This window comes from Dioscorea cayenensis, chromosome 1 (assembly GCF_009730915.1).
Source record: "Dioscorea cayenensis subsp. rotundata cultivar TDr96_F1 chromosome 1, TDr96_F1_v2_PseudoChromosome.rev07_lg8_w22 25.fasta, whole genome shotgun sequence".
Taxonomy (NCBI): Eukaryota; Viridiplantae; Streptophyta; class Magnoliopsida; order Dioscoreales; family Dioscoreaceae; genus Dioscorea; species Dioscorea cayenensis.
This window is the reverse complement of record NC_052471.1, coordinates 2,518,874-2,590,962: the sequence shown is the minus strand read 5'-3', so window position 1 is coordinate 2,590,962 and position 72,089 is coordinate 2,518,874. Positions and strand designations below refer to the sequence as shown.

Sequence of the window (72,089 nt, the reverse complement as noted above, 5' to 3'; positions counted from 1 at the left end):
CATCGGCTGGCTGGCCTCTGATGGTCCACTGGTGGTCCGGCCGGCTAGCCTCTGATGGTCCACTGGTGGTCCGGCCGGCCTTCGACGACCGGCCATCTGTCCACCGGCGGTCTAGTTGCCAACCGGCCAATCTCCATAATTGTTTTTATTTTGTTAGCCAAACACTAATTTTGTAGGAATAAAGTATGTCAAATTTCTGTAATAATCACTTGCACTTTCTACAAAATAAAATTATGCCATATTATTTTATTTTGCAAGCAAAGAGGCCCTTAGTGCTATAAATTCATGATATTGTTTAATATATGCCTGTATTGGTTTTTCATCTAAGCACTTCTAATTAAGGTCTGTCCTCCCATGCAATTAATTAAGCATATTGCTATACCAGCAAAAGATCCGGGCGTAAAGGATTAGTTTACTCTCTCTGTCTCTCTATATCTATATATATTGCTGTGTTTTTACAACATAATTGAAGTCGTTTAGAGTTAGTTTACTATTTTACGATGAATTAGCTTCTATTATGTTCAACATAAGGTATAAATTTATTACATAACTAAATAAATTTTAATAAAGAAATATATAATTAGGTATTTAAAAATAAAAAAACTAGCATAAATAGAGCTAGTTGAAAGCTCACAAGCTTGAAGCGATAAGAGAACCAATAAAATACAGAAAAAATATCAAAACTTAACAAAAGTTATTAGCAATCACTAGGTAATACAGTCCTAAAGACCAAACACCAAAAACAACATACGAAGAACAATTAGGTATTTAAAAAAGGTTCAAATATCAAAATGGTCCCTCTATTTTCCGTCTTCCGTCCTTTTAGTCCCTCTAATATAAAATCCGCCCTTTTGGTCCTTGTATTTGCACATTTTCGTCCTTTAGTTGCAAAATTTGCCTTTTTGGTCCTCGTATTTACACATTTTATCCTTTTTGGTCCCTCTAATTTATCAACTGGAAGGACCAAAAGGACAGATCCATCAATTAGAGGGACCAAAAAGTCAAAAATGTGAAATACGAGGACTAAACAGACGGATTTTATATTAGAGGGACTAAAAGGGCAGAAAACGCAAAATAGAGGGACCATTTTGATATTTTGACCTTTAAAAAATAACATTCTAATTAATTAAACTATGTCAGTATCTGGAAATACCTATTACGTAGTGGAGAAACTAGAAACAAAATTTAGAGGTGCTAAATTTAAATTTAAAAAAAATTATAAATATTAAATAATTTTATTAATTCATATTTGAGATGATAATAATCAATATTTTTAAAAATATAAAATATACATCCATCCACAAATTTTGGTTTAGGTGTAAAAAACTTATTATATCTACATAATTAGCAAAAAACTCAACTAATAGTCAAACAATATGGGGTTGTTTGGTTGTCTGTAAATGAAATTACATATAAGTAACATTACAGTGTAAATGAAAATGTTGTATATCAACTTACATCACTGTTGTTTGGTTTATTGTAACTAAAAGTACAATATTTATTTTTTATTTGTTTGGTTTGATTTGAATTTAAAGCTATAGTCACCCTCTAAGTGGGATGATAAGATTACTCCAATTATCTATTATTATTATTATTATTATTATTATTATTATTATTATTATTACTATTATTATTATTAATTATTTAATATTCTTCATAAAAATTAATTTACATAAAAATAATTAAATAATTACTTTAATAAATTACTTATTACATTAAAAATATTTAATATTTTTTTAATTTTATTATTTGAAGAAATTTATAATTAAATTTATGGGAAGCCTCCTGCGCGACTTGTGGGGAGGTCCCAGCGAAGACGACGGTGGAGCCAGCAAACCTAAATCCTCTCAGCATTCAGGTGCTTCAACGGCGGGCGCTTCGCTTCAACGTAATATGGTGCTTTCATATGTGCAGGCGACTAGCTCTTCGTCTTCGGGTGAGGCTCCACCGGTGAAGACACTGGCCAGGTATAGCTCTAGCAGTGATCAGGGGGAGAAGCTCTCGGGAGCTAAGCGACCTCGCTCAACCAAGGAGAATTCGTGTGGCCCCTGCTTCAGAACTACACATAAAACGTCCCAGTGTAGACACCAAATCGTCTACTTGCGGTGCGCCTGTGTCGGCCAAATGGCTGCCCGGTGTCCGGTGGAACCTAGGAGAAGCCCTCGCCGACGGTAATGCATGTCCGATCCAAACATGTTCTTACGAGTGCAAGATCACCGGTGTTGCCCGATTCTAGGGTGATGAGCGATGTTCAGGTGGAGGAGAAAGGTGTCAAGGATCGCAAGCTTTCCTTATCAATCTCTCTGTCGCCGGAGTCACAACAACTCCAGGATGAGCTTGCAAAGGTTGCTGTACCTACGTTGGAGAAAGGATTTGTTAATGAATCCAATCTTCTCGCTGTTATCCCGTCCATTATTAACAAAGACCTTGCGGGGCCAATCACTCCCCTGAATGACAGTATCTTCCTATTGCCGACGAGGAGTAGAGACGAAGTTAAAGAACTCTACAAGCTGGGAACCTTTACTGATTACACCAAGGATGGCCAGTGTGGCTTGAAGATTGCTCCTTGATCGGCGGAGGTGGGTGCAATGGGATTTGCTGTTACATGCTTGGAGCTGGAACACAATCGTGGAGGTTCTCCATCCGGTGGGAGAAATGGTTGCATTGTCGCATGCGAAGGTCCCTCATAAGTACTTCGTCTCGATGTTGGTCCGGCTGCGAGTGGGAATCGTTCTTCCGTTGGAGCTGGAGCTCAATATGGGGATGCGTAAGTACACCATTTTATTCACAGGTGATCGGGATGAGTTCCCGGTGTATCTTCGTGACCTCGGCCGCTTTGCTCACAAGGAGATGGGGGAGGGCACCGGTTCCGGTCCGGAGATGGTGAGGTATCCCGGGCATTAGCTGGTGGAGGATCTGAAGGTGGCCATTGGTGATAAGGGTAAGGCTGTGGTAGAGCCCTGCTCCCATGCCGAGTCTTTGGAGGAGGGTGGCACTGTTGTGCATTGTTCGGAGAGGCGACCGGTAACGGTGGTTGAGTTCAGCTCCCACATTGGCGCTCAGGGAGATGGCGGCCGTAACACGGAATCGGATTCTCGGACCATAGTTGGTCAGGACCGGGTATCGGACACTCGGACTAACGGTCCCTCCCGGGATTGGGTTCGGCCAGGTAGACGGGAGGTGGCTCGGTCTCCCGAATGACGTAGGTCAGAGCATGCAGAGATGTTGAAGAGTCAGTGTACGAAGTCCCGACATGTCGAGATATGGCGCGTGCGCTCTTCGCACCCTCTGGATCACGATAAGGACGGGACACGTGGAGCACGGAGATCGTCCGAGGTTCGGGCGGTGCAGGTTAAGGAACCGCAGGTGCAGGTTAAGGTTCTTGCTCGATCCAATGAAGGTTCTTCTCGAGATTCGTTGGCAGGAGTGTCTGGTGTTCCGCTGGAGCACGTTAAGGAGACGAGGCTGCTCTCAAAGGGGCCCGGGCCTGTGATATTGAAGCGGGGTGAGTTAGGCTAGGACCGGGACTTGGGAGACCCATTGGAGAGAGAGGCTGGGCTAAATAGGGATGTGGGCTGTCGCTCATCTGTTGGCATTGATTTGGGCTTTGAGGACCCATTATTGATTTGTTAAGAGGCTTTCCATGTGGGGCGAGATCCGTTGAAGAATCCTGGGTTGGGCTTGGGTTCAGTTGCTGGGCCGGTTTTGGAGGATGCTTTGGTTATGGAGGCTCAGGTTGTGCAGGAGACAGGTTCTAAGCTCTCCATGGGGGCTACGGAGGGATTTAATTTTCGTGACCAGGCTGTTGCGCCAGCCGTGTAACCCAGACGGATTTTTTTGGCAATTCTTAGGTAGGAACTAGGTTCTGGCTCCGACAATTTCTGCTCTCGATTCTGACATCATTCTTCAGCCGACCAAGGGAGTGTTGGGAGAGGGCTTGGATGCTGGAGATACAGAGGTCACATCCCCTGAGGCAGACATGGAGTCGGATGATTCTATGACAGAGTTTGAGAGGAAGATCCAGGAGCTACTGCCTGACCTTCAGCGAGACAGTTGTTCTGCCCCAATTGGGCAGATCCCGGGTACCAGGATAAGTGAAAGACAGAAAAAGCCCCTAGTGCGGTTCAATGATGATGCAAGACACTTGGCGAGCCACCCAAGTCTTGTAGAAATCTATACCGCTGTTGATTTCTGATTGGTCCAATGAGCAAATTACTAGTTATTGTGATGCATATGGAATATCTTTTATTGATTCTGTGCATGAGTGTATCAATCATATTTGATCCTTAGAATTGACACATTCTTTGAACCTGTCTGATCAGGCGGGGACCTCCTCTGAGGCCCGCGGTATTTAATTGTGTTTAATGAATATTATAAATTGGAACGTTCGGGGACTCGGTAGACCGGCTAAGAGATTTTTAGTTAGAGACTTCCTTAATCTTAACTACGCGGATGTGTGTTGTATCCAAGAAATGAAACTCGAAGATATTTCTCTATCAATCTGGCGGGACATTGGGGGACCGCGTTTGGATCAGTTTGCATTTGTAGTGGCGAAGGGTTCAGCTGGTGGAATAGCGATTGGATGGAATAGCTATTTGTTTACAGGAACGACTGCTTTTGTAGGCCTATTCTGTCTTTCGGTAGACTTTATTTCTAAGCGTGATAACTTTAGTTGGCGTTGCACGGTGGTGTACGAACCCAATGATAGGGGTCACAAGCATGCTTTCTGGGCGGAGCTGATCAGTAACAAGGGGGTTCTAGGGGGACCTTGGGTCGTCTGTGGTGATTTTAATGCGATCTTAGACCTTAATGACAAATAATCTGGAAACCCTAAGTTGGAGGACATCCATTGTGCAAATGCTATTAAGAGAGATCTATGTCTTCATGAACCACCGTCGATTGGTAGGAAATTCTCTTGGACTAATGGGCAGGTTGACCCTATCTAGGTTAAGCTTGATCATTTTCTGGTTAACAAGGGGTGGTTAGATCGTTTTCCTAGCGTGGTTCAGGTTAGCCTGCCTAGACTCGGATCAGATCATGTTCCAATTCGGCTCGAAGTCGGTAGTCATTTTTCCAAGCCTAGACCGTTTCGTTATGAGTTGGTCTGGTCCACAGGTGAGGGGTTCCATAAGTTAGTGCAACACTGGTGGACGGCGATTTCACCCATTGGATGTGGGGCTTTTATCTTTTCAAAAAAATTGGCAAGGGTTAGGGCTCACCTGCGGCATTGGGCTAAGTTTAGATTTGGGTCGATCAAGCTTAAAAAGCTAGCCTTACTACATGAGATTGAAGTGTTGGATATTGCCAAGGATTCGAGGATGCTCACTGACATTGAAACCAGGGAGGAGGAGGTGCTTATTGGCAAACTGCTAGATGTTCAGAAACAAGAAGAAATCTATTGGAAACAGAGATCAAGATTGCAATGGTTGAAGGAGGAGGATGAAAATATGAAATTTTTCCATGCGGTGGCCAATGGTCGCAAGAATCGCAATTTCATCCCCTGTGTTATTCATGGAGGATCCACGCTTGTGGATGAGCATGATATTGGAAGGTTGTTCACCAATCACTTTACGCAACAGTTCGGATTTCGGCGGCCCAGCAAATTCAAGATCAATTTTCAGAAGCTCTTTCACCTCAAGACCCCTGTTGATTTGTCAACTCTGGATAGGCCTTTTACTTTGGAGGAAGTCCGCAAGGCTGTTTTTGAACTGGGGAGAGATAAAGCGCCGGGTCCTGATGGTTTCCCCTTGATTTTCTTTAGACAATTCTGAGACACGATTAAATCTGATCTCTTCCAACTCTGTGAGGACTTCTATTGGAATAGGGCCGACTTAGAGAGAATTAATTGGGCCAACATCGTCCTTATTCCCAAAGTGGACACGCCTGAGCACCCGGGGGATTACAAACCTATTAGCTTGATTAATTCATCCCTGAAAATTATTTCCAAGATGTTAGCGTCGTGGCTGAGTAGAGTGATTGGTTCCCTGGTGGATGTTAAACAATCGGCATTTCTGAAGGGGCGTTGCATTATGTACAATATTGCTACTGCGGAGGAACTTATTTTTAGTATGCACAAACGGAGACTACCAGGGCACATTTTAAAAGTTGACTTCTCCAAAGCATTCGATCGCGTTGACTGGGATTTCCTCCTCGATTTACTGAAAGCCAGAGGATTTGGGGATCAAATGCATTCTGTGCTCCTCGAAGGCGTCTATCTTGGTGAATGGTTCACCCAATGGGTATGTCCACTATCGTAGCGGACTTCGCCAAGGAGACCCGTTGTCCCCCTGCTTTCCATACTTGTTGTAGATGTGTTAAGTACGATGTTCTCGCATGCTCACTCTAGGGTTTTGGCTGGGGTACCTTTGGGTGAGATGGGGAGCAAATGTAACCTACACTATGCCGATGATATTTTGGTGATGACCACGGGAGGCCTAGAGGATATGAGGATAGTTAAGCTTTTGCTGTACATTTTTGATGGGTTGTCTGGTTTAGCAGCTAATTTTGCTAAAACCTGCTTATATTCGGTAGACCTTGGTGTGCTTCTGGATTTAGAGGCAACGGAGACTCTGAGCTGTGCAAAAGGTGTCCTCCCAGTGACGTATCTGGGATTGCCTATTTCCGATAGAAGACCTAGGAAACAGGATTGGGAGGGACTCGTAATAAAAATTCGGAGGAGGCTCTCCACTTGGAAGGTGAGACATTTATCCCTAGGGGGCGTCTGACAATGGTTAACTCGGTTCTATCAGCGATCCCTACATATTGGATGTCACTCTTTAGATTACCTTGCTGGGTCATCAAGGAAATTGACGGGATCAGAAAGGATTTCCTTTGGTATGGCCCTGACATCGAGCATCCAAGTTGGCGCCTGGTGGGTTGGCACAACCTGTGTCGATCGAGGGATCAAGGTGGGTGGGGCATTCTGGATATTGCGACCTTCAATCAGGCGCTCTTAGGCAAGTGGTGGTGGAAATATATGACGGACTCTACTTGGTGTGGCACCGACATCATTCAATTTAATTGTGGTAGTACCCGTTGGAATCTGTTTCCTAGACAATTGGGTAGGATCTCCTTTTTTTTGGAAAAGGGGTGTTAAGCTGCTTGCCGGCTCTTAGAGGGTGCGTTAGACATGAGGTTTATTCTGGAACTCGGACTTTATTCTGGAAGGATCCTTGGCTTGCTGGGCGAGCTCCGATGAACATTTGGCTGGAGGAATTCAGGAGGACGACTGATCCAAATGGTACTGTATGTGATTTGAAATTTCTTTTGGAGCAGGCTCCTTTCATGGCGGATAGGGATTTCTTAAGCGTGAGTGACAGGCTCAGGGTTAGAGATGATTCCATGATTGATAGTAAGAGATGGAAGCTCACGGGGAACGACATTTACACTGTTAAATCTTTCTACAGCTTCCTGAACGATGGTGGGCTGAGATGTCCTGTGGTGAGATTCTTCTGACAGAAGCCATGTCTGACTAAAGTCACTATTTTTAACTGGCTGGCGTGGAAAAAGAGGATCCTTACTCTGAAGGTTCTGGCCAACAAATGTTGTAATCGGCTCCCTACCGCTACTTGTGTCATGTGCTACAATGATATAGAGTCGGCGGACCATCTTTTCTTGTAGTGTTCATTTGCTAGGCAGGTGTGGGCGTACTTTGTGCGCCTTCTGCGTCTTTCAGAGCCCCCTAGGTCCTTACAGGAGGTTTGGGTGTTTGGAGATCGGCTGTGAGTATGATCTGTAGATTTGTGGGGGACTTAGTCGTAAAAGCAATTGTGTGGAATATCTGGCTAGCTAGAAATAATTGCATATTTAATGCCAAATGTACTTCTACTCATGAGCTCATCTTGACAATTGTTCGTTTGTTAATATCCTGGTTTCCCTCAATTTCGGAGAGTGCACGTGAGAAGATGGATGAGACTTTGGTCGAGTTTCGACAGAGCTTGGAGGCCCTTAGTGCCTATGATGGGGGTGCTGGAGGCGATACATCTTCAGGAGCGGTTTCTGAGCAGGGCATGGGCTAGTCGCTTGTTGGTTGTGGATGGAGGACGGTGTCTTGTCCTCTTTTTTTGTGGTTGGGTGTTTTGTGCTTTGGGGGGTTGAGTTTTGTCCCACTACTCGTGGTATCTTGTTGCCCCTGTTGGCTTGTTGTTAGGGCCGCTGCCCTTTTTTGTATTTTGTTTCTCTATTAATCTTTGTGGTTTATCCACCTTTTCAAAAAAAAAATTATAATTAAATTTTAAAAACACTTACTCTATTAATTATTTTTATAATATTTTCAATTATAAAAATATTTTATGGTAAAATTATTTAATTATATAAATATTAAATTATAAAAATATAATATTTATTGAATTCTATCACTTAAAGATTTTTTATAATTAATTTTTAAAAACAATATAATATTTTTAATTAAAAAATAATTTTTTGTCATAAAATATTTAATTATATAATATTACTTTATAAAAATATTTAATATTTTTTAATTTTATTACATAAAAATATTGTTATGATTAAATTTAAATATAATTTACTTTATTAAAAAATTTTATAATTAAATATGAGATGAATATGATAGTGAGTGGATATCACTTACATTACTGAATTTCAACTTACAACAAATTTTAATTTACTGTAAGTTGAAATGCTGAAAAAGTACCATAAATTATAAAACATTTTACATGTAAAAATCATTTTATCGAAAATCAAACAACATTTTATATGGAAAACCAGTTACATTACAACTACTTACAGCTACTTGTAGGTAACAAAACAACTTGTATATTAACAAATTCACAATCTAAATTAATTTATGCAACAATTGATCACAATAATTTTTCATAACAATTGATCACAACAAATATTTAACAGTTTTCACAATAATTTTCATAACAAATAATCAAACAAATGTTTAACAAATATCCAACAATTATTTCATAAATATCAAATATTTTAGACAACAAATAAGCACGCAAAAATTAATCAAATTAAATTAGATATAAAACAAATAGAAAAAAAAACATAATAAGTCTCTGAAAGAATTGAGCAAAAAAGAAAAAACTCACAAACTGCAATGAATTTTTTTTTCGAGATTTTCATATAGCAATTATATATTTTTTAGGGTTATATTATTATTTATATTTATTATTACTATTTTTACATTAATATGGTAAAAAATTGATAATCATGTATTGATAAGTTCAATAAAAATTATATGTAAATATAAAATTTTAAAACAAAAATATTTGAAGATCCATGTTTGTTAGCCAGATTATTTATTATCGACACCTAACATCGATTTTATTTAATATAATATTTATTTTTATTATTATTTAATTTATTTTAAATATATATTGTGAGTAGAATTTAAAAAAAATAAATAAAGAGTATTTGCAATCCATTTGAATTATAATTATTAATATTTTAATAGTATACATACATATATATATATATAGCAAACTTACTCTAGGGACATTCCAGATTGTGAAAAGGTTGAGAGAGGAATGAGAGGAGAGAGATAGAAAGACCTAGGTGCATAAACAGTGCCGAGCATGGTACATTCTCCTGTTAGGTTGTTCTGGTGTCTGTTGGGTTTAGTTTAAGTTTTTTTTTTATTTACACTGTAGGTCTAGCAGGAGTGAAATTGGACGGCTGAGATTAATTCAGTCACTATTGCAAGTATGCTCTGTGATTCAGATTAAAATATTATATATCCTATTTTTCAATATACTACAATTTATAAGTATAATAAAACTATGCATCTAAATGATTTAGACTGCCTGTTTCTGATTTAAGGATTAAGAATTAACTTGCTTAGAGTTAATATTTGGTAAGGGGGTGCTTGAGCACACCCTTGCCCCCTTTAGATCCGCCAATGCAGTATCATGCATGTTTTATGTATGTGGAAACTCATCAGGATTTCATTAATTCACATTGTCTTCCTCCTACCACTTGTTTGTAGTTTAATTTAAAAGGGTTGATGATTTGCTAGCAATAGGATTAGAGCTATATGATAGATACGACTTATGTATGTTGTTTTTATCCAGTCTATACTGCATGCCACTGCTAGTTTTACTATAGCCTTGTGATGTGATTTTCTCATTATACATATATATATATATATATATATATATATATACACATATTCTTTATAGGCTTGATCTTGGAAAAAGTGGGTAAGTAGCTGCGTGATTGATACGTAGTCAACTAGCTAGTCATGACGCTCCCATGTGACACAGAGTGATTAGATAAGTAACAATAGATGCAACCGATTTAAATTTGATATCATATCACGTGAGCACTGCTGAGCATGGGACAACCTTGCCGGCTCCTCGGCCTTTTCTTCTATTTTATATAAAAACTTTGAAGTGCGTGATGAGTAAGCTGTACAGCTGATCTCCGGAGGAGAGGGACGTTCATTTGAGAAGAAATAGTCTGATTTTTTTCCATATTTAATATTTAATTATTTTAAAATAGAAAATAGTTATTTTTTCATTTTATCTAATTTAAAATTTAAATTAAATCTATTTTAAATTTTTTTTTACTGAAGTAGAATGAATTGAATCAATTCATAAATAAACTCATTTTTTTTACACATTTTTTTTAATTCATACAATTTCACTTAATATGTAAATTTTTTTATTCTATTTTTACTTTTTAATAAATGACTCACTTCCCATTTTGATAAAAGTGATATTTACCTCAGATCTCCCGAAATGAACCACGTGGGTGTTGCTTAATTGGTAGAGTAGTCGAGTACACTCACGTGCTTAATTAAATGAGAAATTATCGCGGACAGCAAATGAATTGACTTCGATAGTAGTACTAGAAGTCATAATTTATGGAGAATTATTGCCAATTCTAGTTATTTTCATAAAAAAAATATTTTATACCAAATGTGGCCACCTTTCATTGGCCCTATCCATCTGTTTTTGCCCTTCTCTATAATATTTTAAACCAGATGTGGCCACTGTTGAATGACCTTATCCATCCCTTGCCATTTTTAAATAGAATGATTAATTTTCGCATGTGATGAACAGCAGACAAATAATGCACCCTCTATCATGATAATATAAACATCTATATATATCTATTCCACCAGTATACCATACTGACGTGATTTGACTCCCTGAAGTTCTGCGGCAATTCCAAGGTCTAGAAATTATTTGTTTATCTGGCAGGGTGATAGAAACACAAAAATATGTGTCGATGTTATAATAAATTATACTGACGAACAAAGCATCGATCCTCACAGAAAATAAACGACAAAAAATCGAGTATATCAGTACTATTTGTGAAATTAAAATTTAAAAAAAACAGAAATTAAAATCACTAAAACGAATGTGACTAAACAAGCAAGAGAAATGAGGTGGTTAGGATAAACTCTCCCTAGGGTTTTGCAAATTCAGAAAAAAAAAAGTTGTAAACAAACAATCGTACTTGAACGGAAAGAAATCTCTAACTCCATAATTCACTCCAAAAAAATCCCAAAAAACGCTTTTTTCCATAGCTTAGCCTTAAAAAGATACGGTTTAATTACCGTACAGATTCCTATAATTTTGTAATTTCTGCCTTTTTAGTCCTTCAAATATATTTAGATACAATTAAGTCCTTGCAATTTACACTTGTTGATCTCCACCACGGACTAGAATGACCCAACTTGACTAAATATGATAATTTAATTGTATCTAAAAATATAAAAATATTGTAAGGACTAAAAGAGCATAAAGTGCACAATTAAAAGGATCTGTACAATAATTAAACCAAAAGATACATTCAAAACCCTAAGCTAGCCATAGAGGAGAGCATGGGGCGGGTAATCAGGCCTGCCTGGCCAAACAACCAAGAACCACGGGACGGGCAAGCACCCGCCGACTTCTTATTTTGAAATAATATATTACAAATTTTGATTTAAAATTTAAAAGAAAATCTATAAAAAATTAACAAAAAAAGTAGGTTGCCTTTGAATTATTTTATAAAGGGTAAATGACCTAAATGGTCACTAAACTATACGCAAATTCCTATTTTGGTCACTGAAGTAAAAAAATTCTATTTGAGTCACTAAACTTATTAAATCCTTCCAATCAAGTCATCCTAGCAGACGGTGTTAACGGCAGTCTGACCTGGCTTGCCACCTCACAACTACCTTGATTGCCACGTAGCTGGCACTCATCTTTTGGTCATCTCCACCCAAGTCTCAACCCTAACCCTAATTATCTCAACAACCACCACCATGTCCACCACCGCCACCACCATCACCACCACCACCACCACAACCACCATCACCACCAAGGAAGTGAAGAAGGACCATATCTTAATATTCTCATTCATAGTGCAAGGCCACGCCATCCCATTCCTCCACCTTGCCACCTTCCTCTCAACCCACCACCACCTCCACATCATCGTCATCACCATCTCCGGCAATGCCATTTTTCTCAGACACCACCTCCCTTCCTCCATCCGCCTCTCCATTCTCCCCTTCCTTTCCTCCTTGCCGGTGTAGAGTCCACCGATCTCATTCCCTCCATGAACCTTCACCTAATCTTTGCAGCCACCACCACCCATCTGCGGCCACACTTCCACTAGCTCCTCTACTCTCTCTACCTCTCCAACTTCCTCCCACTCTGTCTCATCTCTGACTTCTTTCTTAACTGGACTCTCAACGCCTGCCATTTCTTCTTCATCCCACGTCTCATCTTTCATGGCATGTCCACCTTCTCCATGTTCATCTGCAAGTCTCTCTTTGTTAACCAACCCACTCTTTTATCTTCTCTGACGATGAGCTCTTCTAAATCCCAAGCGCTCCTCCTTCTCTCAGAGACAATAGCTAGAGAACAACTCTGGGGAACTTCCCAATAAACTGATTGTTACTTAGATCAAGCTCAAACAAAAGCTTGAACTTTTCAAACTTGTGAGGGATAATGCCGCAAAACCGATTGTAATTAATGTGAAACAAGGGAAGATTCATGAGGAAGACTAAGCTCTTCAAGAAAATAACTCGCAATGACGCCATGGTTGAGGTTGACGCTAGTGATGACAAAAAATGAATAGTTTAAAGGGAGAGAAGAAGAGTGCCACCAACGTGGCAATGAGAGCACTTGTGAGGTGGCAAGCCACATCAGACTGTCGTTAACATCGTCTGCCGGGGTAACTTGATTGGAAGGATTTAATAAGTTTAATGACTCGAATAGAATTTTTTTTACTTTAGTGACCAAAATAGGAATTGGTGCATAGTTTAGTGACTATTTAGGTCATTTACCCTTTTATAAATGGTTACCATGTTCTCTTTAATGTAGGAACTAAATTTGAATAACATGGCTTCTTTATCATTTATATTATTCAGTAAATAATAAATATGTTTCTAACCTTTATTGGTTTCCCCCCAAAAACTCAAATATAATTTTTAAAAATAAAAAAATATTTAAGATAATTTCAAATAAATCACAATAACTAAGACTGTGTTTGATTGCCCTTTTTTCCCTGGAAAATTTTTTTACGGGTCATTTGCAAATTTTCCGTAGAAAATTTTTCCACAAACTTTATCATGTGACCCTATTTTCCCTCAAATCAGTGAAAAATTTTTCTTGCCTCCACCATGGGAAAAGTTTTTCAAAAAAAAAAATAAGGGGCTATGTGAAAAAATAACATGTGATTGAAATATTTAAAATAACTTTTCTTTTAAAATTTAAAAGAAAAGTTTTTCCTTTTTTTAAATTTTTTTTTTAAAAAAAGATAAATTATATAACTTGATGATATTTTAAATAAATTTATCCAGATTAGTGAACAGATCCCGCGACGTTTTGATGGTATGATTCAATTCCACATAGCGCTGTTTATAATTTTAATAATTTTTTAAAAAAATTCCGTGGAAAATGTGACTTTTTTCCAGAGAAAATTGATGCAATCAAACAACAAATGAGGTTTTTTCCATGGAAAATGTTTCATTTTCCTTGGAAAATAAGAGCAATCAAACAACAAAATCTAAATTTTTCATAGAAAATTTTTAATTGTCTAGCTAGATATAATGCCAACCAAACGAATATTTTTTCATTTTCCATGGAAAAATATTCCATAGAAAAATTTTCTTTTCCAGCCATTTTCCATGTTGCCAATCAAACACAGCTTAAAATCCACAGCTTAAAATCTTTTAAAGTTATAATTTTTTTAAATACTCATTATCTAATTGTTTTTACAATGTTTTCAAAGCTATATATTAGTTAATATAGGATTAAATTGATTTAAAAAAAATCATTAATTTGATTCAAATGGGTTAATTGCAAAAGAATTTTGAACAAATCTCAGTAGATGAGATGTCAAATTAATTAACTAGATGCTCGTGTGCTCAAGTATTCAAAATATATAAGAGTATGATGATTAGAAGTAATTATAAAAGTGAAAAAAATACTGGCTAAATTTCACAAGAAAAATCTCATATCCTGATGGTTCCGGTGGGGGTGTGTTGTGCTAAGTTGACTAAAAACTCACTCAAAGATTAAACACACACACACAATCAAACATCAAGAGAAGGAGACAAGCAAATTGGTAACCCAGTTTGGCACAACCTTGCCTACATCTGGGGGGTCAGGCTCGGAGAAACAATCCACTAAAAGAGTTATAATAACAAGGAGTACAACACTCTCTCACTCTCTCAATACAGAGAATATCCTCTCAAGATTGCCCGATGGCCACACACTCAACTCTCACCGAAGAGTCTCTCACTAGTTGGCTCATCCTAAATCTTCGAGCTGGATCTCTTATATAGACGCACCGATGTCTAATACAGTTACCTCTTTTAGAATTCTCTGTGGCTTCCTAACTTGGACACCTTCCAAAGTTAGATGTCGCAACACCCAGTTGTAACATGGCCCACCTTAGTGAACATGACTGAGTTCTAGCTAGATGCACCCTAATCTGCGACCTTCAACCTTCCCGGTTCCTTCAGTCCGCCTCGTAGTAGTTGACTCGACCCGAGCTCCTCTTGTCTGCAGTTGCTTCCTTCCTCTCGTCACTTCAGTAGGTCTCCCTCTCCCGAGGGACGTGCCCACCAAGGCACACGCGACCATCTCACCAACGATAGCCACCAAAGATCTCCCGATTTTCTTTCCAAACTTGGCCCAAGTTTGGTCTTCCCAAATGATCTTCGTTTGACTCATGGAAATATTGTTACTAAACTTGATCTCATCTTCATCCAAGTTTAGTGTTTAATATCTTCAAGCATGATCTTCAATCATCCATGCTTGGATCTCTAAATCTTCAATCATATCTCATGCAATCTTCAAACAATCTCCACACATGATTAGTCTCCATAAATAGTTCCACCCATAGATAGCTCTTGGATCTTCCTTGAAATTGAGTTGCTAAATATGGTCTTGATAATCTCCTTGGCATGTCTTTATCTTATTTAGTTTGTGTCTTCAAATAGTTTCACACCAAACTAAACCTTGTGTCTTCAAACAATCTTCATGATCTTAAATTCTTGCCAATGATAGAATATTCCTCTCTCTTCAAATAGATCTTTCTAAAAAGGAGTTCTATTCAAAGATATGAATTGTCATCCCGGATCTTACCAAGGATAGAAAATCATACCTAAAATAAAACTTACTTTTCTTGAAGAGATTCTATAGTCTTAATGTATTTTCCTAAAATAGTTTATCATCACATGACTGTATTGAGAGGAATATCTACTAAATAAAATCTCCACCTTAATCTTCATCATATGTCATGACATCATCCTTTGCCACATCATCATCATAGTCACCTTTTCCTTCGATGAGTCATTTCTAGCCACGTCATCATCCTCATGCCATGTCACCACTTGGCTTGTCATATAATGACAATCTACGTCATCAGACTTAACAATCTTCCCTTTGGCATTATTTGACGCAAACCTTCTTGATTCTGCTCCTGTTAGCTTGATGCCTGTTACAACACCATGTTACAACATGTACTGATAACTGGACATGACTTTAGGACTATTATAGTACTAACTGTTTGACATATTACAAATAACTAGTTGATGAATACATTTAGAACATAACAGAAAAACAATCGACTAGATATTAACACAACAAGAATCAATCCAGTCCAACACACAGAATAAAAGACAAATAAATTGTTCGCACAAGACAAAAAAATGAATTTCAACATCAGTCCTATATCCTATCTCCCCCTTTGTGTCAGAATCATGGCAAAGAAATCTTGAAACCTCCCCCTAAGTTGTTGCATTGCTGCTGGAGGCTTCCCCTTGCTTCTGCCTGATCGCTTGAAGTTATCCTCTGATGTGTTGTCTCTGTTGAGTAATTATCACCAGTTCTGCAGACACAGCTTTATGCCTTCTTTCCAGGTCTTCAAGTTGTTGTTCCAGTATTTTTTCACAATCATCTGACATTGGAGTGTTTGCACCTTCACTTCCTCCAGCCACTGAAGAATGTCTCCCAACAGGTAGATCAATCACCTTTCAACACCAAGCAGTTTGGGAGAAATCTTCAGTTTCTTGATACCAGACACAAACTCAGAGTTCTCTATCGGAACACCACTTTGTATCATAAACTGAGTAATCAAGACAGGATATGCTAGATGATTGATTGTAGAGGTGACATTTACCATGTCTACTATTCAGTCAAATATAAGCTACCCCAGGTTGAATTATTTCCCTGTAACAATGGCGTAGAGTAGCATGACCATTTCCTTCAGTATGCTGGATGTGTGGGCAGTAGGAAACCAGTTGAATGCACCCAATTTGAATAAGACATTGTACTTTATTGACAATTTTGAGGTATAAAGTCTTGATTATGGTCCACATGTGCTGCATTTACCACCAGTTAGGGCTTCCACTACCTCATGAGAATACTCAAAGCCTTCATCATATACATATACACCATTTCCATCTCCAGAAGGGTACTCCAAATAGTCATTGATTCTCTCAGGTGAAAACTTAACTTTATTTCCAAGGACAAATTGCAGTAGAATTCTTGAACAAGTGCAGGACTGTAGTGCTTCCCGAAAGTGACTGATTTGATAAGTCCTTTTTCAGTCAAGAAATCTATCAATCCATACTGATCAAATGCAGCTTCATCAATGACCCTTTCTGCAATTATACCTCTCTTGCTAATAATCTTTCATTTCTCTTGACATTCATCATTCACGAACCTTTTTGAGTCTGGCACTGTTGATTTCTTCTTGCTTGCTGAAACAATAGGAGTTTTCTTGCTTGTTCTTCAGGGGGACATCCTCTGAATTATGTGATCTCTCGGATGTTGCAACAGGGGTTGGAACATAGTCTTCATCTTCAACACTTGGTTTTTTCCCAAGATTTTTCAATTCTATCAGTATCTTCTGGACTGTCTCCTCGGGGTCTTCATCAAACTCTGATCTGTGACTGCCTGAAGAATCACTTGATTCCTCTTCTGATTCTTCAACAAGTGTTTCTTTTCCTTTGTCATTACCAGACACGTCTTCAACAATAGGTTCTTGGCCTTCTTTAACCTCCTGAACTTCTTTTGCTACAGGTTCTGTTGTAACATCATCAGTAGTCTCCTCTGTATTGTACTGTTCTGCAAACTTCACTGCCTTCTCAATTTTAGAGTAATCTCCAAACAAACCCCTTTTCCAATCATAGTCTTTCTTGCTCATAGAACTTGATCTAGAACCTTCTTTATGAGATCCAAAGTTGCTTTTTCCCTTGAATATGCCTGGAAAAGCATCATTCATCCAACCATAAGGATCGTTTATAGATGTCTTACCTGTTGCGAAAGAATCTCTATACCCTTTCTCCTTTCTGAATAACTCTGGAAACCTTCGAGTAAGCCATGCCAGGGGATGTCTTCTCTCTATTTCTGATGTCTCTGGATAGGCAATGCTTAATGGAGCAGGTTGAACATATGGAATCAAAGCCTTGAACATGTCTTCCTGGACTTCTCCCGAAGGGTTGCTAGTATCCTCAGATGTCTTCATACCTTGAGAGGAATCACCGCACCTTTTCTTCTTACCAGGAAATCTGCGAGCCACCCTTTTGTACTTCATCTTGATTTCGTCCTTCCCATTCTTCTCTGAAACCCTAGAGGCCGTTGGAATTTGAGGTTAGGGTTTTGGAAATGCTCATTTTGAATGTTGAGAGTTGAGACTATATAACTTCTTTTAATAACTCCCAAACTAGTCATCATTTTGTTTTTTTTAAATACTTCTTAAAAAATTGGGGGTTTCGTTCATTCATTTTTTTTTATATATCTATATATAAAACCCTTTTTTTGACAAAAAAAATCATGGTGGATCAATACATCTCATCCCACATACTGTCCTTCCCTCATTTGATTTCTGGCAGACATAGTTAACAGTATGGTTAGACTGATTCATTGAGCATCCCTTCTCCTTATAGTCTTTTTTGATCCATTTCTTCTTGATAACAATCATCTTCCCTCTGAATTTCTTCTTAATTGTTTCATGCTCATATGCAATGATTCTTCCTTCTTTCAAGTCATCTTTTAACTTGATACACTTGGGTCGGATATGCCCACTTTCTCCACAATGAAAACATGTGAGAGCTTCTCTTTCATCCTTCTCCATGTGTTGATGAGACTTCACAAACACCTTTTCTAGTTTGTTTTTCTCTATTCCTGAGGATTCACCAATGTAACCAAGACCTCTCTTGGACTCCAGAGGTCTTTTAGTAGATAGAATTTCATCAAGTTTCATCTTTCCTTTGTTCATGGAGTTGATAGCTTCTTCAGCATGAGACAATTTCTTCTCACATTCAGTCAGCTTGCTCTGCAATTTTCTTTCTCTTCCTTGAGATGTTTGTTTAGCAAGATCATCTTATCGAATTTCTTCAACATGAGCTCATATGCTTTCAGCAGATCACTTTCACTTATGCACTTGTTACTGTCATCACTATCTTCTGATGTTGCTTCAGGACAAGCAGCACTGTTGCTTTTTAAAGAGAGTATAGCTGGGAAGCCAATACAATGACTTGTCAGGCCTTCTGACTCCTCTTCATTATCTTCTTCACTTCCTTCGGACTCATCACTCCATGTAGCTTTCAGTGCCTTCTTCTTTTTCTTCAGGGTATTGGCACATTCACTCCTAATATGTCCAATGCCTCCACATTCTCGGCATTTGATATTCCTGCTTCTCTTATTACTCTCCTCTTCATCCTTCTTCTCCTCTTCATTGTAGTTTTCTCTCTGAACTCTTATGTTCCCAGTCTGGTATTGTCTAAACATCTTATGAAGTTTCTTTGATAGCAATGCGATTTCATCATCGCAGTCTTCCTGATGTTGCAACTCCCCATGTTGTAACATCTTCTACATCTCAGCTTCGACTTTCAATGCCAGCCCTTCATCTTTTCTATCTATCTTTCGATTTATGTCATATGCTTGAAGTGATCCCATCAGCTCATCTAAGCGCATAGTAGAGATGTCTCGAGCCTCTTCTATTGCTGCTACTTTTGCTTCAAATCTCTTGGGTAGTGACCTTAGAGTCTTCTGAATTAACTCCTCGTCAGAATATCTCTTACCAAGCTGAAAAGCCTGATTTGCTATGTCCATCAGCTTAGCATTAAAGGCAGCAATAGTTTCATCCTCCTCCATCTTCAGACTTTCAAACCTGCTTGTTAACATCTGGAGTTTAGAGACTCTCACAAGGTTTGTACCTTCATGTATCCTTTGGAAGATGTCCCAGGCTTCTTTTGTCGATTCACAGGTAGCCACATACTTGAATTGATTTTCGTCTACTCCTCTGAAAATAGCACTAAGAGCCTTCCCGTTTGCATTAGCCTTGCTCATATCTCCCAAGCTCCACTTGCTTTTCTTCTTCTTGATCTCACACTTCTCATCATCAAGCTCGATTAGAGGAGACCATCCTTCTTCAACAGCTGTCCATGCACTTTCATCAAGGGATTTGATGAACGCCCTCATCCTTGCTTTCCAATATGAGTAGTCAGAACCGTTGAGTAAAGGTGGTCGAGTCACCGATCCTCCTTCTCTTGCTGAAATCTTCGGAACTTCTAGCTTGGATCTCGCCGGCCTTGACACTAAAGCACACACTGACGACCAAAGCTCTGATACCACTTGATGGTTCCGCTGGTGGTGTGATGTGCTAAGTTGATTAAAAATTCACTCAAAGATTAAATACACACACACACACACACACAATCAAACATCAAGAGAAGGAGACAAGCAAATTGGTAACCTAGTTCGGCACAACCTTGCCTACACCTGGGGGTCAGGCCTGGAGAAACAATCCACTAAAAGAGGTATAAGAACAAGGAGTACAACACTCTCTCACTCTCTCAATACAGAGAATATCCTCTCTAGATTTCCCGATGGCCATATACTCAACTCTCACCGAAGAGTCTCTCACTAGTTGGCTCATCCTAAATCTTCGAGCTGGATCTCTTATATAGATGCACCGACGTCTAATGCAATTACCTCTTTTAGAATTTTTTGCGGCTTCCTAACTTGGACACCTTCCAAAGTTAGATGTCACAACACCCAGTTACAACATGGCCCACCTTATTGAACATGACTGAGTTCTAGCAAGATGCACCCTAATCTGCGACCTTCAACCTTCCCGGTTCCTTCAGTCCGCCTCGTAGTAGTTGACTCGACCCGAGCTCCTCTTGCCTGCAGTTGCTTCCTCCCTCTCGTCACTTCAGTAGGTCTCCCTCTCCCGAGGGATGTGCCCACCAAGGCACACGCGACCATCTCACCAAAGATAGCCACCAAAGATCTCCCGATTTTCTTTCCAAACTTGGCCCAATTTTGGTCTTCCCAAATGATCTTCGTTTGACTCATGAAAATATTGTTACTAAACTTGATCTCATCTTCATCCAAGTTTAGTCTTTAATATCTTCAAGCATGATCTTCAATCATCCATGCTTGGATCTCCAAATCTTCAATCATATCTCATGCAATCTTCAAATAATCTCCACACATGATTAGTCTCCATGAATAGTTACACCCATAGATAGCTCTTGGATCTTCCTTGAAATTGAGTTGCTAAATATGGTCTTTATAGTCTCCTTGGCATGTCTTTACCTTATTTAGTTTGTGTCTTCAAATAGCTTCACACCAAACTAAACCTTGTGTCTTCTAATAGCTTCAAACAATCTTCATGATCTTGAATTCTTACCAATGATAGAATATTCCTCTCTCTTCAAATAGATATTTCTAAAAAGGAGTTCTATTCAAAGATATGAATTGTCATCCCGGATCTTACCAAAGATAGAAAATCATACCTAAAATAAAACTTACTTTTCTTGAAGAGATCCTATAGTCTTAATACACTTTCTAAAAATAGTTTATCATCACATGATTGTATTGAGAGGAATATCTACTAAATAAAATCTCCACCTTGATCTTCATAATAAAATCTCCTCCTTGATCTTCATCACATGTCATAACATCATCCTTTGCCACATCATCATCCTAGTCACCTTTTCCTTTGATGAGTCATTTCTAGCCATGTCATCATCCTCATGCCATGTCACCACTTGGCTTGTCATATAATGCCAATCCACGTCATCAGACTTAACATATCCAACAACAAAATCTCAAATCTTTTAACTATATCTTTGTTCAAATTCCCCAACTATTTTAAAAAATATTATAAACAAATCTTTAACACCCTAATCATTTTCAAATGGCTATGAGAAAATAACTAGCGAAAGATTGGAGAAAAAATTATGAAAAAAATAATGAGATCTCATCTCTTAGAAGATCGGCTGGCAAACGACAATGAGAGATCTATAAACTATTGATTTCTTTAGAAAAAGTGATGGTGGTTAAAGATTTTTATGTTAAAAGTACATAACTAAAGAGTCATTTGGAATTTTTGAAAAAAAATAATAATGAGATATCATCTCTTAGAAGATCGACGGCTAGCAAACGGCAATGCGAGATCTAAACCATTAATTTCTTTGGAAAAAGTGATAGTGGTTAAAGTCTTTTACGTTAAGGGCCCGTTTGGTAGACATGATAAGGGCCATAGGATATGATAGACTATCATATCTTATTATTTTCCTTTGTTTAGTGTGCCAATAGAATATGATAATATTATCCTATTGACCCAATTTATCCTACCGGGGACATGATATTAAACCTTGTGGGGGGAGTCAGGATATAAACAGGTAGGATCTGATAAAATTTTAAATTTACTTTTTTACCCTATTTTTGATTTATTAAACTCATCTAGGGTTTGATTATATGCCTTTTTTCCATCTTTTAAGTTTACTTTTTTACTCTATTTTTGGTTTATATGCCAAGAAAATAGGTATGAAGTATAATTTTTGCAAGTTGGTGATATTATGATCTATATATTTGTGGGCATTATTTATAGGTTTTTTTAATAACTTAATAGAAACTCATAAAGATACCGATAAGTAAATCATTAAGGGAAAAAAAATTAAAAAAAAGTCTATTTTGAAAAATAATATATTATTATATTATAAAGGGTAATTTTGTCTTTTTACATATCATTCATATCATATCCGGTCATTATCTGATACATTTCAAATGTAAAATAAGATAACAAATGCTATCAAATGACTTATCTGGTGCACACTAAACATAAGATATTATATGAGCTTATCATGGCCATATCCTTTCCTACTCCTATCCAAAAAAAAAAATTGGGAAACAACACTTCCATGTTTAACTTTATTCAAAACGTTTTTAAAAACCTTCCTACCATGAAACCCCTCCTTTCCTCAATCTCTCTCTTTAGTTTTTATTTTTAAAAAATATTTTTTTTTTCAAATTAAAACCAATAGTCTAAAAAATAATATTGTAAGAAAATTTTATAAAAATTTATTATTTGACATGTATATATTGTATAAATTGGTTTATACAATATAAAAAAAATTATATTTTTAGAAAATATTTGTGAAAATTATTGTTTGACCCTCCAATTTTTATAAACTAGGATATATATATATATATATATATTGTTGGAGCTATTGACTCGTTTACTTTATCTCAAAAAAAATTTATGATTACATCTCTATAACCCTGTTCTTGCCCTTTATTTAAAAAAAAAATTAAATAAGCCAAATCTAAATATATTTAATAATACAATCAAATAAACTAATATGAAAAATAAACTTTTAATAAAAATATTTAAAAAATATGAATTTTAAAAAATATTAAATAAACACCATAATTGTTTTTGTTTTCAACCATTTTAAACATACAACAGTTGTCATATCTAAATATGTTTTAGTTTTTAAAAACTTAACAACAAAATTAAAACGAGAAACATGAAAAACATAAACAGTGTGTTTTCCTTTTTTTTTTTTACATGTTATTTAAAAATTAAAAAAAAATTAAAAAGCTTGTTAAACATATTTTTCTTGTTTTGTTTGTCAATGAAAATAATGATTTGGTAACAATACCGTATGTATGTCCCTAAAACACTAAACACAACTAAGAGTTTCAAAGACAATGCATCAATGAATGCAATTATGACACAAAGCATAGTTTAGTGGTGTAATAGGGAGTATTTAGCTAGCATGCTCTCAATGGTGTCTTCTATTCTTAGGTCTTGTTTGGATCAGCTTTTGGAAAACCCAGAAGTGCTTTTTTATAAGTTAAGCACTTCTGGACTCAAAAAAAGTTGTTTGTATTGGCTTTTCTGTAAAAGCAGAAGCTGTAAAAAAAGCTGAAAAACAGCTTTTTTCGTAAGCTAGTCATGAGCAGCTTTTGAAAAAAAGCTGTTTTTTACAGCTTTTGCTTTTACAAAAAAGCTAATACAAACACAAAATATAAAAAAATGCTTAACTTACTCTACAAAAGCACTTTTTCCATAAGCACTTCTACTAAACTTAAAAAAAGTACTTTTTTGATAAGCCAACCCAAACAAGGCCTTAATGAATCTTGTGTACTTTTTTTCCATAATGTTTACTTTTACTCTTTATCATACTTTGATGTAAGTTGCCATTTTCCACAGTTCTACTTAATCTCCACTACTTAATCAAACCTTTTTATACAACCTTTTTAATTAAAATATAAGTGATTTTTACATTTATTAATTATTATTATTAAAAAAATTAAATAAATTACGAATTCATTAAGAAAAAGAAAGAAGAAATAGAAACTTTATTTTTCAAAAAAAAAAACACTTCAACAACTATTTATGAGTTTTTCTCTAAAATGATAACCTTAGTGAATTCATCAATGCTTGTCGAGAGTGATCATATCCTTTTTTAAAAGGGAACTTTTAAAACTAAGGCCATGTTTGGATGGGCTTATTTTAAACCCAGAAGTGTTTTTTTTATAAGTTAAGCACTTGTGGGTTTTATAATACATGTCTGTTTGGGCTTTTGGGTAGAAGCAAAAGCTGTGAAAAAAGCTGAAATTCAGCTTTTTTTTCAGAAGCTGGCCACCAGGTGCTTCTCAGAAAAGCACTTTTGACAAGCTATTTTTGGGGGTAAAATTACGTAATTAACCTTGAGAAATGAATTAATTCCCTCATTATTTCTCTCTCTCTCTCAACATCAAAACCCCCCTGCGTTTCCTCCAAACCCTCGCCATCTCCGCACTGCTTTCCATCTCTCCCTTTTCCCTCCTTGAATTCCTTCAATCCGGCCGGTGGCGCGAGTGAAGAACCCAAGGACGCATCCCATGCCCGCGATTCTCTCGGCAAACATCACCACCGAACAGTTTCATGTGGTTTTCTAGAGGCTTTCCCTTTTCTGATTTTGCTTTAGTGCTTTCACTTCATTACACCTCCTATTATAATTTATTGATATGAGATTGTTGTCTAGAAAAATCAATATCTTGATCATTTGCTCCAACCATGATCATTAACCCAAAATAGCCCTTCATTCCTCCGAATTTTGCCAAATGGCTACAAATATTTAGCCCTCTTTAATCCTGCCTATGAGGAATAAGGAGTTTCAAACCAAAATAAACTATTCTCACCCCAAACTAATCATTGTTTTAGGCAATAGTAACAGGAGGGAAGAAAAAAATTCTAGAGTTTGTTCTAGGAAAGCATAATAAAAAAAAATGTATTGTTTTCGGCCTTATCAATAGCTTGGTTTCTATTTTCTTTTTATCAGACTTAAAAACCAATCTCAAGTTATTTTATCTGTTCAACTTTGATTTTGTCATTGATCCAATGTAATGTGAATTGATGATTATCTTCCTATAAGATGCTGTCTTTTTTTTTTTTTTCCTTTTTTGCAATTAATAAACCGCAGGCATTAGAAATGACTTGATGATGATACTTGGGTGATTGAACTTGCCATACTATGCTTTATTGAATTAGTGATTGCATTTTAAGAGAAACAGATGATGATGAATTTGCCAAATAAATAAATAATGGCATTGGACTATTTCATCCACAATTTCAACTGTTTTATTGCTAATTAAGGTGCCTTAATGTGTCCTTAATCCATTCCTTATGCAATCTGTAACAATGAGATGCTCTTGGCAATAAGATATTAGGAACATAACTTATGTACTCTCAGATAAAATTTATCTTGATCATTTGCTCCAACCATGATCATCAACCCAAAATAGCCCTTCAAGTGGCATCCAACATGTGAGAACTGTGGGATTTTTTTAACTGATTTATTTATTTGAAATTAGGGCATGCTGATCAAATATTGGGTAATTCTGTTCATATTGCTTTTGGTTGTTTCTTTATATATTTGTTATGATATGGTGTGGTTTTTCTTTCTTGTTGAATTTGATATTTGTTTGAAGTACTAGTGTAACTAATAGTCTCATTTTAGTTGAGTTAATGGAGATGGATTTCAAATATTGAATGGTGAAGTAGAATAGAGTGAAATATATCAATGGACCATTATTCTCTTATGACTTGAAATTCTTTTATGTCTTTGCTTTAAAATTAAGATACTTCGTGAATGATATTATGAATCCTCTATTTTGAAAAGTGTCACTTATTATGACTTGAAAAACCTTGCATATGTTCTTATTTTGTTTGCTGCAAATAAAGGTTTGAAGGATAATTTTTGAATATGGCCTCAAAACTACCACCTAGAAGAGTTGTACAAGGGACAAATGTGGGTAATGTAGATGTGATACCAAGTGAAAATAATATCAAAGCCAGATGGGATGACACAAACACTGATCAAATAGTACTAAAGATATGTGTTGAGGAGATCCAGATTGGTAATAGACCACACTCACATTTTACAAAGGAAGGTTTGAAAAATATATTATCAAAGTTTGCTACTAGAACAGGGTTTAGTTACAACCATAAGCAACTGAAAAATAGGTGGGACTGTCTCAAGAAAGAGTTTGACATATGGGCAAAACTAGTAGAGCACCAAATAGGGCTTGGTTGGGATCCTATTAAAAGGACAGTGTTAACAAGTGATGATTGGTGGGAGAGAAAAAGACAAGTAAGCATGTGAAATCTTTTTATATAATGATGTAGTCATTTGTTTTATAATTTTTATTTCACAAAATTAATAAGCAGTTATTTTTTTTTATTTAACTGAAATAGGAAAACCCAGAATATCTAAAATGGAGAAATGAGGGTCCAAAGTTCTTAGATATGATGGAGATATGCTTTAAGGATATAGTGGCGACGGGCTATATGGCATTGGTACCATATGTAGAACCATCATCAGAAAATGAAGTTTCTAATGAACGATGAAGTGCTCGGATGAATGATGTTGACATGGAGGTTAATAACTTTGATGATGACGGTGACAGTCCTCAATAACACAATGATACTCCACGGGGAGAAACAAGTACAACACAAGCTAGAAAGAGACAAAAAACATCACAAAGAGAAAAGAAAAAAGTGCAAATGAAAAATTGCAAGAATCATTTGATCATCTTCTCTCCGGGATGGATATAATATGTCCCGTTCAAGTAATGCACTAGTTGAGAACGATGATCGTTGTAGTATCACCAAATGTGTGGACTTATTGGACATAGTACAGTGGATGGAACGAGGAAGTCCACATTACTTTCTCATGGTGAGGTTGTTTGCAAGAAAATATCATCGGGAGACTTTCGTGGCACTAGTGGAAAAGGACCCAACTCTTACTACGGGTTGGTGTCACACTTTCAACATGGATAACCTCACCCGGCTTTGACTTGGATGGATGCTTATTTTTTAGGGGATGTTTGGATTTGTTTGTTATGTTTTTTTCCTATGCGATCAAATTGTTTGTTATATTTGAATGTTGTACTCAACTATTATCTTGATTTTGTTTAATGCATTTGATTTTGTTTATTCGTGCATTTGTATGTTGCGATTTTTTTTCATGTGGTAATGGAGGCATTAAACATTTGTTCTGGTTTACGTAGGGTGTAAAAACAAAATGAATTTCATGCCCGATTCGGAAACAGAATCAAAAGAATCAATGTCCGATTCAAAAGAAAAAGCTAGCAATTTTGGTATGCATACATATGAATACATGGGAAGGATGTATGCATGTGTTGTACCTATACAATACCTGTATATGATGTCAATGTTGAAAGGAGAGAAGAGGACATCTTCTTTAACTGGTCATAGGTGGGTTTATGAAATATTGAATGGATCAGATACTCGTTTCTTTGAGCAAGTTCGAATGAATAAATCTGTATTTAGAAGATTAGTGGATGAACTTACTCAAATGTATGGTTTACAACATACACAGAATGTCACTGTAGAAGAATCAGTTGTATTGTTTCTATATATACTCGAACAATGAACTACTTATAGGAATGTGGAAGAAAGATTTCAACATTCTGGAGAAATAGTGCATAGGCAGTTCCATCGAGTGCTAAAAGCTACCCGCAAACTTGGAAATGATATTACCAGACCTATAGATGGAAATTTCAAAGATGTGCATGATTACATCTGTGGTGATGTTCGATATTGGCCTTATTTCAAAGATTGCATAGGCACAATAGATGGAACACATGTAGCCGTTCTTGTCCCGACTGATAGTCAGGTTTCATTTATGAATAGGAAAGGGTACACGTCAACAAATATCCTAGCCGCATGTAACTTTAATATGTGTTTCACATTTGCGCTTATTGGTTGGGAGGGATCTGCACATGACGCACGTGTATTAATGGAGGCTTTGAGGAATCCATCTTTGCAATTTCCTCAACCGCTCGAAGGTGCACATTTACTTGAAGTTAATTTTATTATCTATGTTTTATTTTTCATTTCTTATGGTATTTTACTTTTGTAGGGAAATACTACCTTGTCGATTCTAGGTATCCTACAATGAAAGGATTTTTGGGATCATACAAGAGTGCAAAATATCACATTCCACAATATAGGATGTCTCATGCCTTTAGGTCTCCGAATGAAGTATTCAACTATCATCACTCGAGTTTGAGAAGTGTTATAGAAAGAACATTTGGAGTTTGCAAAGCAAAGTGGAGGATTCTACAAAATATGACCAAGTATTCATTGAAGGTTCAATTCCAAATTATATGGTCATGTTTTGCGCTCCATAATTTTATTCGTAGAATGGGTGCTGATGATTTAGATGTTCTTGAGAGCATTGAAGATATCAACCAAATTCAAGAAGGAGAATGTGGCTTTGAGGGTGATGACTATGGAAGTTCATTTGTATGGCAACAACTTACCAATGAGGACACTCAACAAATGATCACACTTACGAACAATATTTAGGACCAACTCTCCAATTGATGTTTGCCTTAATAGTGTAGTATTCATAAGTTATTGCAATGGTTGTGGTGTCCCCTATCTTTTGTGTATGTTGTGTTCTTATGTTGTAAGCATGACAATGTTGTAGTATTTATAAGACACATAGGAAAGAATATGTGTTTGTGTTGAAGAAATCCTTTTGCTCAAATTATTGTGTTCTTGATTGGAACAGCTTCACTGTTTTATATTTGGTATGGCAAAGGTTTGTTTTGTGTATCGACTTTGTAAGACCGCATTTTTATTCGGTCATGATTACGTAATAACATTATACTTATTGTTCTTCTTAGAATTAATCATGGTAGATCCATACTTGGAGATCATGGGAAGATGAGGCTCAAAAGGATCAATTTGATGCTTATTGTGGTTGTTCAAGAAGATTGTGGGTGTTAGGTAACCAATTTCTCAACATCACTATCTTTTTGATGAATTGTTTTCAAGGCTTTTAATCGGACTTAGTGATGTGATAGCTTTTAGTAGGACAAGGATGGATAGTCAGGACTGAGGGAAAATGTTGTTTTTTGTAGGTGAATTTTAGCTTTTAGCCGACAAGGAAGGTTAGTCAGGACTTAGCATTTTCTTGTGCGTGGTTAAAGGCTTTTTAGAAGATTGATTGATTAAATTGCAATTTTTGATGTGTTTACACGCTGCAAATTGATGTGGCCGTGGAGGTTTTAGGGAAGTGATAGAATTTTGTTCATTGTTTTCTTCTTTATTCCCGCTGATTGCTAACTAGTTTTTTACAATATCTCTTGATATATGTATGCTCAGATTATCAATTTCTCTGAACTATTTCTTAAATTACTGTGAAAGTAGATAGTTTGTGTGATTGGGGTAGTTTTTATTTTTTTGCAGTTGTCCGTGCCATTGGTTTGGAACTTTAGATTATGAATTTCAGAAAATATAAGGGGAAAAATCATAAAATAAAATTTGATGCTTGGTTTTGGAAGTATGCAGTTTTCTGAGAATTTTATTGTTATGAATTTGTCATGATGTTATGATTATAGTACTTTGATTTCTTGCAGTTATCCATACTATAGATTTGAATTACTGTTCAGAGAATTCATATTTTGCAAGTTTGATGGTTGATTGTGGAAGTAGATAGTATTAATTTATTTTGTGAATATTTAATGTTTTTGTGACTGTGATTGAAGGACTTTGATTTGTTGCAGTTGTCCATGTTATAGGGAAAGAATATGATAAGAGCCAATCTTGGGCCTTGTTTCCTTCAGGTGAGCATGTAGTTGTTGTTGCGTTTTGTTTTAATTTTCCCATGGCTAATCCATATTTATACATATTATGTAGATATCTATACTTATCAAAATTTATTTCATGTTTCATATAGATTTTTAAATGATTAATTTTTGTTTTTGTTCTTGTTGCTATTCATGTGCAATATCCTTAAACATGAATGTTCATAATGAAATTCTCTCTTTAAGTCTTTTCTTTATCATTGAAATTTTTTTCATGACAATTAAATCCCCTTTTCTTTCTGGAAAACATATATAATCTAAGTTTTATAGGAGCTTTAGAAAGAAAAGTTTCATTAGTCTGGAGAAGTAGTATCCTTTGTTTTGAATTATTGGTTCTTTGATTTATTTGTCTTATTTTACAAACCATGTAAGATACGGAATGAAATTACCAATTTGATGACCACAATATTGCTGAATTATAATGGTTTTTTGTGAAACTATAAGCATTGTGTTTGCTATTGATTGTTTGGTGGATGTTGAAAATCTGATCAAATTGGTTGTCAGGTGATATATAGAATCTACTATTGTAATATTTCATTGATATATGGTTCATCTTCTCATGGCTTCTTCATGTATAGAATCTATATCAATTATTCTTAAAGCGTGCATTTTATTGTTTTCTCCTCAAATGCATGTACCTAGGGCTGCTATGTGGGTGATCAAGGTCTTATTGCAATAGGAGAGTCTTGTCAACTGTGGCATCTCGCTGTTCGATTCTTGAGAGCTTGTCATTGGACTCTGAATTCATAAAGAATGAAGGCATAATTGCTATTTGCTGAAGATTGCTGATCATTGATTGCTCTGAAGCTACTAAGAAGAAATGTTACTGATGAAGGTCTACAAGCTGTGGGCTCCTTCTGTTCTTCATTGGGACTGCTGGCTTTATACAGCTTCCAGAGCTTGAATGGTTAGTGCTTGAATGATATGCTAGTTTCTTTTTCTTATTTTTTATTTTTAATTTATGTTTCATAAATTGTTTCATTCTTCTCTCCCTATTAGTGAATTGTTTATAATTTAAAAAAAAAAATCAATATTTGATAGCAACTTAAGAAAAACTCAAAGAATATCCATTTTAGTAATTTGCCATCTCTATAAGTACTTTTACAAATCCACATCCAAACAACTTCACACATATAAAAACACTTCTGCATTAACCTATCCAAACATAAAATACAGAAAAACACTTAACTTACCAAGGGCGGCTCAAGGGTAAGCCAATCAAGCAACCGCTTTAGGCCTCTAAATATTGGAGGCCTCATCTAAGTTTAAATCAATATAGTTTTTAAAATCTTATCACCATGGTTATAATAATAAATATGTACTGGGTAAATAACTTCAAAATTTAATTTGTGGCCTCATTATTAACTTTAAATTTTTAAAATTTTTAAAATCTTATCCTTCAAATCATAATTATTATTTGTTGTATAATTAATTAATATTTAAAACTTTTTATTTAATACTACACCAATTTCAAATCTTCCATTAACTAGTTTTTTAAAATAAAAACCTTTACTTTAATGTATAATTAATTATGTTTTTCTCCCAACAAACAAATCTATTTCCAAAAAAATGTCAATACATAATTAATTCTCTTCTTCTCCCAACAAACAAATCTATTTCAAAAAATTGTAGCTTCAATATTTTTTAATAATTTTTTATTAACTAATTAGGGTCAGTTTTATGCTTGGGCTTTAGGCCTTTATAAGCCTTGAGCCGCCCCTGAACTTACTTAGAAAAGCACTTTTTTTAAAAGTACTTCTACAAAACTTTAACAAAAACACTTATATTAGAAGCCAATCCAAACAAGGTCTAACTCTTTGAAATAAAAAATCTAGTGCACCATCAAATGCTTACACCCAAGGTTGTTTAGTTGCAATTCAAAGTTAAACATTTTTTTCCTAGGAACTGTTAAACCAACCTTATAACTGAGCAACTCCCCTACAAACATTTGAGAGTTGAACTCGAGCCTAATAGTAAATCAAAAATACACATATTATAAAAAAACACTTTTATACCAAATGTTCACATTTTCAATAAATAAAATATTATTTAAATTAAAATTTTAGTTTTATAATTAACAAAAATATTTATTAAAATTAACATTTAAGAAAATAATCAATAAAAATCGAAGCGAGATCCGAGAATGACGAAGCTTCAATCTAGATGTTTTCACTTTGAGAATGAAAGAGAATGGCCAAAGAAAACAAGCAATATTTGATTTCTTAGATCTTCCGGTGAGTAGAATGTGGTTTGAAGAATTGTTTTTAAAAATAGTTTAGAGACCTGTTATGTTGGATAAAGGCATTTTGATTTAATGAAAAAAATAACTCACCGCAAACTTGTTAATGTTTTCGCCCTCATCCTTAGACAAGCTGTTAGTTCTGGAGGAGTAGTAGTGTGATAATTTTTTCACTCAACCTCTCATGTAATGTAATCATACACAATCAAATATGCAAGAGAAAGAAGACACATGAATTGGTTACCTAGTTTGGCACAACCTGCCTATGTCTGGGGGGTCGAGCCCGGAAAGAAAAATCCAATAAAAGAGAGAAAAATAAAGAGTACAACATCCACTCTCGCTCACACAATGACAAAGATTAACTCTTACTAGATTGACCTATGCTCACTCTCCTCAACCGACACACTAGGGTCTCTCACTTATGGCACACATTAAATCTTAAAGCAAGGTACCTTATATATACGTCTCTATGTCCCAAAATAGCTTCCTCTTTTAGACTATCCGTGGCTTTCTAACTTAGACACATTCCAAAGTTAAACATTACAACTCCGGTTACAACCGAGCTTGCAACGCGGTCCACATACTGATCATGATTGAGTTCCAACTCCCATTGCAACACGACCTGTGACACCAACAACCCTCCAAGTTGTTCCAATTCACGTCGATGCAAACAACTCCTCCCGAGCTTTTTCCGCCAAAAACTAGCCTCTTTCCTCACGTCATATCAGTAGGTCTCTCCTGAGGGTCGCACCCACCTAGGCAAGAATCCATCTCACCAAAAATAGTCTTCAAGGATCTCCACGATCTTCTTTCTAAACTTGATCTCCATTCATCCAAGTTTGGTCTTCAACAATTTTCAAACATCAAACTCGATCTTCATATCTATGCAGTTGCAAAAGATAGCTTATGCCTTCAAATAGCTTGTGTTTTCAAATAACTCCCCATAATTAGCTTTGGATTTTTTCTTCAAATTACATTACTCTTTATGGTCTTGTGAATCATGTTTGCTTTTACTTGCTTTCTTTGATTTGTGTCTTCAATTAGCTTCACACCAAATTAAGCTCCATTGCAATCTGAGTGATGATCTTTATACTGCCTTCTTTAGAATATTCTTCACAATAAATCTCTCATATGACAGAATTTCGAAAGATAGATTTTATCGTCTTGGATTTTACTAAAGATAGATTAAATCATAATTTTAGATATACTCATAGTTTGCTCTTTAAGAGAGATCCTTTCACCTTGATGCTTCTTGCCAAAAAAAAATAGCTTCAAAAGATCTTGACCTTTATGCCTTCATTTTCCACATCATCAAGTGCGTAGTCATTAGTCATGTCATCATTGCTTTTGCCAAGTCATCTTCTTACCTGTCAAATAATGCCAATTTGAGATTCTAGCTCTAACACAAGCAACTCCTTCAGATACTACAAAATAAATAAACATGAGAAAAATTAAGTTCACTATGCATATCCACGGCATCGCGCCAAAAACAACAAAGATAATTAAATAAGAACCAAAACCAATAATTGATAAATTTGGTAATAAACATATAACTAGACCATTAAAAAGAAGATAAAATGTCTTCTTTCATTTTGCACCCTTGCATGTGTTTCTGATAGAAAATAAAGAGACACCCTCATTCTTTTGCACTCCCAAGCAAGCATGTGAAAGAATGAATGGGCCGTAAGTTGGTAAATGCCATGCAAAGTTTTCAAATTATGCTAAGTTAATTTCTTAATGAAGGTGTGATTGACTGCTAGGAAGAGGGATGACTAGATTAAGAATTTATTTTCTTTATGTTTGACATTTTTATTTTATATACAAATGTGCGTGGGTGTGTGTATGTGTGCGCACACACACACACACACACACACACACACACACACACACACATATATATATATATATATTTGTTGGGATCTTATCACTCTAACAAGGGAATTATCATGCGAAAAATACATGCCAAAACATAGCAGATAACAAAATTTTTAACGGCAAGTAAACATGATAAAATCCTAATGCATGCCAGAACTAGGATTAAATTCTAAATAAATAGATAATTAAAAGTTATACCTTTTTTTATGATGATTCTGAACACACCCTTGTTTTTATGAAATCGAAAGGGATTGCGAATCGTGAATCCCCTCTACTATCACGTACACACGTACGCCTCTGGGAATCAAGCAGGTATGCTAGTACCTCAAGAAACAACACTTGTTTCTTAGTTCGAATAGCAAGCACCCGAGATTCAAGAGAAAAGGGGCTGTAGGCGCGGCGATAACGGGTTCCGGCGGCAGGATCCAATGGCGGCGGCCAAGGGAAAAAGTGGATGGAGGCTAGGGTTTCTTAAGAGACAATCTCTCAATCACTCTATCCTTTTTTTCTCTCTCTTTTCTTTCTTAGTTCTCATATTAGGGTTAGACCATCTATTTATATTGGAAACCCAAAACCCTTCACTCCTAATCAAATTAGAAAATCTCTTCTTTACTTGATTAATTAAACCATTTTAATTAACCAAATCGATTAGATTGGATCAACGCTTAATAAAACCCAACCCGAATAAGCTATTCACTCCACCTAATTTAGGTTTTTCACCAAAACCCCATATAGGTGGTCCAATAAGTAACAAATACTGATCCTCGATCCTGGCATTCTTAGTGTACGATCTTGTAGGTCCATTTAACATTGGCAATGAGCTTAAACAATTTTAACGCTTATAAATCATAATTATTCTCTAGCAAGATAATACGATTACCGAATATTAAATGAAGGTCAATTTCGAGAATTAACTGAACCTATCGCAACCTCATACAATCCTTTGCCACTGAATGTCTTAATTAGCATAAGGCATGGAGTAAGTCACTCTTATTTTAATGCTAATTAATTTCTTGATCTCTTAGTGAACTGACTAGGTCAAGTAAATGATAACTCTTATCATTTCCCTTGGGCGTGGCCACGCACTACTCAGTCTCACTAATCAAGTGGTCGTTGATATTCACTCTCTCTACAGAGAGGGGCAATCCCTTCACTTCACTCATGTCTCTCAGCATGAACCGTGACATGCCCAAACATACCCGTACTTGTCACTCAGTTACGAATGACGTTAGGCGTAAGTTAAAGCAAGCAAGGATTCATCCGAGATCCATAGTGATTTCAAGTCAAAGGATTCGAGTACAATAATTGCTTGAGAAAAAACACTTATGACTTTACAACTATGTAGTGTTCTCAAGAGCGGATCGATCCAAGTACACTATTCCCTAACATGTATCTATGTCCTTTGATTGATATCCCATATCCTATGACCTGTAAAACAAGGCCATCTCACAAAAGACATACTAGTCTTAATTTATTTTCATTCCCATGAAAATAATCGACTAGGGACATTTAGAATATTGTTCTAGTTTATGCATCAAGGTTTTAGTATCGAAATCACGCATTTGATAACTTGAGCAAAACCAATATTCAAGGATATTTTATCTTATTAACTATGCACATAAATAATAATAGATAAAACGATGCCTCATAATAATTATCCAAATAACAAGAGTTCATACAATGTATTGGGGCTAGGGCTTACACTAACAATATTGTTATTAGTGCTGCTATTATTACCATTTTAAGTATTATGATTGTTGTTGAGTAGTTATCCTAAGTATGGATTTACTTAATATTATATGTATATATGCATATACAATATAAACAAATATAACTATGTACATGATACATCTAGTGTACAAATTCATAAATATACGCATAACTACATCTAATAAATACAAATATATATATATATATATAGATACTTGTAAGAATTGAGATAGTCAGAACCGAACAAGGTAAGATTCAAGGGTTGAGAGGTTTGACTATGGTTGAATTGGGTTAAACCGGAATTTATAAAATAAAAAATATAGTATATTAAAGAATAAGTTAAATTTTAAACTACATCCATGCAATATATCAAATAAAGCAAGTCTTTTTAAGGCTTTCAATGTGCATCACTTTAAGGCTTTCACTTTCAATTGTAAAAAAAAAAAAAAATACAAAATATCAAACTTTAGGTTTTGACTACCTAGGTTTTAAACTTTCAATGTTTTAACTACTTGTTTATATTTTAAAAAAAAATTGCATGTCCTAATCCAGATCAAATCAAAATTTTAAAATATGTTTACCTTAATCACATATAGCAAAATAATAATGGAATTAGGATAATATATTATTAAGATAAACAAATTTCATAATATTTGGATATATTCTAAGATTGCCTAAGAATACAGATCTCGACTCTATCTAAATATTAAAATCTCAAGATCAGCCAAGAGCGCAGATTTTAAGGCGATCTAAAATATTCAAATCCCAAGATCAGCCTAGAGCACAGATCTTGAGACAATCTTAAATATTTAAATCCCAAGATCAGCCGATAGCACAGATTTCAAGGCAATCTTAAATATTCACATATCAAAATCAGCCAAAATCACAGATCTTGAGGTGATCTTAAATATTCAAATATCAAGATCAACCGAGAGCACATACTCGAGGTGATCTTGAATTTTCAAATCCCAAGATAAGCCCAAAGCATAGATCTTGAAATGATCTAAAATATTCAAATCCCAAGATCATCAGAGAGCACAGATCTCGAGACAAACTTAAATATTCAAATATAAAGATTAGCTGATGGCATAGGTCTCGAGGAGGTCTTAAATTTTTAAATCCCACATAGATCTCGAGACGATCTTAAATATTTAAATATCAATATCAGCCAAGAGTACAGATTTCGATGCGATCTTAAATTTTCAAATCTCAAGATAAGCTGAGAACACAAATTTTAAGATGATCTAAATATTCAAATCCCAAGATCAGTCAAAGAGCACAAATCTCGAGGTCATCTTAAATATTCAAATATCAAGATTAGTCGAGGGCACAGATCTCGAAAGAATCTGAAATTTTCAAAAACACAGATTTCGAAACAATCTATATATTCAAATCCCAAAATCAGCTGAGAGCATAGATCTCGAGGTGATCTAAAATATCCAAATCCCAAGTCCAACCGAGAGCACAGATCTCGAGGTGATTTAAAATATTTAAATCTCACAATTAAAATGAATACAAATCACAAGGCATATATATATAATAAATATAATAAATTAAAATAAAAAAATGAAATCAGATAAAAAATAATAATAATATTAAAAAATCAAATAAATCCAATAAAGATTATATATATATATATATTACTATATAATAATAATAAATAATAAATAAGATAAAATAAAATAAAATAATAATAATAATAATAAATTTAAAAATAAAATAATAATAATAATATAATAAATTAAATAAATTAATTAATTAACTTGTTGTCACGGGGTGTGTGTTCATTGTGGCCACCCACGATCAACGAGAACTACCTCATCGTTTTATGTTGAAAAGAAAAAGGGGGCGGGGGAGAAAAAAAAACGGAGAAGAAAAAAATAAAAAGAAGGTGGTGATATTTCTCTCCGTAGGTACATATGTATATATATGAAAATAATAATAAAAAAATAAGGTCCTTGTTGTTGTTACCGTTGTTGTTGCGTATGCCACTTGCTGATGTCGTTGCCCGCTGCCTCCGTCGCTACCAGAAAGAGATAAGGACTGGCGAAGAAGATGGCACCTGTCCTTGAAGGCGCCTGAAGAAGCAAGACGATGATAATTGCCACACACACACACACACACACACACACACACACACACACACAGAGAGAGAGAGAGAGAGAGAGAGAGGAGATAACGATGTTGGTGACCCCTTGAATTATCTCAATGCTCTTCGCCAACCTGTTGCTGAATTCTTCATCGAAGGTCCTAGAGATCGTTGTCCAAGTCGATTGTAAGCCCATTGGCAAGGTTCATCGAAGGTGTCGTTGGTGCGGAATAGTCTGTTGAATGATAAGTTGGTTTTGGTATTCATGAAGACGAAGAGGATGCACTCGAAGGCTAGAGACAAAGAGAGGATCCGGTGGAGTCATATATCATTCTCCAACCTTTTGAACCATCCTTCATGGTACAAGATGAAGCTCTACTGCGGTCTCTCGTTCCTCTCCAACATGGCTTACGTGATTTCCGAGATTAAGGCGGAATATTTGATGAAGCAGTATAGTCTAATACTTACGATATTATCGTCGGAGAAGAAGATGGAAGTAGTCACGATCAAAGCTAAACTGGATATGGACTCAACCCAGCCTTCGCTTGCTCAGTCAGGCCTCGTGTGTTGGAAATAAACTTAAATGTAAATAATCATATGGAGGTAAGGAATATGAAGAGACATGAGTTAGAGTATTATGAAGGGCCATGAGTTATATGGGTGTTATTATGTAAGTATAAGAGTTATAGAATCTCAAGGGTTTTTGTAAAGCCTATATAAGAGGCTATCTATGTAGTGTTTGGTAAGAGTGAAGATCTAAAATAAAGTTTACATTAAGTTGTGTTATACTATCTTCCTCTTCCTACTATCTCTGTTTGAGCATATTTTGGCCCATCATTGTTTCCAACAGTGGTATCATAGAGTGGTTGAAGAGTTGGTGAACTTTTGTCGTTCCCAACAGCTATGCCAAAGCCTTGTTGAAGAGTTAGAAACATTCATCAATCATAACTACATTTTAGTCAAAGAACTGGTTAAAGAGTTTGACCAACCACATGGCAGTATTGATAGAAAGTAATTAAGCTCCAAGGAGAAAGAAGACTGAAGAAGACAATGAAGTGAAGAGAAATGGAGAATGGAAGACCAGTTATTGTGTCAGCGCAATTCAAGGCGATGCTCAAGGAGATATTAGAAAAACTAAACCTTCCACCCCCAAGTTATGAATGTGAACGAAATGATCCTGACCACTTACCCAATTTTGTTGTGATAATAAGGTTTGAGGACAAGAAAGGAAATCATGAAATATGTGGACCTCGTGCATACACAAAGAAAGATGCTAAGATTGATGCCTCAATGCGAATGATAAAGCATTTAGGTCGATAATACTATGACATTATCGTGAAAGATATAAATGAAGAAGAGCTGGCCGAACTTAACCATGAGTTTGAAGATCTGAAGGAAGCCAATGAAGAGCTGTGAAAAAGCCTTATTGAAACCAGCAAGGAGTTGAAGGAGTTAAAATTAAGAAAGAACGGCAGATTTAGATCCAGAGGAAGAACTTGATTCCGCATCATCAAATAGTGTTCGTGTTTGTCCAAAATGTTGTGCTTGTCATGTTTAGCAAAATGTTTAAGTTTAAGGGGGAATGTTGGAAATTAACTTAAACATAAATAATCATATGGAGGTAAGGAATATGAAGAGACATGAGTTAGAGTATTACGAAGGGCCATGAGTTATATGGGTGTTATTATGTAATAAGTATGAGAGTTATAGAATCTCAAGGGTTTTTGTAAAGCCTATATAAGAGGCTATCTATGTAGTATTTGGTAAGAGTGAAGACCTAAAATAAAGTTTATACAAGTTGTGTTATACTATCTTCCTCTTCCTACTATCTTTGCTTGAGCATATTTTAGCCCATCATCATTTCCAACATCGAGTCCACTCCAGTTCCGTCAGACTAATGCTTCGGCAGTCAGTGGTCTGCCTCATTGCTCGACCTATGTCCACCCTCATGCCAAAAGACTCTCGTTGCTAGGCCTGCCTCGACCAAAATCTTATGTCAGAGCTCTCTAAACCTAGTGGAATCAAAGGAGGTGCTCATGCGAGGGTTTACAACTCAGAAGTGGCGACGTCCTATGTCCACACTCATGCCAAAATACTCTCGTCGCTTAGCTGGCCTCGACCAGAATCCTACGTCAGAGCTCTCCGAACTTGGTGAACTCTAAAGAGGCCCTCATGCGAGGGTTTATAACACAGAAGTGGAGGCGTTTGTGGCAGCGATGATGATGATAGTGGTCATTGAGGTGAAGAAAGAGGCACTGCATGAGGTTGCCAAAAACCTGAAATTCCTCCACTTGTCACTGTGTGAATGGTTCATGTGCGATGATCACGGCACATGCACACACTACTTGGTTATTCAGGGATCGGGCTCGTTGGCATCATGGCGAGCAAACCTCAAAGCCATCAATAATGGTCTCTGCCGATAACACACAAAGATAGTAGCAAAGAGATCAAAGACTCGGAGGCTGCACCAATGGTGGCCTATTCTGAGAACAACCATTGCAGCCAGGAAATTCTTGGAGCATTCACCATAAATGCTGATGATGTGGATAATAGTGGTACCATAAACTATAGAGAATTTATCGCTGCAATTTTGCATATTAATAAACTAGAACATGATGAGTTATGTTAAGAATATATTATAGTTTACGTAAATAGTTTCTTTCCTTTGATATAGATTTATTATGTTTCCTTTTTTGTAGGGAGGTTAGCATATTTTGAGGGATTGCTTCCCTATTTAGTTCTTTTGTATTGTAATATACATATGAGAAATCTGAATGAAAGTTCAGGGTATTTTTCTCTTCTCATGTCATGCATGGTACCAGAGCCATACATCTTACAGAGGCCAATCCTAAAACTCTAAGCAAGGTCGACCATGGTTGGCAGAGATGAGAAAGACGGATGCTCATCCAACAAGAAAAAATCCCTGTATGAACTGTCTCCTAAAGATAATCCGGGAATTCTCATTACTCGTGTGCAATTGAAAGGTGACAACTATGATGAATGGTCAAAAGCCATTCAAGTTTTTATTCGGTCGAAGAAGAAGCTGGGCTTCTTGGATGGAACAATCAAGTGCCCTAATTTAGATTTAGATGATTTAGAAGATTGGTTCACGGCTAATTCAATGCTTGAATCGTGGATCTTCAATATTATTGAACCAACATTGAGATCCACCATCTCTTACAAGGAGAATGTTCTTGATCTGTGGTTAGATATCAGAGAACAATTTAGTGTCATAAATGGATCATGTATCCAGCAACTCAAGGTTGAGTTGAGTAAGTGCAAACAAGATGGGAAATCTATATCTGAATACTATGGGTGGATGAAAAAAATCTAGGAGAAGTTGGACGAATGTGATCCTTACCCAACATGTAGATGTGGGAAGTGCACGTGTGATCTGGCCAAAGAATTTGATAAACGAAAGGAAGATGAGAAAGTACACCAATTTCTCATGGGTCTTAACAACAACTTATACAAAACGATACGATCTAATTTTCTTGTCGCTGATCCTCTTCCCAATATGAATAAAGTGTACTCGACATTGATAAGAGAGGAACATATGAGAACGGCCTCAAGTAGCAAGGATGACATAGGAGAAATCATAAGCTTTGCTGTCCAAGCTAGTCGTGGCCGTAGCGAAGCACGACTGGAACCTAAAGACCCAAACAAATATTGCACTCATTGTAATCGAACAAGGAACGTAGTGGAGAGTTGCTTTCAATTAGTGGGTTTTCTAGAGTGGTGGGATGACCGCCCAAAAGGTTATGGACATGGTACTGGGCTTGGATGTAGCACCCAGCAAGCTTTGCAACAAGGGGGTGTTGCACAGTAGGTTCTGGACATGGCCATGGAGGAGGTGTTCAGGTTAATGTTGCAGCAGCTACACCAGGAGCTAATTCTTCCGAAGGAGTTATATATCGGTGAGTAGGCTGGTTTTCCTGGGGTGAGCGATGAGCAGTGGAAGTGGCTCCAACATTTGTTTGACTCACAGAATCCTAAGATGACCGGTAAAATAAACAAACCATGGTGATACTTGATACATGAGCTTCTCACCATATGACTGGTGATATATCTATCATAATGAATTTGCATGATATTTCGGCAAGTCCAGTGGGAATGCCGAATGGTGACCATATTGCAGCTACAAATTAAAAATTGATACGCACATAACTTGTTTTAATTATAAAATATGAATTTATTCAATAACGGGTTTAATTTTTTTCAAGCTGAGAAAAAAATAATCAAGACTTTAAATCGTCATCTGATCAATTTATTTTTAACGAAAAAAAAAGTTTTCAAAGTCTAGTTGAGATTATGTATAATCACTATGAAAAATGAGAGAATAGGAAAATTTCTGTATAAATTATTTTTTTTATTTTTACATAGTCCTACGACCACGACCACTATCATCACTATTATATATACTTATATATACATATGAAAATAGCCAAGACTGATGTCAGAGACTTGCATTGGATAAATGGGGCATTTAGTGGTAAGGGATGGAATAGAGATGAGTGGAAGAGTAATAACAATGAGATGGATTAGTGAAAGACTGAGGATAAAAATTATGTTTTTTTCGAAGAATTGGGGAGTTAGTTTATTGGGAATGGCAAAAGTGAAAAAATTATATATATCTATATATATATATATATATGATAAAATGACTATTATGTCTTTAAGCAAATAAATATTATATAAAATTAAAAAAAAAATTAATAATTATAAATAAATATTTAATTTTAATAGGTCACCAAATCTTAAAATTTTTGTTAATATAATTAATCAGCAATTAATTAACCATAATTAATAACTAATTACATGTTTAAAGATATTTTAAATAAATAATTAAAGATATTTTGTTAATATGTAACTAATTAAATACAATAAATAACTAATTAATGAAGAAATATAACTAATTAATTATTATAAATAAATATTTAACTTTAATTGTTATTTATTATTATTTTATTTAATTATTAATTATTATTAAAATTATCTACTTAATTATTATATTTAATTAAATTATTATTAATTTCTTTTAATTAATAATTATTTTTAAAATTATTTATTTATTTATTATTTAAATCAAATTGTTATTTTAATTATTAAATAAAGAGATAAATTATTCATTTCCCTCTAAGGAATGAGGGGGAAATAAACGATCCTCCAATTTTTATTTACGAGGATTCCTCACTGTCGACCCACTCTTCTCTCATTTTCATTTATGATCATCTAAATAAAAAATTTAAATTTACTCCATTCCCATTCTCAGCATGTCAACCAAACGCCCCCAAAGTAATTAAATCACTCTCCACACATGTGCCCTTACATACCTGTGTACTAGGTTTTCAAACTGCCTCCTTAGCAAAAATGTGTACTTTAGACACAGGAGTCAGATTGATTGTGAATGGGCGGGTAAATATTGCTGTTGGTCACCAAATTATACCCGATTATCAGTTTGAGTACCACATTTTGATTTGTATCAAAATGGTCTCCCAATCTTCATTTTATTTCAAAAAGATGCTGCCCAAAGATTTCTGGTGAGTTTATTCTGATGTGGATGCCGGCAATCCAACTTGGTTGCCCGCTTTCCACATCACCTGCGTAGTGGCATGTGCCACGTGGATCATAATGCCACATGTGCATTACTAAAGCCACTTCAACCCCTTTCTTCTTCATCTTCTTCTTCTTTCACCTTCTTCATCTCTTACATTCAAGAATCCCGAGAATCCAGAACGTGCTGAACTGCAAGTGCTCTATGAAGATGTGATCCCGGGTATGAAAGCAACCGATCTGAAGTTTGTATTCAAAGCTTGGTCTTTTATTAGGTTTCAGATATATGTATTCAAAGCTTGCTTTGCTTCAGTGGGAATTACGAGCACATCGTCACAAATCAAAGTTATGAAGATGGTTGAACATCATTCACATTGTTTTTGCATTTATTTTTGCTTACTGTGTCTATTTTTCTATAAAATTACTTCAATTTAGTTGATATCCCTTGAGCACAATTATTGATCTAATAATATCCTAAATGTTTGTGTGACATTTCTCTTTCAGTGAAAGTGTTGTGAAGTTGTTAAAGAGACATTAAAATTTATATTAATATCTTTATATAAACCTTGATAATTACTTAAATTTAAGAGCACAAAAAACAAACCTGCAGAAACTAATCTGTAAAGATATACATAATATGTTGGGGCTTTCTTCTCAAGGATCCTGATCTCCCAGTCTAAAGCCATAGGGCTTTCTTCCTCCCTATCTAACTTCCCTGATAGTTCAATGTGGTTTCTTTCCTTCCAGTACGCTCCTGTTTTTGAGAGATAGATCACTCACAGTTCAGCACCCTCCTCTCCTTAGTGTTTTCATGGACTTGCTTTGGATTCTCATGATTCTTGAATGTGAGAGATGAAAAGGAGATAGAAGAAGGATTTGGATTATCAAGATTCTCAGATTTGAGAGATGAAAAGGAAGAAGAAGAAGAAGAAGAAGAAGAAAGGGGCTGACATGGCTTTAGTAATGCATATGTGGCATTATGATCCACGTGGCACATGCCACTGGGCAAGTGATGTGAAAATCCAGCAACCACGTTGGATTTCCGGTGTCCACGTCAGAATAAACTCACCGGAAACTTTTGAGCAGCATCTTTTTGAAACGAAATGAAGATTGGGGAACCATTTTGATACAAATCAAAATGTGGTATCCAAACTGATAATTGAGTATAATTTGGTGACCAACAGTAATATTTACCCGATTGTGAATAGACCAAAAAAGATCATTGATTTATTATTATTATTATTATTATTATTATTATTATTATTATTATTGAATGCATGCCGCTGCATGCAGCAAAATCTCAAGTTTGAGAGGAGCTAGCAAGCATATTCAAGAAGAAGCTGGAAGGCATAGGATGCATCACATTATCACCACATGATCGATGTTTGCATGGCACAAGCTAGATATTTCTCGTTACCGACAGCAACAGTGAAAACTTACACACACGAGCTACATATGCAATACAAGGCCGTAGCAACTTATTATAACTCAACTCGCACATGCATGCATGAACAACATAGATATCACGATGGATGCATGCGCTTATTATATTGTTCACTGAGCTTCAGCATCACTTGTTGACGACCATGGAAATGCGTGCAGCCTTGGCTTCTGCAGTAGTTTCGTTAGCAGGCAAAGAACCAAAGATGGTGGCCTTACTTTGGATGAACATACCACGAGAGACGCCAACAGTGTTAGTGTTGGTTGCCCAAAGTGCACCACCATAGATGACGACATTGCGATCTTTCTGGAGGATGAGGACGTAGTTGCCTTGTCCCACGTTGGTGTTGCTTGCCCACACAGCATTGTTGTTATTGTCATAAATGACCAGGTTACCATCACTCTGCAGAGTGACGTAGCAGCTGCTGCCTCGGCCGTTAGTGCCGGAAGCCCAGATTGCGTTGCCATTATCATACTCGACCAGGTTGCAGTCAGACTGCATAATGAAAGTGTAGCTAGCATAGTATGTTGGGGATCTGTGAAACTTCAAGGAATTTGGCTGTAGATTCTTAGAGAAAAATGGGAAAACAGAGGAAGAGAGGAAGCAAGAAGGAGAAGAAGAAGGAAGAGTGGAGAAGAAGATTGATTAGCTGGCTAGATGCCTTTCATTTCATTCCGGATTCCCTTTATAGGCGAATCATTACAAGACTGTAACAAATTCATAACAAATTTGTGAGCTGGCATTCTCTCGAACACCTTGTATGCCAGGACACGCTTTCATTCAATAACAGCCTCCTTACTCTACCTCTAACTCCAAATTTACAATCATCCAATACTCATGTAACCCATCATACCAATAATTTCATTTAGTGATATAATCATTGTATTTCACATGCTTCTTTCCTTGAGTCTGGCGAGTGCTTTTCCTGGTACCCATCCCACACCCGTTTGTCAATGCTGGGTCCTTGTTTCCCTTTGCAACAATTGCCCTTACCTCCGAATGATCCTTGTCCTCAAGGTTGAACTCAGGAAATGTATTCATGAAGGCGTCGGCGTTCTCCCATGTGGCATCCTCCACAGCTTGGTTATTCCATTGTATCAAGAGTTCCGGAATTACTTTGCCTTTCCTGATAACATTTCGCCGCTGGATAATTGTCTTAGGCTCCAACAATGGATGTTGATTCAAAAATTCGTCAGGCAATGGATTTAGCACTACTGAAGGATCTCCCACAAACTTCTTTAATTTTGAGACATGAAAAACATTATGTAGTTTGGCTGTATCTGGGAGTGCCAATCTATAGGCAACTGCACCCACCTTGTCCAGGACTTGGAAAGGCCCAAAGAAACGTCGAGACAATTTAAAGGAGGATCTTCGTGCCAAAGAGGATTGTCTATACGGCTGCAGTCTAAGCCAAACCCAATCACCAATATTAAACTAAATGTCTGTTCTCCTTGCATTTGCTTGATCCTTCATCCGCTGCTGGGCACGCAATAAGTTGGCACGCAGCGATGCAATCAGGTCAGTTCGATTGGTGAGGACGTCATCCACAGCAGCCACTGTAGAAGAACCTGCTAAATAATCAATCAATGATGGTGGTGTGCGACCGAATACTGCTTCAAAAGGAGACATGCCAATCGCCGAGTGCCATGCCATGTAGTAATGCCACTCCGCCCACGGCAAGAATCGAGCCCACTGATGAGGGTGATCGCTCGTGAAGCACCGGAGGTAATCCTCCAAGTATCTATTGAGTACCTCGGTTTGGCCATCCGTCTGCGGATGGTAAGCACTACTTGTGGCAAGCAAAGTACCGTGAAGGCGAAATAATTCCCGCCAGAATCCAGACATGAACACTGGGTCTCGATCAGATACAATCTGTGCAGGAATGCCATGTAATTTGATAACATCTCTAATCATAATTTCAGCTACTTGCAATGCTGTGAAGGAAGGACCCAACGCAGAGAAGTGTGCATGCTTGGACAGTCTATCAACAACCACCATAATGGTCCTCTTCCCAGCCGACGGTGGGAGACCCGTGATAAAATCCATTGAAATGGAATGCCAAATCTGTCCCGGTATCGGAAGAGGCTGTAGAAGTCCTTGTGGTGCCCGATTAAATGGTTTAGTGGCCCGACAAATAGTGCACTTGGATACAAAATTGTTCACTGATTCCCTCAACGCCGGCCAGAAGAAAACACTGGCGATCCTCGACAAGGTCCGTTGTATCCCTGCATGCCCTCCCGTAGGAGTGATGTGAAATTCAGCCAACAGGAGAGGTTGGAGTGCAGAGTCTGGTGGAATCCAAACCTTCCCCTTGAAGAACAGTATACCTTCTCGAATAAAGAAATCTCGGTGCTGTCCTGGATCACTGGCAACCTCCGACAGCATCTTTAATGCATCTTTATGAGAAGCATAGTCGGCACGGATAGCATCCCAGAGAATTGGTTGAGGTCTTGTCTCCGATAACAGGGCATGGCATGATACACTAGACACTCTTGACAAAGCATCAGCCGGGCCATTGAGTACTCCCGGTTTATATTCTATATCGAAGTCGTATCCAACCAATTTATAGAGCCATCGTTGCTGCTCTGGTGTTTGGATCGTCTGATGAAGCAGAGCACGGAGGCTCCGATGGTCCGTTTGAACAGTGAAACGCCGACCCAACAGGTACTGTCTCCATTTCTTAACTGCCTCCGTGATGGCAAACATTTCACGGGCATAAGTAGATGATGCTTGCATTCGGGAATTCAATTGTTTGCTAAAATAAGCAATTGGATGTCCCTTCTGTAACAGGATCGCTCCCACCCCTGTCCCTGATGCGTCAGTTTGAACAATAAAGGGAATGTTGAAGTCTGGCAATTGAAGAACTGGGGTATGCATCAACGCTTCCTGTAACCGTTTGAAAGCCTGTGTAGTTGATACTGTCCACACAAAAGCATCCTTCCGGAGCAATTCTGTTAAAGGAGCTGCAAGGGAGGAATAGTGGGAAACGAATTTCCTGTAATACCCGCACAACCCAAGGAATCCTCGCAGCGTCTTGACATTGTGAGGAATTGGCCAGTTCTGTATTGCTTGGATTTTGTCCGGGTCCACAGCCACTCCGTCGCCGGATATGATGTGGCCTAAGTAACCCAGAGTAGTGCATCCGAATTCACACTTGGAGAGCTTCGCGAACAACTGTCGATCCCGTAAATGAGTAAAGACCTCGCGAAGGTGTTGTAGATGTGATTCCCAATCAGGGCTGTAAACAAGGATATCGTCAAAGAAAATCAATACAAATTTTCTTAAGACTTGCCTGAATGTGGTGTTCATGAGTGATTGAAAGGTTGAAGGAGCATTTGATAGTCCGAACGGCATCACCAAGAATTTGAAGTGGCCGTCATGTGTCCGGAACGCAGTCTTCTCAATGTCGCTCGGATGGATACGGACCTGATGATACCCCGCACGGAGGTCCAGCTTGGAGAATATGCGAGCACCAGTGATCTCGTCCAAAAGCTCTTCCACTGTCGGGATGGGAAACCGATCTTTGACGGTCACTGCGTTTAAAGCCCTGTAATCAACACAGAAACGCCAAGTACCGTCTTTTTTCTTGACGAGCAACACTGGGGAAGAGAACGGACTCGTACTCGGCCGGATGATCCCGTCTGCGAGCATGTCCCCCACCAGCTTTTCGATCTCCGATTTTTGAAAATGAGGATACCGATAGGGTCGGACATTCACAGGTGCAACTCCGGGCAACAGTGGTATGCGGTGGTCTTGTGCTCTGACCGGCGGTAACCCCTTCGGAATTTGGAAGATATCCCCGAATTTATGAAGCAAAGAGGAGATGCCGTTGTGGAAGACGACAGGTGCGCTAGCACCAATTTTCGGGTTGGGGTCCGTATTAACGGGTTCCACCGTTAATTGGAAGTAATGGGCTGCATCGGCACCCGCTTTGCGAATTGAAGCTGGACGCGCCACGTCATATTGAATTGGGCTGAGTCCATTTAACCTGATGCGATTTCCCTGGTGTGTAAACTCCATCCACAATTTGTCATAGTCGAATAGAATCGGGCCCAATTGCCTCATCCACTGGACGCCCAACACGACATCTGCACCGTAGATCGGTAACAATATCAGATCGACGGTGAATGATGCGTCACCCATGAGGAGCTTCACCTCTGAACATTCGCCACCACACGAGAGCGCATCGCCGTTGCCGACAGTGACGCGCATATGGGCGGACGGTTGCACGGTCAAATTCAAGTGGGTGGCCAGACGGGATTGAATAAAATTATTCGTCGAGCCCCCATCCACGAGCACGATGACATCACGGCCATTGATGGATCCCGCGAGCTTCAATGTAGACGGGACGAGTTTCCCCATCAGTGCGTGAAATGAAATACAAGGGAGATCTGTGCTCAATTGTAGGTTGGGGTCACTGTCTTCCGCAACTGGCACGACGACCGGTGGGGGATCCTCTTCCGGTGAGTGTGTGCCCTCTCCCAAGTCATCCTGCTCGATCATCAAGCAAAGGAAAAGAGCGGGATTGCATTTATGACCTGGAGTGAATTTGGAATCGCAGTTGAAGCATAGGCCCTTCTCTCTCCTGGCAGCCATCTCCGTCGGCGTTAGACGTTTGATCGGCAACGTAGCAGACCGGTGAACAGTAGGTGGATGAACCGGTGCTGACGGCCGGGGAAACAGCGGACGACTTATAGCCGATCGCGCCGCGGAGAATTTGTCCTCCACAAGCTTTGCCATGCCAACCGCATCATGGAGATTGGTTGGTTTGAGGATATAGAGCTCGCGCTGGATATCTTCTCTAAGGCCGGATAGGAAGCAATTGAGTAGGCTTCTCTGACTCAGATCTGTAACCCGAGTGGAGAGACTCTCAAATTCCTCAAGGAATGCCGTGACAGAGGATTTCTGCTTGAGCTTAAACAGAGAAGCTTCATGGTTCACAAAAGAAGACGGCCCAAAACGCAATTCCAGCTTCCTGACGAAATCGTCCCAGTGAGACAGTTGGTCAGTTGAGTAAAGCCACTGGAACCACTGCCTTGCCGGTCCGATCATATAGAAGGCCGCCATGGCAAGACGTTGATCTGAGGGAATCTGATGGAAAAAGAAGTAGTGGTTAATTTGAAATAACCATCCTGGGACATCCTCGCCGGCGAACATCGGAACCTCGACCTTAGGTGGACGGGGTGGGGACCCCGATGGATTGGAATGGAGGGATGGAGGTAGCAAGGGTGATGATGAAGAAAGTGGAGTACGAGGATTGGATGGGGGTAGTGGTAGTAATGGTGGTTGGCCTGATGAGAAAGGTGATGCCGAAGTAGAGGATGCCTTGTCGAGATGTTGAAGCTTCACCATCATCTCTGTCATAACTGTCTGTTGGGCAGCAAGAGAGTTTCGGAGGATGTCAAAAGAGTCAGAGTGCGATTTCCGTAAGAGATCGAACGATTCAGAATGTTGTTGAACTGTAGAACAAAGTGAATCGATCTTGGAGAAGACGGAGTCGTGACGAGCGAGTTGGTCCGCCATGGAGGATAGTTGCTCATCGACGGCGCGTGCTCGCGTCATCATTCCGTCCGTCATTGATCAATGAAAGCACCAAATTGTTGGGGATCTGTGAAACTTCAAGGAATTTGGCTGTAGATTCTTAGAGAAAAATGGGAAAACAGAGGAAGAGAGGAAGCAAGAAGGAGAAGAAGAAGGAAGAGTGGAGAAGAAGATTGATTAGCTGGCTAGATGCCTTTCATTTCATTCCGGATTCCCTTTATAGGCGAATCATTACAAGACTGTAACAAATTCATAACAAATTTGTGAGCTGGCATTCTCTCGAACACCTTGTATGCCAGGACACGCTTTTATTCAATAACAGCCTCCTTACTCTACCTCTAACTCCAAATTTACAATCATCCAATACTCATGTAACCCATCATACCAATAATTTCATTTAGTGATATAATCATTGTATTTCACATGCTTCTTTCCTTGAGTCTGGCGAGTGCTTTTCCTGGTACCCATCCCACACCCGTTTGTCAATGCTGGGTCCTTGTTTCCCTTTGCAACATAGTACAAGGCTTGGCCGGACCTGAGGGATTCCCCAGAGTAAAGTATGAAATCGGCCATGCAGCAAAGAGGAGAAGCAATAAGTAGCAGGGCCACAGAAAGGGAAACAAACGCTCTTGTGCTAGCCATATTTTACTGTAGTAAACTGAGGACACTAGCTCAACTAATGCAGCTGGAATGAATGGCTTGCTCTTTCCTTTGGTCTCTATTTATAGATAGGTGCGCACGTAGTTTTTACTTTCAAGTGTTTCACTGCCATTTAAATCACTTACACTTTTTACTATGATTCCAATAATTAAGCGTGGTGGTTGGTAGCCTTATTTAGCCCAACCATGGATCCCTGTTTTTTAGAAAAGATTTTTTATTTTTTTATTTTTTTTTTATTTTTTATTTTATTTTTATTTTATTTGTTTTTATCAAACCACTTTAGAAAAGATTTAATTGTTAAGAATATATATAAGATATAAGAAGTGGACAACTTGCTTAATTAACAATGGCATGGAATAAATTAATGACAATTTTAACAGGCTTTGTCCATCCCTATCTTTCAATGGCAGGCACTAGGCAGGCAATATTTTCATACTTGATGACAAGGCACAATAATTAGTACAATAAAATATAATTATGTATATATATATATAGGCAACCCTTTCATTCCATCACATTCAAATTTGATGGAATACTATGGAAAGGATCGACAACTGTACATCTTCATATGAGTGGATAAAATCTTGTTTATGGTTTTTCACTCATAAACAGATGAAAATTTAATTTGATATAAACGGGTGAATAATTATTTTAGATTATTTATGAATAGGTTAAATTTATTTTCAAGAAGGATTTTGCACAAGTGATTAAAGATTTTGAACAAATAATTAATGTATACTTTTGATAGATTCATATCCAATATATATAATACAAACATCTACCAATCATATAGTTTAAAAAAAAAAGAAGTTCCTTGTGGAAGAACCAAGCACTTCAATAACAGCTGTTAGTATTAGATTTTATCTATGGGTGTTACTTAATTTGGCACACAATAAATGTAAACTACTTGCTAATATTAAGTTTAAACATGGTTTACATTGGTCTTGTGAATGAATTAATAACTTGTAATATATCTTATAAATAAATTCCTACAAAAATCAACAAACACAATCGAACCATGCCTTAGTGTTCAGTGACACTTGAGTTTCTCTTGAAATTATACAATGCGTAATACTGTATTTAAACAGCCCTATTTAGTTGTTATTTTTTCTGAACAGCTGGCTTGTTGGCCTTGCTATTCTCTTATAATATTATTTTTTATTATTTCATTATTCTAATAAATAAGAGGTTTTCATTAAAAAAACATTAAAAAAAAGGGTTAGTTTGGTGAAAAAATTAAGTGGGTGGTTGAGTGGTTGCTTGACTGGTATATATTTATGGTAGTGTCTCCCATGTGATGCATATTTATAATGTATGATGTGATTATATAATATGATATATAGCAAATATTATATAATTTATTTTCTAAAATAAAAATTAAGCTGTAAATGAAGTGCTACTTTTAAACTAAATTTTAGTTGGATTATTTTGAATTAAATTCAGCAGAACTTTAAGTTTCAAAATTAGAATTGAGCCTAGCTCAAATAAAACTTTTTTGCTAATTTTTATTTTGAGCTATTTAATTTTGACCTAGCTCAAATCAATCCCAACCCAATCAAACTTGGTTATTAAATTACAACCATACATATTAATTTATATATTATAAGGTATATTGCAAATTATTTCTCAGGAACAACACAACCTATAATAATTTAAACTTGATTAGTAGCAATATAGTTTATGTTTAGTCTGTATGCTAAGTGAAATAACAACAATAGATGAATATATGATCATGAGATCTAATCCTTGGAGTTGCTGTTAAAGGGTTTGGTTCTTCCACAAGACAAGCAATTAATTACGCCTGTTAATTAAAGCACACGATTGATAGAATTTAATATGATATATATTGTGTATGAATACATTGGGAAGACACATTTATTTGTCCATAATCTCTCAATCAAGTGTGAAAATCATATTTTTTTTATAAAAAAACAAATAGAAAGACAAGGCCATCCACTTGTCAAAGAATATTAATTAATAAATTAACGAAGGAGAAAGATTGGGGCCGTTCGGCAACGTTGCCCCATGCTCATGCAATATAATTTAACACAAATAATTAGTATTATCAAACTATTATTTCATCACTATGTATCACATGCTGAGAGAGTCATGGCTAACCCTAGCTCCCATTTATATAATAAGCTAGCTCACACACTCTACATTAAAGGACTCATGATGGCTAGTCCTTTCAATTCTTTAAAATACAGTAATGATGTTCATATACATAATATTAGATATAAATAATAAGCTAGCTCACACACTCTACAGTAATGATATAAGTACAGTAATTACTTGTAGTTGATCGATGTATAGTTTATATATGTATATATATATATATCCAAAATCCTGCATGATTCCATCACATGTTTGAATCCCTTCTTAATTAAAATTAACCAAATTGATGGATAAGGCCATTGCCACGACTCCATCGGGCACTTTGCCATAAAATAAAGCAGAAGACAGAGAGAAGTGGTGAGTAACGCTGTCCCCACACTTGTGCAATATATTTAATACAAAATACCAAGGTTTTCAAAATGGGATCCGATTAACTAGTCAAACCAGGTTCAACTAGAACCGATCTGATTCACCCTAGAAATCTAGAGTTTGAAAAAAGCGGAATTGAACAGGTGACTCGGCCGGTTAGACTGGTGAACTAACTAGATCATCAACCTAGGGTTGCAATTTTTCTTTAAAAAAATCTAATTTTATAATAATTGATTAATAGTAATAATAATATCAAAAATATGACGGTCTAAAATATAAAGTCAAAATTTATAAACTTTAGGGTGAGTACACAGTGGATTTTAGATTTTTTATATTTTGATTTGTAGAATTTTGAACAATTTCATGTTTATGTTATTCAGTGTAGCACAATTGCTTAAAAGTTTTAAAAACCAGGTTTTTATTTTTTTTACTTTTTGATATTTAAATTTTTTTTAATCATTTATAATTAAAAATATAATTTATTTTTTTAATAAAATTATTGATCCCGGTTTAACTCAAGTTTAAACCCCTCAACTCTTGACTTTTGATTTTTTCTGATTCAAAGCCCAGTCATTCTAAAAATCTTTTAGAATATTTGTGCTATCAAATTCATGATATTGCTTAGTATATGCCCGTATTGCTTCTCATGTAATCACTTTTATCTTATATGAAAGACTTAATTAATTAAGTTCCGTCCTCCCATGTGTTAATTAAGCTCATTGTCACACCCACAAAAGATCCGGACGTAAAGGATTTGTTATATATTGCAGTTTTTTAAGAACATAATTGAAGTCGTATAGGATTAGTTTACTTTTAGTGAAAAAAAAAGCTTCTATCATGTTCATCAAAATAAAATATAAATTTATTACATAACTAAACAAATCTAAAAAAAAAATTTAAATATTTTTAAAAAATAAATAAATCAATGATATATTAAAAATAAGAAACAGTATAAACAGAATTAGTCAAAAGCGCATAAGTGTCTGGGAATATCTATTATAATGTATCTTTTATGTATGTGAAAACTCATCAGGATTTCATTGATTCTTACTGCCTTCCCCTGCCACTTGTTGGTATAAGTTTCATTTAAAAGGGCTGATGATTTGCTAGCAATAGCATTAGAGCTATATGATAGATAGATGATGACTTATTTTAGTTATTTGTGTTGTTTTTATCCAGTCTATACTGCATGACACTGCTAGTCGTACTATAGCCTTGTGATGTGAGTTTCTCATAATATATTCATATATTCATATGTATATATGTACATATTTTTTAGATTGGTGCGTAGTCAACTAGCTAGTGACTCTCCCATGTGACACGGAGTGATAAGATAAATAAATATAAATGCTACCGATTTGAATTTGATGTCATATCACGTGAGCACTGATGAGCAAGGGACAACCTTGCCGGCTGTCACGCCCTTCCAGATAGCACCAACAATCACCGCGCGGCGCTCGTCACACCACCAAGGCGCCGAGCCAGCCTCCCGAGACCTGGAACCAAAGACAGTCCAAGAACTAGCAAGCAACCATGCCCTATCAATCAAACAAGGCTAGTAAACATGCAAGCACAAGCATAGACATCATGAGAGGTCCAGGATAGATCATCCCCACATCACACTAAGGTTACCCGAAGAAAACCACACAAGACAAGGAGCTTGAGAGAAAAACATAAACTCTCAATATAAAGGATCCGAGATACACCACAAGCCAACAACACACAGCCAAGACCTTCTCTCCACCAAGAAAGGAAGGTGAACAAAGCCCCAAAGAACAAGCTTCTCTCCAAAGGAAGCTCAGCCCTTCACTTAGTCTCTAGCTGCCCATATGAGAGGGAGGAGGCGGGCTATTTATAGCCAAATACCCTCCAAGGAGAAGGGAACCGACCCTTCAAACTTGTGGCCAAGAATCATTCAGCCGTCTCGTCACAACTAACACACTGCTACAGTGCTACAGTGTCCCAGACTCAGCCGGCCACCATCAGGATCGTGCTGCAGTGTCGCCCATCGCCACTGTTCACCTGATCGGTAACGGTCTCGGATCACCCGGCCGACGCGCCCCATGCTCCCGGCAGCGCGCGCCTATCGGACCGTGGGTGCCGATACACTTCGGTAGTCTGTTAATTCTCGGCCATTCCTCTCGGTAAAGACCCTCGGTAACGCGCCCATGCGCCTTGTGTCATGTTGGCTCATGGCTGGCTAAGAGCTCCCGCTCCGCCTGCCCTATCTGCTGATCGACCGTACTGCCGATGCTAACACGGATCTGGCTCCTTTTGGCCCATACTTAGCCAAATATCACCCATCCCGGTTCCTCGGTCATGATCCCATCACCACGCGCATCACGCCCCGCACGTTGCCTAGCGAGCTCTCGGTATTGCGCGGCACCGCGCCCGCACACCCCTCGCTCGGCACTCCCAGTTGGGATCCCCGATCATGTGCGGGCGCTGCCCACACATAGGCCACCGGACGACTAGTGCTTCATTTGGACTCGGATTTTGACCTATCTTGGCTTCATCGGTCATCCTCCTCGGCATGGAACCGTCCACCGCCGAGCGCATAAGGTGAAACCCTTACACCGGCTCCTCGTCCTTTTCTTTTCTTTTCTATTAAAAATTTGGATTAATTTTTAGTTTTTTATTATAATTTCATAATCCAAATATATATCACTAACAATCAAATATATAATATTAAGTGATATATATTTTTTTGAATTGATATATACTATGCTTAATTGCTACTAATATTGTATATTTAGATGATAAAATTATAATAAAAATTAATAGTAGTACATCAAATTATAATTTTAAAAAAATTAAATAATTAAAATAAAAATACATGCAAAAACAAAAGACTATTAAAATTATTTACCCCAAAAATTTGAAGAATAAGCTATATTGTTGATCTCCGGAGTAAGTGGGTGTTTATTAATTGGCAGAGTAGTCCAGTAGTCATGGCTCTCCCATGTGACCAGTGGCGGACCGGCGGAGGGGTCGGGGGCGGGGCGGCCGCCTCGCCGGCGAGGGGTCTATTGACCCCGCTGCTCCTTCCCTAAGTTCCCTCCCGACGGCCTACCTCGCCCCCCCTTCCCTCCCGACCCCCTCGTCTACCACCCTTCCGCCCTCCCTCCCGTTGTCCGCTCTCCCTTTCCGCTCTACTCTTTTCAATTTTTTTAAATTTATTTTTTTAATTTTTTTAATTTTTTTATCTTTTTTTATACTTTTTATCCTTTTTATATTTTTCATTATTCTACATTATTTTTATTTTTTTTTCTGTTGATTTATTTATTTATTTATTTCTCATTTATTTAATTTTTTTTTGAGTTTGCTATATTTAAAAATTTTGAGAAAATTTGTAATCAATAAGATCTTAAATGTAAATAATTTATAAAAAAATTAAAAATTTTAAACAATTATTTAAATGAATTCGGATAAAAATATTAAATTATATAGGTCTTATAAATGAGAATTTTTTAATTTAAAATATTATTTATATTTTTACGATTATAAATTAGAACATCATCAATTCAATGGTAAGGCGAATGAAGTAATTACTTTAGGACTTTTAGTTTTTTTAAAACCTCATCTTTAGATTTTTTTTTAATAATAATTTTGAAAACTCAAATTTTGAAAGACTACCAATAATTATCATAATACAAAAAAAATTTAATTTAATATTTAATCAATGTAATTTAATCTTACTTAATTTTTAAATTTTAAAATAATATGGTAAAATATTAAATTTTTTATTTTAATACTTAATTAGTCGTATCTTCTCTAACTAACTTTTTAAAATTTTATTATGATCCTCTGTAATGGCTTTTTTCATGCATTTGTTTCTCCAAAATTAATATAACATTTATTTCTTTTAATTATAAATAAGAGCTTTGTAGTTTTTATATTGTTACAATTTTCTTATTAGATTTGTACTTTGTTGAGTTTTATTCACAAATTTTAAATATATCCTTTTATCATGAGTTTAGCAATATGTGAAAAGATAAACAAATATATGTATTTATTAAAATAAAATTAATTTTTATTAAATAAATAATAAGATTTATTCTAGAACTCCGTATAGACCTCTAGTTATCTTAAGCTGAGTCAAAATCATAAAGAAATCTAAACTATGATAGAAATATTTATTTTGATATATTAATTAATGTTTATTATTTCTCTTTAATCTTACTTTTTTTTTATAAAAAAAATTTAAATGTATTTTATAATTTAAAACTTTTAATTTAAATTATTTATTAATTAATTATTTTAAAATTTGTAATTCGTCCCTTTTTATATAATTTCTGGCTCCGCCGCTGCATGTGACACACGTTCTTTAATGAGAAATTAAAGCGGACAGCATGTGAATTAAGTTTGATAGTAGTACTAGTCATTAATTTATGGAGAATTATTGCCAATTCTAGTTCTTCACATAAATAAAACATATTTTATACCAAATGTGGCCACCTTTGATTGGTCCTTTGATTGGTCCTATCCAACTGCTTTTGTCCTTCTCTATAAAATATTTTATACTAGATGTGGAAACTGGTGAATGGCCTTATCCATCCCTTGCCATTTTTAAATAGAACTATTGATTTTCGCATGTGATGAACAACGGACAAATAATGCACCCTCTATCATGATAATATAAACATCTATATATATCTATTCTACCAGGGTACCATAGTGACGTGAATTGACTCCCTGCAGTACAGCGGCAATTCCAAGGATTAGAAAGTATTTATGTTTATTTGTCATGGTTATAAAGATGCAAATGTACGTAGTTTAAATTGACAAAAAGTAGAATTTATTAGTACTAATCATTAATCTAAAAACTAACATACTTAAAATTATGTGCTGTGAAATCAAAATGAAAAAAAAAAATAAAAATCAATATCACTAAAATGAATACAACTAAACAAGCAAGAGAAATTGGATGTTCAGGGATAAACTCAATAGGGTTTTGCAAATCCAGAACAAAAGTTGTAAATAAACAATCATATTTAAACTGTGAGAAATCTTAAATTACATAATCCCCTTCTCAAATGAATAGTAAGGGATCTTAATGTCAGCAGTAATTGAAGCAAAAGAGAATTTGGAGTTGAAGTGATGAAGAAAAGCAGATTAAAGTCTCTGAATTGTCCTGGTGTCAATAGTATCAATTGGAAGGGTGTTTGTGTCTTTTCAGGTGTTCAAATATCAGTTAAGTTTGTTAGGAGATGGCTGGAAGCTAACCAAGGGCTGAGATTCATTTGATCCGAGATGAAGTTTAAGTTCGAGGCGGATGAGCGGTGAGAAGCTTAAGCGGTTGGTTTGAGTCCGGTGGAGACACGTGCTATAGTGACTCAGCCCCGATTTCCTTTTGGGTACCCAAGTATTGTAAAGTATATAAGGTTATGTGTTTTAATGAGTTCATGTAATGTTTTTTTCCGAAATTTCCCGTTCTTGAGTGTGTTCGAGTGAATTTTCTCGTGAATCGAGAGAGTTTTGACCAAAACTTTGTATTAGACTTTTGTTGCTCATGTTTTTTTGGTTTTTTTCATGTATTGAATTTCGAGGAATCGGAGTTGTATACAAACCGGTATCTCTATTTTTAGTGAAGCGATTCAAGATTGCTTTTTTCCGTTGATTTCATCTTGTATGAATTTTCCGAACAAAGAAGTTGTTTTTTTGTGTTTGGTTTTGTATAAGAAAGTTGTTCCTCCGGGTCTTAACTCTCTGTGTACTAATTATCAGTGGTATCAGAGCTGCGAGGTTAGAGTTGTTGGTGTTTGTTTGCTGGTGTGTTGAGAGTAGGGGTGGACATGGGCCGGGCTGGGTCGGGTCTGGGCTGGGCTAGACTCAAAAATACAACCCATATATTCGGGCTGGGCTGGGCCGGGCCATGTTCGGGCCAAATTGTTTTGATCCAAACCCGACCCATTTGATTGTCATTAGGCCCAGGCCCAGCCCAACCCGACCCAAAAAATAAATAATTTTTTTTATGAAATAATTGAAATAACTAAATAAAACTACTACTACAACCCCTAAAATTTTTTCAAACATTTAAAAAAAATACAACACAAGTATTATAAATGTTTACTCTTTTCAAGCCTATTACTATTATATATATAATTATATATATTATAAATAATATATGATATATATATATATATATTATTTATTTATTCGGGTCGGGCCGGGTCGGGTCGGGTCAAAATTCATCTGACCCAAACCCAGCCAGAAATTCAATCGGACCAAAACATTTGAGCCCAACCCAGTTTTTTGGGCCAACTTTCTAAACCTAGGCCCTGTATTTTTTGGGCCGGGTTCGGGCCAGCCCATGGGTCGCCCGGCCCATGTCCACCCCTAGTTGAGAGGTGGTATTTCAGTTGTGAGGTTTGATCTAGAGAAGTCTTTTGGAGTGATTGTTGAGGGTTTGTGGTGATTTTTTTTTCTGGTAAGTGTTGTGAGAGTTAGTTTTTTGAAAGTGTGCGAAGTGATAGTGTTAATAGTGTGAAAGTGGTGTCAAAGAAAATAGAAATGGCATCTAGTTCTTCATCTACACCAACACTAGAGATTTCTCATGCTCTACTGTCAATTTTCAAAGGAGAAGACTATGAACACTGGAGTTTCAGGATGAAAACTTTTTTCAGGTCCCAAAGGCTATGGAAAATAATTGAAAAAGGGTTTAGTGAAGAGAAGCCTACAGAAAAAGAAATTGAAGAAGATGCAAAGGCCTTTTTTCTATTGCAGCAGGCTGTTGATGAGTCTATAATTCACGAGTTGGTGAGGTTTTCGAGACTGACAAAAAGAAGCTTGGGAACATCTCAAAAAAATGAAAAATCAAGGCTCCTTGAGGATGGTTTCGTTAGGCAATGCAGACCTTGAGGCGGAAGTTTGATTTACTACAAATGAAAGAAGAAGAAACAATTCAAAGCAATATGTTACCGGGGTGCTTCTGTGAGTGAATCGGATCGAGGTATGGGCACGAGATGAAGGAAATTGAAGTTGTTATGAAGGTGATGAGAAGTCTCTCCTCGAGGGTTTGTTCATGCAGTGACATCAATTGAAGAAGCAAGGGATTTAAAGACAATAACTTTAGATGAACTTAGCGAGTGCTTTGCGAGCACATGAGGCCGTGTACAATCAATTTTCGAGAGAAATGTAGATAAATCCTTTGTGGTTCAAGGGGAGGCAAGAGGTGGAAGGTCTATGCAGAGAGGTAGAAGTAGAAGTTTCAATTTCGGAGGAAGGGCGGGTTTGATGGAAATTGTAGAGGTGGAGGTGTCTCGGATGAAAGTCAAGTCGGACAAAGGCGAGTGTTCGATATTAATACATGGCAAAGAGGCAGAGGAAGTACAAGACCATTTGGAAGGTTCTCAAGGGGACAAAGACAATTTGGTGGACAGAGGTTCAATAGAGGAGGATTGCAAAATATCTAATGCTTCAATTGCAAGAGATATGGGCACACTCAAGCACACTGTTGGTCTTTAAACAGAAACTTTGAGAAAGGTTCAAGCTCTAATTCTCAGGATGATGCTAGTGACTATGGGAGCTTATTTTTGGTACATGGTGGTGATGATAAGGTTCTCTCTTCTCTTTGGTTATTGGATAGTGGCTGTTCAAATCACATGACTGGGAATAAGAATTTATTCTATAGTCTTGATGAGTCAGTAAAGCATGTGGTGAAGCTTGGCAATGATAGAGATGTTGAGGTGCAAGGAAAAGGTTCAGTTCTAGTCTTGATGCAAGGAGGTATTAAAAAACTCATACATAATGTGAAGTATGTTCCTCGCCTAGCTCATAACTTGTTAAGCATTGGTCGATTGACAACTGCGTGGCTATGAGATTGTATTCAACGAGCATTGGTGCAGAATTTTAAACAGTTCAGGTGAATAAGTTTTGTTACTTCATAGAAACAGGAATAATTTATATCCTGTGGAATTCTCTTCGATTGTGAACAGTGTGAATTTGGTTAGCAAAAAGGAGAATGATTCTCCGCTATGGCATCGGAGATATGGGCATTTGAATTTTTCAGGGTGCAGGGTTCTTTCTCGAGCAAGAATTGGTGATGGGTCTACCTCAAATACAAGTTATTAAGAACCGTGAAGATTGTGTATATGGGAAGCTTACAAGGTTGCCTTTTTAATTCAGGAAAAATCATGGAGAGCTAGGAGGAAATTGCATTTGGTACATACAGATGTATGTGGACCAATGCAGATCGAAAGCAATAAATGGAGGCGAGATATTTTCTTTTTGTTTATTGATGACTTCACAAGAATGTCTCTGGGTTTACATTTTAAAAATTCAAAACATGAGGTGTTCAGTTGTTTTCAAAAAAATTCATGACTTATGTGGAGAGACAATCTGGATGCAAGTTGAAAAATTCTCGGATCCGGCAGGAGGTGGAGAATTTATGTCCGGTGAATTTCAAGCTTTTTGTGCTCGTAGAAGGGGTTAAACATGAATTAATGACTCCTTACTCACCTCAGCGAGAATGGAATTGCAGTAAAAGAAAGAAGCAGAACTTTAGTAGAAAAAACCAGGAGCATGCTTAAGGCTAGTGGTTTGGAAAAAAATTTCTGGGCAGATGCAGTGTGTACAGCAGCATATATTTCTAATATATCACCCACATTTGCAGTTCCTGGGATGACACCTCATGAGGCTTGGTTTGGCAGTAAACCTAAGGTGTCTCATCTAAAGGTATTTGGTTGTATTGCTTTTGTTCACAAATCTATCCAGCATGTTCAAAAATTAGATGATAGAGCTGTCAAAGGTATCTTTGTTGGGTATTGTTCTGATGCCAAAGCCTACAAGATTTATGATCCTAATTCTGGGAAGATTTTGATCAGCAGAGATGTGAAGTTCTTTGAGTCTGAATTCTGGCAGTTGTTTGAAAATGGGAATTCTTCTTCTGATGGTGTTGTATCTCATGAAAAGAGAGTAGTTTCTGTTGCAGGGAATTTTAAAGATATAGAAGGAAATGGTATAGAATCAACATCATCTAATGGAAGTGATAATGAGAGATCTCAAAGGGCTGGTGATCAAATGTCTGGTTCTAGTGTAGATGATTCTCCTTCACCAAAGGTGAGAACTCTGAGAGAATTATATGAGAGCTATTCTTATGCTCTTAATGTATCTGATCCAAGTAGTTTTGAGGAAGCTGAAAAACATGAGCATTGGAGGAATGCTATGGCAGATGAAATTCACTCTATTCAGAAAAATGATACTTGGAAATTATGTGACTTACCAGAGGGAAAGAAAGAAATTGGAGTCAAATGGATATATAAAACAAAATTGAAGCCAAATGGAGACATTGAGAGGTACAAGGCCGAGGCTTGTAGCTAAAGGTTTCTCTCAAGAGTATGGGGTTGATTATGAAGAGGTATTTGCTCACGTGGCGGAATGGACACGAGTGAGAATTATTTTTTTGCTTTAGGTGCTCAAAGAAATTGGCCTATCTATCGACTAGATATTAAATCGAGCTTTTACAGATGGCGAAATTGAAGAAGAAGTATATGTTTCACAACCTAAAGGGTTTGAAGTTCAAGGAAAAGAAGGCCAGGTGTACAGGTTATTTAAGGCTCTGTATGGGCTAAAACAAGCTCCAAGAGCTTGGTATGCAAAAGCTTGATGCATGGTTCATATCTCGGGGGTTTTGTAAAAAGTCTTCTCGAGCATACTTTGTACAAAAAATTGGGAGATCAAGCTGAGGTGTTATTAGTTTGTGTTTATGTGGATGACTTGCTATGTTTGAGTTCATCAACGTAAATGGTGGAAAGAATTTAAATCAGCTATGAAGAAGGAGTTTGAAATGACGGATATTGGATTGGTGAAATATTTTTGGGTTTGGAGGTGTTTCAAAAATGAGAATTTTGTGCATGTATCTCGGAAGAAATATGCCGAGATTTGTTGAAAGCAATTTAATATGCTAGGATGTAGAGCGTTGAGGTGTTCCTATGCATCAATGTACAAAGTTGCGGTTAAATGATGAAGGTGAGAGTACTAATGCAACTTATTACGAAGCCTAGTTGGTAAACTATTGTATTTAACACACACTAGGCCTGATCTTGTATTTGCTGTGAATTTGTTATCAAGACATATGACTCATCCCACCAAAAATTCATTTAGCGTGACAAAGCATGTACTAAGGTATGTTTCAGGCACTTATGATTTTGGAATTCAATACAATAGATATGTCCCATGTGTGCTTGAAGGATATTCTGATAGTGATTGGAGTGGAGATAATGAAGACAGGGAAAAAGCACAAGCTGGTTTTATATTTAATGTTGGATCCGGTCGTCGTGTGTTGGGCATCAAAAAAAGCAGAAATTGTAGCCCTATCATCCACTGAAGCTGAGTATGTGGCCTTAAGTGCAGCATGTTGTCATGGGTTGTGGATGGAAAAGATTTTGAAGGATTGTGATGTAAATTGTGAAGCAACAATTCAAATGTGGTGTGACAACAAATCATGTATTGCAATTGCAAAGAATCCTGCTCTTCATGGTAGAACAAAAATACATGGATGTCAAATTCCATCATATCAGAGAATTGGTAGCAAAAAAAGAAGCTTGAGTTGAATTATTGCAACACAAATGTTCAAGTTGCGAGATATATTCACAAAGTGTTTGAATGTTCAGAAGCATGTGCAGTTCAGAGGAGAAATGGGTGTGTGTCAGCTTCAATTAAGGGAAGGTTTTGTCGTGATAATTTAAGCAAAAGAGAATTTGGAGTTGAAGTGATGAAGAAAAAGCGATTGAAGTCTACGAATTGTCACGGTGTCAATAGTTTCAATTGGAAGGGTGTTTGTGTCTTTTCGGTGTTCAAATATCGGTTAAGTTTGTTAGGAGATGGGTCGGAAGGTAACCAAGGGTGAGATTCATTTGATCCGAGATGAAGTTTAAGTTCGAGGCGGATGAGCGGTGAGAAGCTTAAGCGGTTGGTTTGAGTCTAGTGGAGACACGTGCTATAGTGACTCGGTACGATTTCCTTTTGGGTACCCAAGTATTGTAAAGTATATAAGGTTATGTGTTTTAATGAGTTCATGTAATGTTTTTCTGAAATTTCCTGTTCTTGAGTGTGTTCGGGTGAATTTTCCTGTGAATCGAGAGAGTTTTTGACCAAAACTTTGTATTAGACTTTTGTTGCTCATGTTTTTGGTTTTTCATGTATTGAATTTCTGAGGAATCGAGTTGTATACAAAGCGGTATCTCTATTTTAGTGAAGCGAGTTCAGTATTTACTTTTTTACGGTTGATTTCATCTTGTATGAATTTTCCAGAACAAAGAAGTTGTTTTTTGTGTTTGGTTTGTATAAGAAAGTTGTTCCTCTGGGTCTTAACTCTCTGTGTACTAATTATCACTTAATTAGTTAATGGAAGCTTAACAGTAATAGGCAACTATTCAAAAAGTAAATGATCATTCTCTCATCACCAGTAATCTTATAAGGAGTAAAAATGATATCTCTCTCTAGATAATATGAAATTACTTTTTAATTCACTTAGAGTCCGTTTGATACTCAAAAAAATGAGAGACATGACAGCACAAACTCTCTTGTCTTTTGTTTGATTTGCAAATATGTTTAGGGGACAGCACAAAAACGTGTTTGAGTACAACACAAGTTGGAAAAAAAATTGTCCCACCAAACCACGGTATAAGTTTTAAGTTATGGGACAACACAACAAAAGTCAATTTTACCCCACTTTAAATCCAAAAACTACAATAATTAACTAAAAACGCATCCCATCCAAAAATTTATAGTTGTCATTCAACGTTCTACCCGATCTAATCCACGGCCGTGAACCTCCTTCCCCGACCTTCCCCTCCGCCGCGGTACTTTCCTTTTCAAATCTCTCTCCTCTTCTCTTGCCTTTCCTCTTTTTATTTTCTATTCTCTTTGAGAATTCTAGGGTTTGCGGGCATCTTTCAAGATCTACCAGTATTCTTCTATGCCAATTTTTTAAATTTATTTATTAAATAAAAAATGATTATTATGTTAAGATTCCTATCTAATTATAATAAACTTATTTAATCTTGTGAATTATAGTTAAAAATATCAAGATAATTAGTTTTTTTATTAATAAATGTCAACAAAATTTGTAATATATTTTTCATAAATAATTATTAGTTAATATATTTAAAATTTTAAAAATATATTTGCGCCAAGTAATTTAAAATTTTTTTTGTTAATTTTCTTATTCCACAATACTATAGGAATATATAAAGGGTATTATAGTAATTTTATATTTAATTGTGTTATATTAATTTGTGTTGTCCTTTGAATATCAAATATGGCACAAAACAAATACTTGTGCTGTACTACAAGCACTTGTGATGTGTTGTACTCTTGTGTTGTACATTTGTGCAAATCAAACGGACCCTTCGGGTGTGTTTAGATGTACTCAATCATTACCCTGTGGAAGGGAATCATTGATTACATATTCCCTTCCCTTTGTTTGGATGTTATTTTATGCAGGTAATCATTGAGGGTGAGTGGAATTCATTACCTCCACCAAAGGAACAAGTCATTCCTCCCACATTGGAGGGAATAATCATTACTAATAGTTGAATTTAAATTTTTGCCCAAATTAACTTAATTAAATTAAAATAATTAATTAACTTAATTAGCTCAATTAATTAAGTTAATAAAGTAATTAATTGTGTTAACTTAATTAATAAAATAATTAATTAACTTAATTAATTCAGTTAATAAAATAATTTTGATTAATTTAATTAATAAAATAATTAATTAACTTAATTAGTTCAATTAATTAAGTTAATAAAGTAATTAATTGTGTTAACCTAATTAATTAAATAATTAACTTAATTAATTAAATTAATAAAATAATTGATTAACATAATTAATGAAATAATTAATTATATTAACTTAATTAATTCAGTTAATAAAATAATTGATTAACTTAATTAATAAGATAATTAATTAATTTAACTTAATTAATTAAGTTAATAAAACAATTAATTGTGTTAACTTGATTGATTAAATAATTAATTAAGTTAATTATAATTAACTTAATTAATTAAGTTAATAAAATAATTATTTGTATTAATAAAATAATTAATTAATTTAATTAATTAATTCTTAATTGTCTCTAAATATATATATAATTATTTTTTAAGAAGTGTATAAAGGTAATTGTCTCGCATATTCTCCACTTACTTTTTAAATTCCCAATGCATAACCCTCTCTAACTAAACACAGATTTCATTCATATCCCCTCCCCATTACTCTCATTCCCATCCCTCTCTTCATTACCTCCATTCCTATCCCCATTTATATTCCGTAATCCAAACGCACCCTTAGAAGAATTGTGGATGGAGAATCCTCAATTACCTATACTAAGTGGGTCTCTCAACTAGTAACACAAACATGTTATGCATGAAACTGCCTAATTAGAATTTAAGACTATATAACAATACCCGATTGAATTCAAAAATAAAAAATTGCAATTAACGATCAAAGTAAAACATGAAACATTAACAACCAATATCAATTAAATCTAAACATAAATTCATCTATGCCCAAACACCTACAAAATTAATTCTCAAAGAAAACAAATATACAATTTACAAGAGACAACAACTATAATTAAAAGTATTAAAACCCCATTTCCAATTGCGCCTCTAAAGATTGACAGAAGACACACCAAGATGCTCTATTTGACGGCTCCAATCTCCCTGATGATTCACCCAAAAAGTCTGGTGAAAACTCGTTTTCCAAAGCTTAGTCGTCAAGAGATACATTCAAAACCCTCATTAATCTTTTATAGTTAGAAGCATGGGGTGGATAACCGGGCCCTCCTGGCTAGTCCATAGTCCAAACCAGTAGGACGAACTGAGACCCGTTGGTTTCTTCTTTTTAAATAATACATTATGAATTTTGATTCAAATTTTTTTAAAAAAATCTTTAAAATTTTAACAAAAAGCATCAATTGTCTATGATAATTTTATAAATGGTTAACACGACTTATTTATCATTTATATTATTTACTAAACAATAAATATGTTTTTAACCTTTACTGGTGTTTTTCCAAAAACTCAAATATAATTTTTAAAAATAAAAAATATTTAAGATAATTTCAAATAAATCACAAAAATTAAAATATTATATGGTTAATTTTTTTTAAATACTCATTATTTAATTTTTTTTACAATGTGTTCAAAACTATATATTAGTTAATATAGGATTAAATTGAATTTTTTTTAAATCATTGATTTGATTAAAATTGATTAATTGATGGAGAGAATTGAACAAATGATGAGATGTCAAATTAACTAGATGATCATGTGCTCAAGGATTCACAATATATAAAAGAATGATGATTAGAAGAGATTATAAAAGAAAAAAAAATGTCACCTAAATTTCACATGAAAAATCTCATATCCAACAACCAAATCTCAAATCTTTAACCATCTTATCTCAAATTCCCAAACTATATTCAAAAATATTATAAACAAATCTCTAACACCATTAATAGTTCCGGTGAGTTAGTGTGTTTAGGAGAGTCACTCAAAAAACTCACAAGAATATGAAACACACACACAATCAAGCAAGAGAAAGAAGACACATAAGTTGGTTGCCCAGTTTGGCACAACCTTACCTACATTTGGGGGGCCAAGTTTGGAGAAACAATCCACTAAAAGAGATGAAAGAATAAAGAGTACAACACTCCCTTACTCACTCAAGACAAAGAATACCGTCTTAAGATTGTCCGATGCCCACTCTCATCAACCCTCACCAAAGGGTCTCTCACTTGTGGCTCATCCGAAATCTTTAAATAGGATATCTTATATAGATTCACCTACGTCCATTAGATCCTTCTTCTTTTAGAATTCTCCGTAGCTTCTTAACTTGGACATCTTCCAGAGTTAGATGTTGCAACACCCAGTTGCAACATTGCCCACCTTACTGAACATGACTGAGTTCTAGCCAGTTGTCGAACTTGCGACACCTTCAACCCTCCCAGTTCCTTCAGTCTGCTTAGTAGCAGTTGACTCGTCTTGAGCTTTTTCTACCTGCAACCACTTCTTTCCTCACGTCACTTCAGTAGGTCTACTCTCCCGAGAAACGTGCCTACTAATGCACACACAACCATCTCACCAAAGATGGTCACCTAAGATCTCCCGATCTTCTTTCCAAACTTCGTCCAAGTATGGTTTTCCCAAATGATCTTCGTTTGACTCATGGAAATATTGTTACTAAACTTGATCTCATCTGATCTAAGTTTAGTCTTCAATATCTTCAAGTATGATCTCTAATCATCCATGCTTGGATCTTCAAATCGTCAATCAAATCTTCAAGTAATCTTCAATCAATCTCCTATATATAATTAATCTCCTCGAATAACTCAGTCCATAATTAGCTCTTAGATCTTCCTTCAAATTGTGTTGCTAAATATGGTCTTGATAATCACATTGGCTTGTCCTTGCCTATCTTAGTTTGTGTCTTCAAATAGCTTCACACCAAACTAGGTTCCATGTAATCTTCATGATGATCTGTTATTCTTGCTAATAATAGAATATTCCTCTCTTTCTAAAATAGATCTTTCCTAAAAAGAGTTTTACCAAAGATATGATTTATCATCCCGGATCTTACCAAAGATAGAAACAATCATGCCTAAAATAAAACTTTCCCTTCTTGGAGAGATCCTTCTAACTTGAAGCGCTTTTCAAAATTAGTTAATCATCACATGAACATTTGAGAGGAATTTCACTAAACATAGTCTCCAAACATGATCTTCTAAGCCTCATATCTTTAAATGCCATGTCACCAAGCTTTAGCCACATCATCATCCTAGTCACTTTTCCTTTTTGCCAAGTCATTATTGTCATGTCATCTTCCTTTGCCATGTCACCTCTTGGCTTGTCACATAATGTCAATCCACATCGTCAGACTTAACAACCCTAATCATTTTCAAACAACAATGAGAAAATAACTAGTAAAAATCGGAGTAAAGCCGAGAAAAAAAATTATGAAAACAAAGAGATCTCATCTCTGATAAGATCAACATGCAAATGGCAATATCTAAACCATTAATCTCTTTGGGAAAAGTGATAGCTGTTAAAGTGGTTAAAACTAGATAATTAAAGGCAGTGGCGGAACTAGGAAAACGATGAAGGGGGTGCTTAACTCAATGAACTAAAAACAAATTTTGAAGATTCTCCATAAAACAAATTGATATATATATATATATATATATTTTGGTCAAATGACATGTCATTACTATTTGATCCATCCAATTTAACAAAATAAAATAAGGGCTATATACACATTTATAATTTTTTTTTAAAATTGACAAAATAAAAATTCAAAGATATCAACAATATATTTTTATAAATAATTTTTAAAAAATATATTTTTTATATGATATATCATAGTTTATAGAAGTTGGGTCAAATAATAAGTTTTAACAAAATTTTTCTAAAATTATAATTTTTATATTGTATAAATTAATTTGTAAAAAACAAAGATGCTAAATAATAAATTTAAAAAAAAATATTTTTTTATTACATAAACTACTTTGTAAAATATTAATGAGTCAAATAATAAAATATTTGTAAATATTTTTTTGTCAAAATATTTTTCTTAAGACAATAGTATTAAATTGAAAAAAATTGAGGATTGAGAGGTTAAACCTGAAATGAAATATATAAAATATATATATATATATATATATATATATATTAAAAAAATAAGTTAATTTTTAAACTAAATGCATGCAAAAGCAAGTCTCTTAAAGGCTGTCAATGTGCATCACTTTAAGGCTTTCACTTTCATTTGAAAAAAATACAAAATATTAAACTTTAAGTTTTAATTACCTAGGTTTTAAACTTTCAATGTGCATCACTTTAGGTTTTGATTACCTAAGCTTTAAACTTTTAATATTTTATACAAATCGGGCTCGGCTCACCCATGTGCATCACTTTAAACATTTAAAATTAGATTGAGACTGGTTCACAATGGTGCTGGTTTTTAGCTTGTCAGGTTTTTAAGGTGATACAGGACAGTCTATTCTCCCAGGTCCGGTTTGGCTGGTTAAACCCAATTCTGACTACCTACGTAAGAATTTGCATAAGCACAATCATAAAGATGTACATATACACTAGGCAAATTTCCTCTTTTGCATCGAGGTTTTATAATTTTGAGATTTTGAAAACAATATTGCTTGTAGATGTACTATTAAAATTGTTGGTATATCTTGATTTTAAAATGTTTTATAGGTATTTATTACCGAAATAAAAAGTGCAATTAAATTTTTTTAATTATTAACATCATCTCTAATATAGACAAAAAATTGATTAACAATTTACATTTTTCCTTAAAATTATTTATTGTATAATTAACAAATGATAATGAATATTATATTATATATTATATCTCATATAATTAAAAACTAGCTTATAATTCTAAATTAATAACTAAAAAATATTTTATTAACTTATCACCCGATGATTGAACCATTAAATGTGATACCCCAAGAAGAACTATACTCTAGACAATACATAAATTATTAGTATAGTTTTCCCCACAAAATAAAATATTTTTTAATAATTATAATTGGTGTAAATTATCTAATGAAACATTTAATGTAAACAAATGAATGGAGTTAAACATTTTCTGTTATTAATATCACATTATATACACACAAACACTTAAAGCTAATAAAAAAAATTAAAAAAACTTAAAAAATCCTCCTTGAAATTCTCTAGAACTATTTTAAATATGTATAGATGTATGTATATACATTGGCAGTAGTAGTTTTACATGCGAAACTTACTTTTTTGTGTATGGTTTGATGTGAAACTACTTTTTACATATAATACAACTTATCACTAAACCCTTTTAAAGCCTCTTGCTTTCTTGCACCACTCAACGTGATATGATTAGGGATGCTTAGGTTTTATTATTGCTATTTAAATCTTGTTTGTAGATTTTTATTGAGATATTGGATAGGGTTTAGGGATTTGATATATTTTAAGTTTTTGGAGAGGATTATGTTGGTTATGGTGGCTTTGATTATTTAGTTTGGCCTGTTGCATATTGACATGGTTGTGATGTGGTTGGTTTGATGGTTTATTATTCATGTAGTTGCTTGATTATATTTTAGGGCATGGTTGTTTATGATTTGGGATTTAAATTTTGTGTAGTTTTTAATTGAGATCTATTGTATGTTAGAACAGTTGATTTATTAGGTTTTATTTATTTGTTTATTAAGATATTTTGGTTCATGGTATTTTATTTTATTGTTTGGTATGTTGTATTTTTACTTTGATGGATTTTAGATGATGTAATTTTAAACAATAATTTTTTATGGATATTTAATGTTCTTATGTTTTGGATATGTGTTAGGTGTTGCCGTATACAAAAAATAATGTGGTAAATATTAAATGTTGAATGCTATATTCGGATAAATTTTAACGATCTCATATTTTGATCAAAATATATTATAAATGTAATTTTATGTTAAAAAATTTATTTGTTAATTAAATTTAATGGTTATTTAAAAAATAAATAATAAATATTTTCTACATTAAATAAATGTTGTATTAAGTTAATTAATTGTTTTGGCTTAAATTAATTTGTATGATAAGTATTAAATAATTAGTAATAAAAACTAAT

At 35.8% G+C, this 72,089-nt stretch overlaps 4 protein-coding genes across 4 annotated transcripts; 3 read left to right on the top strand and 1 right to left on the bottom strand.

Moving 5' to 3' along the window:
- Positions 1 to 4,472: 4,472 nt before the first annotated feature.
- On the top strand, positions 4,473 to 5,771 carry LOC120262766. The gene is made up of 2 exons (XM_039270672.1): positions 4,473 to 4,754; positions 4,947 to 5,771. The coding sequence occupies exons 1-2, from the start codon at positions 4,473 to 4,475 to the stop codon at positions 5,769 to 5,771; spliced, it is 1,107 nt and encodes a 368-aa protein (XP_039126606.1).
- Positions 5,772 to 25,972: 20,201 nt separating this feature from the next.
- On the top strand, positions 25,973 to 26,616 carry LOC120262718 (L10-interacting MYB domain-containing protein-like). The gene is made up of 2 exons (XM_039270668.1): positions 25,973 to 26,359; positions 26,464 to 26,616. The coding sequence occupies exons 1-2, from the start codon at positions 25,973 to 25,975 to the stop codon at positions 26,614 to 26,616; spliced, it is 540 nt and encodes a 179-aa protein (XP_039126602.1).
- Positions 26,617 to 27,388: 772 nt separating this feature from the next.
- On the top strand, positions 27,389 to 30,800 carry LOC120262701. Its single transcript, XM_039270667.1, has 5 exons — positions 27,389 to 27,588; positions 27,676 to 27,907; positions 28,004 to 28,079; positions 28,154 to 28,539; positions 30,696 to 30,800. Exons 1-5 carry the CDS (start codon positions 27,389 to 27,391, stop codon positions 30,798 to 30,800), a joined length of 999 nt encoding a protein of 332 aa, XP_039126601.1.
- A 14,044-nt stretch (positions 30,801 to 44,844) lies between these two features.
- LOC120261045 (mannose-specific lectin-like) lies at positions 44,845 to 51,047 on the bottom strand. The gene is made up of 2 exons (XM_039268717.1): positions 50,857 to 51,047; positions 44,845 to 45,330 (listed from the first exon to the last, which is right to left on the bottom strand). The coding sequence occupies exons 1-2, from the start codon at positions 50,976 to 50,978 to the stop codon at positions 44,925 to 44,927; spliced, it is 528 nt and encodes a 175-aa protein (XP_039124651.1). The 5' UTR covers positions 50,979 to 51,047; the 3' UTR covers positions 44,845 to 44,924.
- Between the last annotated feature and the right edge of the window lie 21,042 nt (positions 51,048 to 72,089).

Coding starts and splice junctions, on each gene's coding strand:
- LOC120262766 (XM_039270672.1), top strand. CDS start 4,473: ATGAAACTCGAAGATATTTCTCTATCAATCTGGCGGGACATTGGGGGA. Junction 4,755..4,946: donor AGCTGATCAGTAACAAGGGG/GTTCTAGGGGGA, acceptor GACCCTATCTAG/GTTAAGCTTGATCATTTTCT.
- LOC120262718 (XM_039270668.1), top strand. CDS start 25,973: ATGGCCTCAAAACTACCACCTAGAAGAGTTGTACAAGGGACAAATGTG. Junction 26,360..26,463: donor GGTGGGAGAGAAAAAGACAA/GTAAGCATGTGA, acceptor TAACTGAAATAG/GAAAACCCAGAATATCTAAA.
- LOC120262701 (XM_039270667.1), top strand. CDS start 27,389: ATGGGAAGGATGTATGCATGTGTTGTACCTATACAATACCTGTATATG. Junction 27,589..27,675: donor GTGGATGAACTTACTCAAAT/GTATGGTTTACA, acceptor AACTACTTATAG/GAATGTGGAAGAAAGATTTC. Junction 28,080..28,153: donor ATTTCCTCAACCGCTCGAAG/GTGCACATTTAC, acceptor TTACTTTTGTAG/GGAAATACTACCTTGTCGAT.
- LOC120261045 (XM_039268717.1), bottom strand. CDS start 50,978: ATGGCTAGCACAAGAGCGTTTGTTTCCCTTTCTGTGGCCCTGCTACTT. Junction 45,331..50,856: donor CTCAGGTCCGGCCAAGCCTT/GTACTATGTTGC, acceptor GAAGTTTCACAG/ATCCCCAACATACTATGCTA.